Source organism: Haliotis rubra, unplaced genomic scaffold (assembly GCF_003918875.1).
Source record: "Haliotis rubra isolate DU_JTF1 unplaced genomic scaffold, ASM391887v1 Scf7, whole genome shotgun sequence".
Classification (NCBI taxonomy): Eukaryota; Metazoa; Mollusca; class Gastropoda; order Lepetellida; family Haliotidae; genus Haliotis; species Haliotis rubra.
This window is the reverse complement of record NW_025767412.1, coordinates 4,931,729-5,003,245: the sequence shown is the minus strand read 5'-3', so window position 1 is coordinate 5,003,245 and position 71,517 is coordinate 4,931,729. Positions and strand designations below refer to the sequence as shown.

The following is a 71,517-nucleotide window of genomic DNA, read 5'->3' as shown; positions in this document are numbered from 1 at the left end:
GTCATCGGTTCCCAATTGCGCAGATCAATGCTCATGCTGTTGATCACTGGATTGTCTGGTCCAGGCTCGATTATTTACAGCCCGCCGCCATATAGCTGGATTATTGCTGAGTGCGACGTAAAGATATACTCACTCACTCGTCGTGTACATGAAGCAAAGAATGGAGCCAAGCTGTTATGAGTGAGTTAAGATTTTAAGTCTAGGTCAAGTTATAAATATATTAACAATTTAAAGTAAATTATGAAATTCTGTCAACGAAGGACAGTGAAACAACTAGATTATCACAAATAAAAATTTAAAACTAGTAATTAAATCTAAAATATTTAACTATACATGACAATACAATATAAAAACAGGCTATAGATTGCCAACAACTGAAGGTAGATCACCATGCTAGGGACCATGGGGACTTACAGTACATTTGCTTCCTGCATGGACGCCAATCTGTTATGAGTTGACAGCTGTTAGGCTTACCTGTGGCACGAATAGCATTACGTTACCAAAGGTTTCGGGGTGGACCACGTATAACGTTACGTCAGTGCAATACGACCTTAAAACCCGCTTTCCACCTCTACTCAGATGACAGCCATCTCTGACACTACACTATGGAATACCATTCCCACCTGTATACGCACCAGACGTCAGAATACTGTTTGTCAAGTGAGTGAAAATGGTTTTACGCCGCTTTTAGCAATATTCCAGCAACATCAAGACGGGGGTCACCAGGGCTTCAATGAACTTCACACACAGTACCCATGTGAGGAATTGAACCCGGGTCTTCGGCGTGACGAGCAAACACATTAACCACCAGGCTACCCCACCGGCCCCTGTCCACACATATTACTTAAAGGAAATTAAGCGCCACTCAATTCCTTCTTATTACTACAGTTACCCTGGCATTTATTGATGAAATGTTTTGTTTTCTCTACTTGTGAAAATATCCGACGAGACTATGCATTTGAAGGTAGCATTCCAAGTTATAGCCAAATACAATTTTTATCTCAATTTGTGATTTGCCAAATTTTATATTTCGGTTTGGTGAATAACTTATCTAAATAACCAGTTAACAGTTTAATAAGATGATGGATTACAAGTTGAGATAAATATATGTTGCCATGGTTATTTAATTTCCTATTTGTATTTTTACATAATTGCTGTTCACAATGTATCTCACTTTAAGTCAACACCCTTTACGTACTTATTTTATAGACATAGAACTCATCATACTATTCTAACCCAGGGGAGTAGTTACCATTATAAAAAAAAGCCCGGGCTTACAAAATGATTGTTGCTAAAAAGGTTTGGCAAGCCCTCAATACTATCTGAATATAAAGCTTTCCAACCTATCGGGCTTACAAGAACAAATTGGTTTGCTACGCGCCTGTAACCTATCACAATCTTAGCAACACTAGCGCCAGCCTAATATCTTATTTGAATGCATTACAATTTACAACACGCTGCATCAAATAATATCTGAGACAAATTCTGATATATTTATGATTGCAAATATTCCCAAGATAACAATAACATAGAGAAAATGACAATTTCTTACATATACCCGATGTGGTCAAAGATTATTATCTTACCTCACACATAAATGTCGTTTTCTGATTGACTGAGCCAATCAATGTACCCCGCTTACAACATTTTCTATGTTACCCGCTGGAAATGCAGAACTGTGGGGATTCGTTTGATACTTCGTGTTAGTCGTCTTTGGGATGTTGCCTAACTCCGGTACTCCTTTTTTATGACCCAATACCCGTGCTTCAAACAGTTCAAAATTAACATTGATATGTTCGGTAAGATGAATACGTTGCTCACTGGTCCCACGGGGCCCATGGGTTGGTGTACCCTCTATGTTTGTTTATGTTTTCCTCGCCCTTCGGGCTCAGGGAACATAAACAAACATAGTGGGTACATCCGCCCATGCCCCTCTCGTGACCAGAGAACAACTTATAATGTTTTCTTCTTGTCAAAGACCCGGTTGACTTAAAGTACAACTCGCCGTAAATATTGAAGTTATTTAAACTCACAACCGCCTTCTGCACTGTGAGATACCAGGTAGTGTTGGAATGATTGGTAGTTTGGATGAATGGTCTGTAAGGGTGAATTATTTGTCATGCAAAATCAGTAAGACATTACGTCATGTCAGTGTTCAGCTACTTTTGCTCTGTGAGATACAAGGTAGCCATGAAAGAATTACAAAACAGAACGACCATAGTCTGGACATAGGTATTCGTTAAAGGTCTAGTTAACTAAAATGGGCATTATTCATATAACCAGTTGTGTGATTTGCTTGATTTCCTGACTGACTATATGTTCCTCTCATCAGGAGATGGAACGTTAACACTATGCAGGAGGTATTCCCACAAGTACTAAATGTGTCTCCTTCCAATCTGATCTATTTCTTTGGATACTTTAGTTCCATCAAAGAACAAAGAACAAAATGTCAGGTTTAACATAAGTTTATGATGAATATGACCTAAAAGACTTTATACACGTCATCCATCTAATACAGTAAGAGCGGCAATGCCTTTTTCACATCCAGAACGGATGCCAAAAAATGAGTTCATCGTACAATTTCGGCTATATTAGAAGCATGTGTTTATGAATGAAACAGTAATGCAACCAGATGTTCGTAAAACAAAGACAGAATCAGATGTTCGTAAAACTAAGAAGTCAAAACAGGGAATTGCAAAGGACATAATCCTTTTTCGCTGCATCAAATTTTGAACTTTCCTGTACATGTGACTAGCATGAATACTTTGAAAGCTGACTGACGCCTTGAATGTGTTGTCACCTTAATCACACATCTGAGCAATGTAGCAGTAAGATGCTCAAAAGGATGGAGCTATTGGAATGTTGCTCGACCTGAACATGCCTTAGTGATGCACCCTTAATGGAGTTTGTTTTGTTTTTTTGTTATTTTTACACTGAATCTTTATCCATTGATCTAAATGTGTCAAGATAGGGAGAGTCTCACCTATCCATTATATTTTATGTTCTGGTGGGTAAATGAGTGGGATGGTATTCGCTGTTAGGTTGTTAATGCTTGATAATACCTGAAGCTTAAATCAAACTTGTGTTGATTTTCGCAACATATCCAACATTTTGATCCACATGCATAAAAACATGTGCGTAAGGAGGGTAGCACAGTTGGTGCCCATGCAGGTGTCTGGTATTTACAGACGGCCGCCATATAGCTGGAATATTGCTGAGTGCGGCGTTAAACTAAACTCACTCACTCACTACTACATATGACAACGTAGATCATTGCCCATGATACCAGTCATTACAGAGTTTCCTTTTCATTTGCCACAAGCGGTGCTGTAAATTTGTAACTGTATTTTTAATGTTAATAAATACTTTGGTTTCTAGTTGATCCCCACGTTGAAACTTAAAAATTAACCGGGAATCAGTCCGTGAAAACAGCTAGGCGTGAAAACAACAAATAACAAAGAAATGTGATGAAATTAACAATTGTATTCTAAAATTTAAGTTCACAAATCAATGAAAAGGTGTCACTATAGCAGTGCAAATTGAGTAGTAATTTATAGAAGAGGAGTGATTGCAGCAAAAAAGAACAATGGTGGCAATAATCACCTCTCAGTAACAGTAATCCAACTTTCAACTAGGGCTGGCAGGGTATGATCATCACACAAAATTCTTGTCTTCTGGTAACACAGTTTCACCTAGTGATTGCTGAATTCACGGAAGCTGCTTTTCAAAGCATACAGAACAACATGAACATGAATTGTAGAGGTGTTATTTTCTTTTGTTCCCTAAGATTAGAACCCATTTTTTCTTAAGCTGAATTCGGTGGGTTCGCGAATTCATCTCATTCATTCACCACGCTTGAATATTCTCAAATTGAAAGAATAAGCATTCCAAAAAACAACTTTACTGTCAATTCAAAGCCGCTCGTGGATTTTCTTTGTAATAAAGAAATCATTTTCGGCAGTGTTTCGTTTCCCTTATACAATCATAAAATCACCGTGTAATTAAAAAAAAGATAAAATAAAGACCCATAAGCTTTGTCACTATGTCGCAGTGTCCAAAGAATGCAAGGGAAGCTGACCGTTTTAATAACTTCCATATTTTATATCGAGTTGTACTTAAAGTTAGCCGGGTCTTTGACAGGTAGAAAATATTGACCTTTGACCACTTGTAAATAGATGTAAGAAACGGGGGTAATCTATATGGCAATTGACTTGTTGAATTTTGTCTTTGTTATTGTTACTTCGTAAATATTTACAATCATACATAAATCAGCATTTGATGTGATGAAACGTGACGTAAATTGTTGTACATTTAAATAAGATATTAGTCTTGGGCTAGTGCTGCTGTGATTGATGACATTCAGATAGCATGATGAGTTCTGTGTCTACAAAGTTACTACGTATCTATAGTGTGATACATTGTGAACAATGTCCTAAAAATACAAAGATGAAATGAAATAACCATGACAACATATATTTGTCTCAACTTGTAATGAATCACCTTATCAACATGTTTACTGTTTTTCTTGGTGGGTCGTTCACCAAACCGCAATACCAAATTTGGCAAATCACAAATTGAGATGAACATTGTATTTGACCTAAACTGGAAATGGTACTTTGTTCCATTTCCTTGTATATACTCTTATAAAAAGAAACGTGACATGCCGTTTTGAAGTTTATTAACTGCGTGCATATAATTGATTTCAAACATGACACCATTTCTCAATTACAGTAAAATTATAACTTTACATGACTATTGAAGACCACAAACAAACAAACGCAAACCGATCACTGAAACTTCTAAAAATCATCATAGTGGCAGAACCACCAAAGGATCAGACAATCAGGTCCAACTCTGTAACAAGTTCGGATGCCTTGAGGACATGGATGTGTGCGAAGTGCCGGTCAGTGGAATTGTGGAGAGATTGAGATTCAGTTTAAATGATTGGCAGGAAATAGTTCAAGATTGTAAACCGTCAGCTCCAAGAACACTAACGAATCTATCGTCACAGATGGACCCAAGGATGCTGGCGCAGTTGCTAGTGCGACATTGATGGGGTCCATAACAATACCTTTTAGATTACCTTTGGCAGCTCAGTGTTCCCAGAAGAGGCTAATGCCTTTTTAACAGATCGGAAATGAACAGTGTAAATTTACACATGTCCTCATATTGTCAGATTCTCCCTCGTGTCTCCAGGTTATTGAACACATATGCATGTCTTCTAAACATCCACCTTTATTTAAAATAATTTGAATTATTTAATGTTCTTGATACTTGCCAATATCAGATCGTATTTTCATTGTTACCCCAGCCATCGTGTAATCACTGGTAAAACGATGGCTGATGCTGAGGCCAAAACAGCACTCACCAAATCCGTGACATCATTTCATATCCCATACAGTGATTATCTGTTTTTAGATGCTACGTCCGGGATCTAATGCAAACGAATTTGGACACCCAAGTAGGTATGAATAAGTTATATGAAATTTAAACAACTGTCGGTTATACCTACTTGTGTTTGTCAGATTTGAGAAGTGAGTGAGTTTAGTCTTACGCCGCACTCAGCAATATTGTTGCAGCTACATGCCGGCGGTCTGCAAATAATCGAGTCTGGGCCAGACAATCCAGTGGTCAACACTATGAGCATCGATCTACGCAATTGAGATACGATGACATGTGTCAACCGAGTCAGCGAGCCTGACCTTCTCATCCCGTAAGTCGCCTCTACGACAAGAGTGAGTTTCTGATCCAATCCGGATCTTCACGGGTTCAGATTTGAGGAGGTTATTATTCGAATTGACAACGTATTGTTGATACTCTATTCCCATATTGCTTTGCGCTGTGATCACATGATCCATAATCCCTTTCCATCATAGCAGGTACCTGAGTCACATCTAATTGCAGATTTAATCCTGGTTGATGGGAGACGTGCATGTGGACATTACAAGTACCCCGAGCCAAGCATGTGTCATTATCCCCCGAGAACACTTATCAGTCAAATTTGATTTGGAGTAATTAACTTAATATGATGACACTTTGTGAAACACCGGGTGTTCTGTAAACCTGCATTATGCTCAGGCTGTCCAAGGTTCCTAGCATGGTGATCTTCCTTCAGTTGCTATTGCTAGAAGCGACGTATAACCATACTTTTGTACTCACTCACTCACTCACTCCTTCAATTGCCGGTGATCATTAGCCTGTTTTTATTGTATTGTTCTCTATAGTGATATATAGTGATTTTTAATTACATGCTAGATTTACCTAACTATTTGTGATACTCTAGTAGTTTCACTGTCCTTCGACGACAGGTTTTAATCTTCAAAATGTATTCAACTTTAATTCCTAAATTGTTCTCGTCACGGTATGGCTGAAATATTGCCGTCGTGAGGCTAAATATTAACTCACTCACTCACTCACTGAATACACCTATCCGAATGGAGTTGAAATTCAGTTATACAGTGATGAGGTCGTGAGTGTATGTTAGCGTGACGCCATGCTAGACCGCACTTCTAACCGAAGGATAGAAATCAAACCACCAATCCGCCTTCCTAGCCAGTGTTCTATCCACTAGACCACCTAATGTATGAAACGTTGTACGTGTATTATGACTAGGGGTGGGTATTGCAGAGCATTTTCATATTGCGATATATTGCGATGCAAAAGCATATATTGCGATATGTATTGCAATATATTGCAAGGAGTGGTTTTAGAAAAAACACACAACTACTTATAGTCGACTTAATGCTTGATTTTTAAAGCAAAAACACAACAAAATCACTATATGCTTGATTAAGCTTTAATGAAAACTTTCAATCATGACAAAATAAAAATGGAAATAATGTTAGGCACAAATGAAACAAGGAAACCAACAATTTAATAAAAACGGAGATTTCCGAGTGTAACGAAGTTTTCCGACTGCATGTCAAAATACCGGTTTTCGATCAACGTATCGCAATACGTATCGTTTTCATATCTGAGCCGGTAAATACCGGTAAACTGGTTATATTGCGCAGCCCTAATTATGACGTAAAATATTATTTACACGTTTCACGAGGAACGATTAAAGGTGTCGTGTCTCAGGAAAAGACTGTACTGCTGACAAAGAAGTAGGTTAATGTATTATTTTTCGTTTGAAAGTAGTTTAATCACGCCACTCGATAGATACGCCCTAGCCTGTTAACTAGGTAATGTCACAGTTTGCCAAAACCACAAATAAAAAATTCTAGATTGAAATTCGTAATCTCAACCGAGGGGCATAGTGCAGATTTCATTTTGTCAGTGTACTCATACATAGGCGGATCCAGAGGGGGGGTGCAGGGGTGCGCACCCTCCCTTTTGTCCTGAAATTTTATTAAATGACCATTGAAACTCTCGTGAAAATGAAGTGTGCACCCCACCTTTCTCAATGGTGTGCACCCCTCCTTTCTCAAAAAGCTGTATCCGCCCCTGCTCATAGCTTTTTAGAAGGTGTGCAGTTCTAACGTTTGTGAGTCCTTATACCCAAAGTCCAAGTGAACATGAACTCGACTAAACATCATACACCTCATTGAGAAAGAAGGAGAATACATTACTAATGTATGTGCACGTTAGAGTATATTCTAATTGACGCTAACGATAGCCTTGGCAAAAAGAACAAATATTACGGTATTTTATGGAAAGAGAGATAGTTCAGGTTCAGTTAGGGGAATATCATTCACTGGACCATTTAACTAAGACTTATACGTGTAAGATTACCAAAGCTTGGAAAGTGCATAATTTCATGCATTGTTCCCACACGAGTACACATGTTTGTCCAAAAGTCAGAGCCGACAACAACACAAGCCCAACCCGTGCATAGTTTACAAAGTTGTTTGTTTAAACATTGTTTAATAATCATCGGTCTGAATTCGTTGTACATGGAAGCTGTAACCCGTTTAAGTGGTATACGAGTCTCAGGTCCATATATACTCATACCATTAAAGGTTGTCACCCCCTTCAATTTTTTTAACTGGCGAGGGGTGTGGGGTGGGGTGTGGGGGTTGGGGTGGGGATAGGTGTGAGAACCGTTATTGGCATGAGTATACTTGTAACAAAAAAAGATACCAGGTTTTGTACTGTCACCAATTTGTATTATTTTGTAAACATAGTGTATTTTAGAACACAATTGTTAATCATATCACACTACTTTGTTGAGTGTTGGTTCACACCAGGTTCTGTGTCGCTTCTATGTCTAAACTAAGCCATTCGACCAAGATGCACTAACTATCACGTGTGCTTCTACAAGGAACAAGAGGCAATTCCTCAACGGAAAATTAAAGCTCATATCATTTTCGAGTCTTTTGTTAAGTTCCTCACTCAGCTTGGTTTCGAGATTTCGAGGATATAAAAAATATAACATTTTCTAAAGTTCAAATATGCAAAGATAAACACATCTTGTTTTGGCTGTCAAATTAAGAATGCTATGTCTTCAGTAATAAAATTGTATCATCGTGTAGATCTTTCTTTAATCTATTCATTGATGTACAATATACTCATGGAAACGAATAAGGGAACACATGAAAGTACAAGTGTTCCTTTATTCTTTTTCCAGGTTTCTCACAAGGTATATCTTGCACTGTGAGTGAAATTCTGGAAATACATACAGGAACACTTGTACTTTCATGTGTTGCCTTAATCGTTTCTCATGAGTATACATCAGGTTAACACGGACAAATTTATGTGGTTTCTGGAAATACATACAGGAACACTTGTACTTTCATGTGTTCCCTTAGTCGTTTCTAATGATATACATCAGGTTAACACGGACAAATTTATGTGCTTTCCACCACTTTAGTAAACTTCCCTCAAGATCTCAGATTCAAAAAGGTTATTGAGATTTATTGTACATCGCGTTACGTTAACAGTTAACGTCACATCGGCGATATATCAGAAACAATTTACAACTTGAAAATGAATACACTAAGAACATAAAAAGCTGCCGTGAAGAGACAGTAAACCTTAACACTAGCATGTTATCATAAAGACTGCATCACCACAGAGAACAATACGACTTAAAAACCGACAGCAGATCACCATACTAAGGACCATTGGGACTTTTGCTACCTGCGTGGATCCTAACTGGATTTACATCATGCCTTCAGTTCTTGGCCATTTTTTCGCCAATTAGCCATACATTAAGAGAACACATAGTCTTCAATTTAAATAACGGAGAATGAAAAATACTATGCATGAAAAGAAACTTACGGACCTTCTCAAGGGGACAATTATGTTATGGAACTATATTTCCCTTTGAAGGTCCAAGCACAACCAGTATATTCAAATGTATACACTATTCAAAAAATGAAACGCATAAGCCATTTTAGATGAACTTATTGCGTTACTTTAAGAGCAATTATTTCATGTACTTTCAAAAAACTTGAAGATTCAACACAACAACAGCCTTTATAGTTCTGTTTCTGTTTACTTGAGTCTACAAGACGACCTTAAAGTTAATACTTTGTATGGTCACCATTGGCAGTAATTACTGCTCGGCCCCGTTTCGGCACAGACTGGATAAGTCGTCGGTCTTGCGGAATTCTTCCCCACTCTTCCTGCAATACGATGGCCAGTTGTTGAACTGTCTGAGGTGTGTTTTGACGTTGACGTACACATCGATCGAGTTCATCCCATGAGTGTTCTATCGGGTTTAGATCTGGATATTGGGAAGGCCATGGCAAGACAATGACGTTAGAATTGGGAAGGTAGGGGAGGAAGGCGTGCTGTATGTGAAGTAGTTTGTCATGCAGGAAAAACTCCCTCTGTCGTTCCATAATCAGAAGCATGTGACGTGTAAGGACTTCATTAATATACCGACTTGCTGTCAAACACCACTGAACCACCACTAAATCAGATCTTTGTGTGCTTGATATCCCACCCCACACCAGGACACTGTTTCCACCGAATCTGTCGACCTGTCACATGCAATTAGGGGCAAAACGTTCATTTCTCCAACGGTACACACACTGTCTTCCATCTCGCCGGTAAGGAAGAATTCGTGTTTCATCACTGAACCAAACTCGCGTCAAGTTTCTAAGGTTCCAGTTCCGGACTCTACGACACCACTGCAATCGATTGCGCCGATGGAAGTCTCTCAAAACAGGGGCGACAACTGGTCTTTTTGGTTGAATCCCCACTCCACGCAATCGATTCCTGACAGTTTTGTCGGAAATTCTTCTCAAACTAGGGATGCATTGTGCAGTCTCCACGGCTGTGGCAAGATGAGTACGCAAGTCAGCAACCCGGATGTTGCGGTCCTGGGCTTGGGTGGTAATTCTTAGGCGGCCGCTTCTCGTCAATCTTGGGCGGAATTGGTCTGCAGGAAACGATCCCAGAGGCGATATATGGTGCTCTGATGAACGATGAAATGTCGGGCAACTGCAGACTCCGACTCCCCAGCTTCCAGGCGGCCTTTGGCAATGTTTTGATCGGCGGCACTGAGTTATGGATTGATTATTTCGTCTTTTCCAGGCAAAAACAAATGACAACAGCGCTTGCCTTTTTAACGTGATTGATACCGCATTGTTTTTCACTTACTTGCACGTGCATTTTGCTTTGCATATTTTCTTGGTGACGTTTTGGGCGAATTTTTCTTCAAACGCTTTTAAAACAAGGGAAAAAGTTAAAATTGCCGCGTTTTGTCACTGTTTACAATCACACAAAGATGACGTCTTGGAAAAAAAATGATATATTTGTTTTGTTTTTGAAGCAGCTACATAAGTCCAATATTCTCAAAATCACATTTGCATTTCGTTTTGTAAAGAGTGTATATATTCATTAGTCTGACATTTACAATTGTATGGGGGCGGTGGGGTAGCCTCGTTATCGTTTGTAGATTGGTAGGTTAGTTTCAGACTTTTAAAACTTTTGTGAGATTCACCTATGGTCTCTCCAGTTGCCATTTGATGAGAGGAAAATCGGTGGAAAGGAGACATATTTTCGAGCTCAATGATAGCAGAAGAAATGAAACGTGTATTTCTTCTTCCAAGAGGCACAATAAGAGAAGATGTATTATTGTGCAGATCCACATGAAGAGGATTAAAAACACAATTGTATGTTGGGTTGGACTCATTAGAATACTTATACTGTTGTGATATATACTAAGAGAAACAAATAAAGGAACACAGGAAAATTCAAGTGTTCCTTTGATATTTTCCAGTTTTCACCACCAGCTTTGAATAGCGCTGTGTGTGTGTGTGTGTGTGTGTGTGTGTGTGGATCTTTAAACAAATAAAGGAACAATACCAGGAAGTGGTGTTCCCTTATTTGTTTCCCACGGTATATTTTAAGAACAGCTATACAAACCCAAAGACTAGGCCAAAGAATGTGCTTAGTTACGTCATTTATTCTCGGTGATAAAGTGGGTGTACATGTCGTAAATACGCTTGGAAACACTCAATATCAGAATCCTAGAGGTAAGTGCTGAGTAGTGCTAATAACTCAACTGTATAATTCCTGGTGGATTTACCTTCAGTTGTAACGAACGGATTACATGTATTAAAAGCTGTGAGCATTTTATATTTCCAATCTTCATGGAAAATATTTTTTTACATGATGTAATTTCTTTATCTTTTTTATACTTCATTACGTTCTGACAAGCATGTTCTGACATTTCTTTCATTTGTCCTTTCTTGACAGGTAGACGTCATCCTGCTGTTGACTGCCCGTTGCAATTTGTATGCGTGATAATTCAACTTTGTGTGTATGTTATATATCTGTTACCTCTAACTCTGTTTAACTCTGATATATGCATGTTTAGTGCCCAGTTGACACGCGAACAGTTCCTAATATTTTTACATAGTTCTAATTGTATGTCTAGACCACGATGTCGTGTAACATATTCTCGTTTTAAGGCTGCGCTTCACAATATTCAGTTACATCACGGCCTGTCAACGTGGGAGGGTAGCCCAAAGCGACGAATCCGTAGACGTTCAACACTTACATGGGTTTTTTAACAAGACTCAACCTGCAGTGAAATGAACGAAATACTTTCAAAGCGTTGATAAGCCACCTAACTCATCATATATAAGGATGTACGGCGATTAACACGCATAAGAGTGAATGCAAATCATGTATAACACGTCAGTTTCTGACAATGGGTTTGACAGAATTCAACATGTAGTTATCATAAATATATGCTTGGGATGAAAACAATATGAAATGAAAACGATTTTTAGATAACTATTTAATCTACCTCGCAAACAGTATCCCGTGGAATACTTTGATAGTATGTATCCATTCTGAAGAGGCGTCTTTTATCTAGAAACGATGACCTAAATACAAAGTGTGATGTTACCCCAAATCCATCCATCCGTAGAGCAGAAGAAACTCCTCTAAGTCAACAAGCATCCTCCTTTCATTAGCAAACAACCCATCAACTTTGCTCAAATTGAATCCATATGTTTGTTAAAAATGAGGATGTGAACACCTGGTGTTATCCATAGTTGTAAGAAACCATTCATTTTTATCCTGTTTTGCCCGTGTCGGGGGATGGTCAAAACGTTTCGTTTTCGTGAGTTTATGTTATATATTTACTTATATCGATGACCTCAGATGTTGTTACATCGCCACCTTGTTGGATCTTCCCTTTTTTGAACAGGTTGCGTTCTGCTACGGCGAATAGATAATTTCATTCTCCTGATTTACCATTTGAGACTAGAAATAAAAGACAGCAGTTAAACCGTCTCGTCCGTTTCACATTTACATGTAGAGCTATCCAGACAGATTGAAACGGACGAACTTTATCTACATGGATGTGTGGTGAGAAGGATGACTTTCAAGCAACCAGATTTCCTGACTGTCAATATTCCAGAGCCTCGAGCTCCGGACTTTAGGGTCCACGATTTCACAATTCCGAGCATGCTCCTTCTAGGAAGATTCCAAAGATCTGGTAACGTCAGTATATTTGCGTTATTGATAAACGCATGCTTCTGATATGGTCGGAATTGTACAATTAACACTGACTATTTACGAAGATAACGGAAATGTATTTTGACAATATTATGCGTCTGAACAAACTGATCTGTGGAACCTAATTTGATTGAACAACCGCCACTCTTCAAATATAAGACATGGGACATATGATTGTGATATTAGATAATAATGCTTGTATGCTTTCGCGGGAGTAAACGCCTGTTAACCGTACGGTCAAAGTAAGCTCGACCCATCGTAACCAGTCTATACGAAAAGAACATGCCTTCAGCGTTGGTATTTCTTCTAGCCTCTAAACTAATAATCTCATAAAGAATGTTGCACAGGGCACAGTCAAACTGTAATGTGTATTTTACTCGTAACTAACACGAGAACGATACCGTCTATATTGCTAAAACTATAACCATTGCCCACAGTTCTACGATCTTCCAAAGAACCGCCAAGTGCTTCATGTGTATAACATTGTTATTACACATGCTTGTGTGATCAGTACCTGATGAAATACACCTTTCTGTCCATAAAATACAGTAATATTAAAAACATAATGTTTCCATCGGAAACATACATTTCTGTAGATTAATTATTACAATACTGCTTTTTACTGTTAAAGTCAAAATTGATTCTGTGGAAGTAACTTTCTTACATCATGGAAAAAAAAGTTCTGCTCCAGCTTTTCCATTTTTCAGAATTTTTCAGGTTGGATCGATGTGTCTCTTTCAAGTGATAAAATACCTTTAGTAATTAAACCTTTATCAGTTCAAAGGGAAAAAAAGTCAGCTTTGGTGCCACCAGTGTTTACAAGCTTCGTCGTTCATGGGAAGTGATCGATCTCTCTACGTTACCAATTTACTCAGCTACAGAAGACGGCTGTGTGTGGATATCTGATAGACTCGGGATATCGAGAGGATTCTTTTGTTCTCTGTTTGCTATTTCTCTACAGTAATTAGTCATACAGCTTACCCATGTAGGCGTCTGTTATAGTAATACGAACAGCAAATGGTACTGTATTGAAAATTTAACGGTGATATATAGAGTCTTAAGCTGAAACAAAGCTCGATAAAACGTATGTGCAGTGACCCTCTCAGCAGGCGTAAACATTCGTGTTTTCGTAGTGACACAACGTGAGTGTTATTAACGATAAGTAGAAGCATCCGATTCATCAATGCCTGACCTGCCTCTCTGTTCAGATATACCATCTTGTTTGCATGTCATCTTGTCTTCGTTGAGCATTATCATTGGTGTATAATTGGTGAAGTTCATCATAGTAGGTTGGATTGGGGTGATAGCGACAGTAACGGGTTATTTCACCCCAAACACCTTCACCCCAGCAGTTTCACCCCAGGCTATTTCCCCCGGGTTGTTTAATCCCATACAGTTACACCCCGTTTAGAGGTTGTGTCAACCCAGCAAATAATAATTATTATTATAATCAACAATAAATTGCTTCAATATTTTATTCATCTATGTATAGTGTCGAAACAGCATATTCAGATTGTTTGAATAATTGTATCAGTTCATATTGGATGTACTAACATGGATGCAACATTCTTATCAAACAGTTGTGATAACTAAGTATTATCTGTACCACATATTCTGTGTTGATGGCGATGAGAAGTTTCACACTGCAGTCCATCTTGACGTGGTCCTACTCTCTACTTGCAGCTGAGGCAGATCCCCAAACATGGAGTCGCTAAGGCAGAATGCAAGTTTAGTGTCCATCTCAATTTTGACTTATTTAAATGTTCATGTTTTAAGCATGATGGGATGTGATTAGATGAGATATAAGCTTAAGTCCTGTGTGTAATCTCACCACAAACACAGTAGCATGATTGTTGTAAACATATTGCCTTATGAAGTTTAACAGATTTAAGCATTAGTACCATTCTCCATGTATACTCAATTAATTGGGTGAAACAACCCCTAATGTGGGATGAATTGACCTAGTTTGGAATTGGAATGAAACAACCTGGGTGAAACTACTTGGGGTGAAACGACCTGGGTGAAACTACTTAGGGTGAAACAACCTGGGTGAAACTACTTGGGGTGAAACGACCTGGGTGAAACTACTGGGGTGAAACGACCTGGGTGAAACTACTTGGGTCGAAACGACCTGGGTGAAGCTACTTGGGGTGAAACGACCTGGGTGAAACTACTTGGGTCGAAACGACCTGGGTGAAACTACTTGAGGTGAAACAACCTGGGTGAAACTACTGGGGTGAAACGACCTGGGTGAAACTACTTGGGCCGAAACGACCTGGGTGAAGCTACTTGGGGTGAAACGACCTGGATGAAACTACTTGGGTCGAAACGACCTCGGTGAAACTACTTTGGGTTAAACGACCTGGGTTAAACTACGTGGGGTGAAACGACCTGGGTGAAACTACTGGGGTGAAACGACCTGGGTGAACTACTTGAGGTGAAACGACCCGGAACCGATAGCGACGCACAGAAGTTAGCACTGCATGTCATGAAACAATCGTCAATATATGTTATGAGTACATCAAGTTAAATGTGGACAGACTATGCATGCCCATCGGTTGCGATTACGAATCTCATTCCAGAATTTGTTGTTAACGACTTAGGCAATAACTGAGACATTATCTACTAGTGGTCAAAGGGTTCGCTCGTCAAAGTGTGAAACAAAGTGTGAAACCCATTTCTGGTGTCCCGGGTTTTCCCCCGTCGTCATATTGCTGGAATATAGCTAAACTCATTAAATATCTACATAATACAGTTTTACTTTGAAAGACGAAATGCAACTTACTCTAAATGTCAGTGGCCTGTTTGATTGGCATTTTAGAAGTTGATGAGTAATAAGAAAGGTACGATACCTTATGGATGACAACATATTCATTATAATAATAATAATTATTATGATGCGACGTTTCGGTATAGTTTCTTATACCATTGTCAAGCAAGGGTGAAGTACTTCAGCACAGAACAGATTTATATACATCGCACAGGGATTAAGTAAGACAACATGAAGGTGTGCATCAGATGGATTAACTACAACAAAATGGATATTGGTAATTATCTAGTAACAATGTTCAAGAAGTGAAACGAAATATCCATATCTGATAGGATTAATTATACATATCTGATAGGATTAATTAGCCATGATGGCTTGACTATCTGCTCTGTTGTTCGTCAACATTGATAAGACTTTAAATTCGCGGTGAGCCAAGACCAATAATTTTTGTCGATAACCATCAATGTAACTGTCGCCATAAATGACGTACTATGTTTCATGATCATGTTTTCGTTCGCTCTGTGATCTAATAAATAGAACATCTACAATGGAAATATGATTGGTGCTTCCATTCTTGACACCTAGCGCAACCTAGCACAATCCAAAAACATGCACGTCCATGCTCATCACTATATAATTGCTTTTCACCTGAACTCTAAGGGTTACATCCCGAATAACCTGACCATAATGCAGGTTTACAGAACACCCGGTGTTTTCCAGTGTCATTTCAGGAAGTCAATTACTACAAATGGGAAATGACGGATATGTGTTCTCAGGGAATGACGTATATCTGAGTGACAAATGTTTGTCTCGGTGTGTTCAGGACGCCTACGTGCACGTCTCGCCGCAACCCTGATTGTAACAGCTATGACAGGTGACACCAGAAATGAACTTTGTCTCACATGGAGTTTCTCAAGTACTGGCTGTGACAGACTTTGTGTAAAATAGAAACTGACAATAGACATTGAAGACGCCCTGGGTATTGTTTTGATGAGCATCGGCTTAAAACAAATATAATGTAGCGAATCTTCTACAATTTTCGTATACACAGTGATATTGCTAACATCGGCTTCACGGGTTCCTGATCGTGTTCGTGAGCGCTTTTGGGGTGACTTACCAAGGGATTTCTTGAGGGACCTTTTTAGAAAATATTTGAGTGGCTTTCTGGAGCTCTTGAGGTAGTTCAGTTTTGAGTGAGTTCTGGAGTGGATCGGTGAGTGAGATCTCTGCTTAGAAATTATTGCCCTCATATCAGTGGTTGTGCACTTAATGGGGATACAAATGTCAGGCGTTGATAATTTTGGTAAATTATACAAAACCGAGTACTGCACTGACAATCTTAAGAGGTGGCTAACGGGATCGGGTGGTCAGGCTCCCTGACGTGGTTGACACATAACATCATATCTCGATTGCATAGATCGATACTCATGTAGTTGATCAATGGATCGTCTGAACCAAAATCGATTATTGACAACTGGACTATTGCTGACAAATAAACAAACGTTCTGATAGACCAGTACGATACTGAGACAAATCAGCGTAAATGTAGGAGTGTATTGTCTTTGACTGCTATGTGGAAATGGCCTTGGAATCCCATAATACCGGAGACCTCGCTAACATTAACCCTCATTAACCTGAAGAGCTTTGTGGGTAATCACTCAATCCTGCTGTTCTAGTGTGGCAGGTAAGAATTGAGCTGCCACTTTGTTTTCACCCTCCACCAAGCCGTACGACAGTTACCCGTGGAGATCCGGGTTAGAATTGTCTTCAGTAACCAATGCTTGTCGTAAGAGGCGACTAACGGGATCGGGTGGTCAAGCTCGCTGACTTGCTTAACTCATGTCATAGTATTCCAATTCCGTAGATCGATGCTCATACTGTTGGTAACTGAATTCTTTGGTCCAGACTCGATTAGTTACAGACAACCATCATATAGCTGGAATATTGCTGGATGCGACGAAAACCTAAACTCACTCACTCACCCTCCGACAGTTGGATAGTGTAGATCACTCGGGCGTACGCATGTGACTCAACCCGGTAAACAGAAGGGAACAGGACAGATGTTAAAAAATGAACAATCCCCATATATGCAATTAGTATAGATCTTTCGTCATTTCATAAATGTTCTAAATTTCAGTAAATGACCATTCTGCTCTCAGTTTCAAATAAAGGTGATCACCATCAAAATTCATATGTGCATAACGTGTGAAACCCATTTCTGGTGTCCCCCGCCGTTATATTATTAGAATAACAAAGAATATATTAGGATATAAATAAATTTATTTCAATTGCCTTTATTTCCTGGAAGCTCAATGTAAACGTAATGACGTATAATGAATGACTCACTTACCATACTTGTCAAGTGTACATATACATATTAAACAATGTTTACCAAACTGACATCTACACCTAACTTATGTAAGGTGTCAGACTTTGATGACACATTGCGTAGGATTACGGGAAGTGTTGCCTCACTTTTACCCGCTGAAGCAGTTATATATGAATGTTCTAAAGTTTTGGAAGATCTCACCTTTCGAGTTAAATACATGTATCTAAATATTTATGCGCTTTGATGAATATCAAATGTATCAAGAGACGTGTCAATCTGTTCCTGTCCTTCAACTGAACGCAACGTTTGATGCTTGACAAGTCATCGCGTCTATATTCACCAGCGAGACTTCATTACCAGCTCGTATGACATGTGTCGTCGCCTTCCTCTTCATGGTTTCTTCATTCGCTCAAAAATGGTGCGCGAACTCTGGCCTTTTCTCCACCAGTTTGCCGCGTCGTACATTTCGAAGCAATATTAATGCGATAAAGCCAAATCACAAGTGTCATAATCTAATATATCTTTATATGTATCTGCAAGATTTCTTTACGGAAGCCAAATCACTGTCTCATGTCTGCGGGCGAATAATAAAGCCGAATATAACTCGACATTTTTACGCAGCCTGATGATTATTTTATTGAATTGTTATATAGATGTGACATTTGAAGGCAACATGGATTTAATATATATTTTGTTAATGTAATTGCATGGGAATATGGACGTAGGTCAATCGGGCAAAGGTGGTGTTCATGGCGACACAATGCGTTGTGCAGAGTTGCGTTCCTTGGTGCGCTCAGTATCTCTCACACCCCTGAGGTTCCGGGTTAGAATTGATCTTCAGTAACCCGGGCCATGCTTGAGGATAGATAGATAGATCCGTTCGCTGCTGTACAAGTATTTCGACGCGTAATATTACCCTCTGCACTATATGGTTGTAATACCTGGGGTCAATTATCACCAAAAGAATATGAAATGCTGGAAATACCCCAAAGATATTTCAGCAAAAAAGTTCAAGGTCTACCCAAGCAAACCCAAAATGAAGTTGTGCTGGACAGCTTAAAGCTTATCAGTATACAATCCCATATTGACTCTCAATCTCTGCTTTTTATGGGTAAACTTTGTAGAGTAAGTTGCTGCTACTATTTTAAACATGTGTTTATTGGCAGACTCGCGCAATTCAAATGTGAGTCTACGAGCGCAAAAAGATGTTTTTATTCACCATGCTTTAATATGTTCAGACTGGTTGAAAAGTACAATCTTTTCAATGACTTTGCTGAATATGTTGTTAATGGCAATGTACTCAATAAATCCAAGTAGACTGGTACTGTGTTGGAGAAAGTGCACTGCATGGATATGTCCCTCCTTACCAGCCGTATGATGAGACGAATGGACCTATCAAGATATGTCTCTATCAGATCTGTTGAACATCATAAACTGTGGCTGTTATGTCAACTTTATCCATGTAAATTTAAACAACCGTCGCGTATTGTCTCACTTGCATCAAGAAGACTTCAATCAAAAGATCACTGGATTATTTACAGACCGCCTTCATATAGCTGGAATATTGTTGTGTGTGGCGTTTAACAACAAACCAACCAGGCAATCGGAAAAGAACCTGGTTGTGACCTCCCCTTTCCTCTACACGGTCCGTAGACAACAGACTTAACGAAATTTCAGGGCAATGGTCAGCTCCTACTACCCAAAATTTAAACTTGAAAGTTTGGCTAAGAACACTAAATTCACATTCAGGCATGTCCGTGATCTGATACCGCCACTTGCCACTGATCTACACATCTGAATCAACCTTAAACCGCCAGTTACAACCTTTCAGCGGGTTGCTCAGCTTCCCATATTATGTTCAAAACATTCCATTCTTCAGCCACATACAGTTATAGATAACTGATCATGTGGCCTTCAGACTCCCACTCTAGGGTCCAAATCAGGATAGCAATATGAAATCTTCTAAATACATACTATTTTTGTGGTACATAATGTCTTTTTGCGTTGGTGAGATCATATGCGATGAATTTCTTTAGGGAAAATAAACAGTTTTGGAATATATATACAAGCATTGAAATTCCTGACATCATGTTTCTGAATATAACAATAAAGTTTTCTTATCAGACAGGTGCTTGTGTTTTGCTTACACGAAGACAGTAATTGACCCCCACTTGAGCAAACCTTTGACCCCTACGGTGTCTCAAATTTGACAGGCCTTACGTTCCTCCCCAGTGTACGAAAAGGTGGATTAACCCCTGTCCAAACAGGAAACTGTTTGAGAAATCATTGACATCTTATTTCAAAGAATTCCCAGAGAAAGATTTTGTAAATACGTAAGCTGACAATGAAACACTTTAACCTTTTAATATACGTGACATTACTCAGATCACTGACTGCAATTTGCCAGATGTTTAAACATTTGCCAATGCTATGTCGTAACGTTGAGAAACGAATATACTGACAGTGTTATACAGTGTTGCCCATTTCCCGTAGCTGCATATATATCTAATTAACGATCCTGCCGTGTCAAAGTATGATGGTGAATCTCAACAGCCGCCACAGAAAATGTGACGATAGAACCGTAAGCGACATCCGGGAACCGCTGCTCGCATGTATTATTCATATCCAGTTCGCGGCTACTTACAAGATGCTTTTATTCAGCCTAAACGTGGAATAGTGCTACATTAAATGCAACGCCATAAACGAGCAAAAGCACATATACGCTAATGCCTTTCTCATTTAGCTATCGATGGACCAGTGTGAACACCAACATACGTTGCATGAAATGGTCGCTGATTACCCCTGAAGGACACGATGACATCAGCTGTTACAAATTTTATGTCGGGATTTTTTTGACAAATTCAAGAGAAAACTTCAAACATTTTTCTGTTGGACTTTTGTTTCAAAGGATGGTGACCATAGATGAAAATGCATATCTATCTTCAAATATCACCTGTTGTTTACTGGAAAATAATGAAATATAATAACTAGTTTTAACCAGAGAAAATTGTGTTTTTCGCGAGACAGTTACTATCCCCCGACACTAAGTGGGAGGGGATATAGGTTTGAGCTTCGTATTTCAACCATATCGTGACTGAAAGTGGTCGTACTTAAATAATATATAACGTTATAAAATTTGTCGCTAAAGGACAGTAAAACAACTAGAATGTTACAGTTAGAGATTAAAAGCTACAGTGTAACTTAAAATTATGTACTGTTTAGGACATTAAAACATATAAGTTTGGCTATGAATTACCAGCAACTGAAGGAATGGAATTTACTGTACTCTTGCTACCTTCATTGACCCTCGCTGGATTACAAAATCCCTTCAACTGCTGGCGATTGTCTCGAGTTCATCCGTCACTTAAAAGAACAAATATACTGCTGCTTGAGATCTCAACGCCACACGATCAGCTAAGAACTGAGGCTAAGTTTGTGTTCTTTACAAATAATTGTCATATCCTGACTATACAAAGTGTTTAGTTGTAAAAGATAACTAACGGGATCGGGTGGTCAGGCTCTCTGACTTGGTTGACACATGTCATCGTACCTAATTGTATAGATCGATGCTCATGATGTTGATCACTGGACTGTCTCGACCGTTTCGATAATTTAGTACCGCCAAATTGCTGGAACACTGCTGCGTGCTGTCTTAAACAACAAACAAACATAGGGTCTATAAAAATAGTCCATTTGGCTCAAAAGCGGACCGATGAATTGCAATCTAACTCGAAAACTAATAAACATAAAATACTCAATGAAACGCTGATCATAATCAAAACATCATACCCACTCTGTGAGGTTTTTGCAGAATTTTTGTCCTAAAAATAATAAAGTTGTTTAAAAAACTATAATTAAAATATTGACACAGTTCACTGTTTGTTACGAGGGAGGAGTGCAGAGAAAGGGACAGCCAGGTGTTCGAGAACGGATGGAGACGGCACAGCACAGGTTAATGAATAAATAACTTTGTCTGTGAACGTGCTTCTCGAACACCTGGCTGTCCCTTTCTCCTTTGTTCTGCAGGTTCGCCAGGAATCTCCTTTATTTTGAATTTTTCTCGTATGATTTTAGTATCATTGTCCAACCACTGTATGAGTATATCAGCATAATTGTTGTTCCTGAGGCCTTGCCAGAATAGTTTTCTTCTTTGCGTAAGTCGCCCATTCCATGCTTGTTGTATGGAATTCTTAATAGCTATTAGCGGTTCCTTGCACGATTGAGATGTACACGGAGTCTCTTTTTGCATCACAGATGTAACAGGTGAGGAATCGGTGATAACAATTGTCTCCAGTTTTCCGTTAATACTGGTTACTGTTTCACACAAAACATTTTTCAAGGTATCAAAGTTGCTATTAATGGTATTCAACAATTTACCTTCAGAGTGTTGTTTTTCAAGGAGAAGATCCGTAATTCCATCCAGTTTTTCTGATATGTGAGTTAATAGTCCACACATGCTATTGAACAAAGTCAAAGCTTGTTCTTCAAATAATTTGTCCCCTGAATGAACTTAGGACGTTTTTACTATTACGGGAATATCCAAAATCTCTTGTTGAAGACGGAATATATAAAGCTTTACAGCTTAATAGAGAAGATCTTTTGACAGGAACGATGAAACAAACCAATGAGGAAAAAGTAATTGCTTTTGTATCAAAACCCAAATGTGTTCCAGAACATAAAAACAAATATGTGCATCTTAGAACAAGATGAAAAACTGAAATCAATGCTGAAATCTAGAAAAATAATAAATAGCAAAAGACAAAATTAGAATCTTAAAAAGATACTAACAAAAGCCAAATTTATTTTCAAGAAACAGAATTTATCAAATCCTACTGTGTCTAGATGCAACAGAGGTAACTGTGGAACGTGTCGACATATTGTTGAAGGACACTCTGTAACTTTCAGGACACTCTGTAACTTTCACGAGACACGGAGAATTCTATGTAAAACAGAATTTTGACTGCTATTGCAAAAACATAATATATGTCATAACATGCACAGGCTGTAATTAACAATATATTGGTCAATCAGAAAATTTAAGAGCCCGGGTTCGTGTCCACAAACAACAAATAAAGTGTCCTGAAACCCGATGTATCCCACTGAGTGAACATCTAGATGTCTGTGCGAAAGGAAACGATGTTAAATTGACAATATTTCCTTTTATCAAGTTCAAAATTCGGACAAAGTAAAACGAATTTTAAAAGAACAATACTTCATAGTACAATCTCCCTGAAGAGTAAAGAACGAAACATGTTGGAGAAAAAGGCATTCTGTTTTTATTTATCTATGCAATATATATATATATATATACATATATATATACTGAACATCACTGAAAACGCACCACCTGTATTAGTTTGGATTTCCAAGAGCATAAATGAGCAATCGGTGTAAATTTTTCATACTTTTGTAGTCCAATGATTGGTAAAAAGAAGAAACAAGAACCAATCCAGCAAAACAGTGAAGTTTTAATTCAGCTGACCATGAAAGAGAGATGGAGTCAAAGTGGAAAGTCAGTAACGTGTATGACCACCGTAAGCAGCAACACAAGCTGTGCAACGTCTCCTCATTGAACTGATAAGTCTCTGAATAATGTTTTGAGGCCGTGCATTCCACTCTTGTTGCAAGACTTCTCAAGTTCCCCAAGGTTTTGATCTGTGGGCGACGTGAGAGGCGTTGGCCGATGTAATCCCACAAGTGTTCAATGGGAGACAAATCTGTTGACAATGCAGGCCATGGAAGTAGAGGAATGTTGTTGTTTGCCAGAAACTGTGTTGCAACATGTGTAGTGTGCGCTCGAGCATTGTCCTGCTGGAACGTGTGCAGATCTTGATGTTGGTTAAAGAAGGGAACGACGTTGTTCTGAAGAATTGTGTCACGGTAGTAAAGGGCCTTCACTCTGCCACGACAAATTACAGCGGTTTTGTGATGATAACGGATCCCTTCCCACACCATAATGCTGTCTCCACCCCACCGATATGTTTGCACAACACAGTCCTGATGGTAACGTTTTCCCCGTCGACGCCATACCCGTAGACGCCCGTCAGCATTTCGCAAGTGGAAACGTGACTCGTCGGAGAACACAACACCATGCCAACGTCGTAACAACCACAAACGATGCTGTTCAGCCCATCGTCGGCGTTCACGGCGATATCTATCAGTCAGGATGGGTCCAACATGAGGGCGTCGACACCGTAATCCTGCCGCAGGGAGACGTCGTCGGACGGTGGAAGCACTGATCAAACCACGTCGGCCTTGGACAGCGTTGGCGGTTCTGACAACCGGCAACGTACGATCCCGAATATGGCGGCGAACAATGTCTCGATCTTGGCTAGGGGTGGTAACACGTGCCTGGCCAGGACCTTGGCGGTCCCTGGTGGTTCCTGTTTGTTGGTACCTGTTGGCAAGTCTTATGATGGTGGAATGATGGCAATAATCCTGCTTGATGTGCCACCCTGCAACATGCCCAACGCCCGTTCTCGTTCCTCTGGTGACAATCTTGGCATTGCAAAAGAAACTTTACTTGCGGAGGTACAGCTAAAATGAGAAAGGTTTTTTGCCGACGGTCATTTATACCCCTAATCAGCATGTTTTACGCATGCATTTTGTGCTTTTCGTGTGTGTTGTGCATGAATTTTGTTGTTGTCATGTGATGTGTTGTTCCATGATTTGTTCGGGCAATCCGTTCTTTACTGTACAGCATTATTTATTGACTTTTGTGTTATTAACGTTATTTCCAACGTTCATTTTCTCTCTCAAAACAATCCTATTACCATATTTCAAAATTTACAGGTGGTGCGTTTTCAATTATGTTCAGTATATCTATAGCTGTCAACACGTCTTGGCTTTCAGCTTGCGTCGACAGATCACGTGACCGAAATGTGCACGTTATATACATGTATGGGAATTCTCCTTTCGAAACTAGGTCAAATGACATGCACAAGGGGAATACATTACTCGAGACGCTAATATCGTCTAACATATGCTATCTTTGGGAATACAGGTTCTTAGTAAAGTACAGATTCAAATACTTTTGTTGGGTTGCGTCCCATCCGGGATGTGGAAGTCGCAGTGGCTAAGCGGATTAGGCTGCTGACTTTGTGTGCTGGCGATTAGGTGCCTGACTCTGAGGGTGTGGGTTCGAATCCCGGAAGGGACGCAACCCAACAAAAGTACTAGAATCTGTACTTTACTAAGAAAGTGTAATCCCAAATATACTATCCCCAAAAAGAAACGCATAAGCCAGAAGTCTGTTGCGAAAATGTTGTATTTTCAAACATGTATAACTCATCCACATATAGACTTTAGTACATGAATGTTTACACCAGTTTAGAAGAAGGTAATGTATATACAACCAAGTGGATACATTTAGATTACGGAGACGTTGAGCGCGATGGTGACGACGTAGCATGGTCCCGACGTCGGGTCTCCTGGCTCTTAGACCAATATCTTTCAACCTGTTGCGTACAGTTTGACCGGATATCCTCCGAAGTTCAGGAACCGTGGCTGCTGTGCTCTCACCCGTGGCAGTACGCTCATGCAAATGTAGTACCCGGATGTACCGATCTTCGGCTGCAGTGGTGACTCGAGGTCTGCTTGTACGGGGACGGTCATTTGTTATACCTGTTTGGTTGTAACGAGCTGCAAGCCGTGATATCGTGCTCAGACTAACATTCAGACGCCTGGCAACAGAAGATTGGTCATCTCCAGCGTGCATTCTTTCAATGGCGATGTTCCGTGTCGCAGAGTCAAGACCTGACGTAGTGATTTGACCTTGAAACTCCTTGAAAACGAATACCAATTTCCGAAAGTAATCTGGATTTTTATTGCCAGACAGTGCATGCTCTTTGCTGCACAATTTCAACTGGAAGGTGATTTCTGTTGCGTTGTGGCGATGCCTTTTTGATCCTTGTAAGCAATCTCATCAAAATCAACATTTTCAGGTAAAGTCGATTTTTACTTGTACAATTGTGTAAAATCATGTTTATCAACACTGTTGGTACATATTTTGACGATTGTTGAACACAATAGTTAATTCATATATTTTTATAAATACAAATGCCTATGCGTTTCTTTTTTTGGATAGTATATATCGTATGATACATTTGACCACTTTATAAATTGCATCGTGTAATGATAATATAGTCTATTGCGGTCGATCCAATCGTACTATTGAACGTGAAATCGCCTTTTCCTACAGAGGTGCTGATTCGACCATTTAGTATATTCAAGTGCATTGTTGCACACACATCCAGTAAATGTCTTCCGTAGTGGTTAAGAGTTTTGTCACAAGAATATCTGGTGAAGTTACAGTTGTCTGATATACGCTCAAGAAGTTGATATCCAAACGTTCAGCGATATCATCATCCACATGATCCTCAGCTGTTCCTGTGCGTGCGTTGAAGTCTCCACCGGCGATGATATCAACATGTCCAACTTTTGGATTATGTCTAACACATCCCCCTAATAAATATCAATTCCACATTTGTTGAGGCTAGATTTGTACCAGGACGAGCTTTCTGGATTAATATAAACAGCACAGACAAGTATGTCTTTTTCGTGTAAAGCAATGTAAATACGGCATTGGTGCTGTTATACACAGATTTGATGTAGGGTTTCAAGGATCGCTTGATCAGAAGAGTTACATCTTCTGCTAGACGACCACATTGAGCTGTCCTAATTGCATCGATTTAGTAAGAAACATAATCAGCTAATGTATTGGAGAAGTCATGGTCATTTGTCCATGTCTCTGCTAATCCAATAAAGTCAAACCCCCTAATATATGAGAGAAAATTAAGATGATCTAGACTTGAGAACATTTATATTCCAAATTAGAAAGTTAAGTCCACTGATTCCATCTCACTGACTACTAGAACTGTCACAGGCCGGGCCATACCCTACCTCCGCTGGTCAGAGCGAGACTCGCCCGCCTCGAAGAGGAATCGTCGCGTCCGGTCGTGTGGTATGACTTCATCATTTGGACCTCCAGCGTCGTGGTCCCATGCAGAGTCATGCGTCGTCGTGTGTGTGTGGAGGGTGGGCGGGAGTTATTAGCTATTCCGATAGTGTGCTTTTTAGATTCCCTCTTTGTCTCAGTGCCCACACCTTGTCATCAATGAACATGAATTTAGCGATCATGGGTCGTGGGGAACGTATCTGGTATGACGAGACCTGCCCCAGTCTGTGAACGGTAATGATTCGGACTGCAGTGAGGGGTTTGTCTCCTGTCTCGCACCTGCTGTTGAGTGCCTCACAAACAGATCTTGAAAATATAGCCCCAACTCATCTTTTCTCTTCTCCACCATGACAGTTAATCAGATCAGAGGTTCACCTAACATAAACTAATTTGAAGAAATCTGAATTAAACCAACTTAGATGCCAACAGCGATATAATGGATGAAGAAATACGTATGAATTCTATGTTTACAGCTTTAACCTCTACAAAACATTACTCATCTATTCAGATTCAGTATCTTGCCTTCGGGCACTTTAAAGTGTCTCTTAGAGTCATCATATCATTCACGACATTTTAGTGAGGGGTGTGTCTCCCGTCTCGCACCTGCTGTTGAGCACCTCACTCGCACGCTCCTTATACTCGGCTGCAGTCTCAACACCTCTCTCCGATATCCCGTTTCGACATTCCAATTATATATTTTTTCTTAGATTTTATCTCTGATAAATGTTCTTTTTGAAAGTCAGAATTATCGGTCTTATCCTTTGGTCAGAGCGAGACTCGCCCGCCTGGAAGAGGAATCGTCGCGTCCGGTCGTGTGGTATGACTTCATCATTTGGACCTCCAGCGTCGTGGTCCCGTGCAGAGTCATGCGTCGTCGTGTGTGTGTGTGGAGGGTAGGCGGGAGTTATTAGCTATTCCGATAGTGTGCTTTTTTAGATTCCCTCTTTGTCTCAGTGCCCACACCTTGTCATCAATGAACATGAATTTAGCGATCATGGGTCGTGGGGAACGTATCTGGTATGACGAGACCTGCCCCAGTCTGTGAACGGTAATGATTCGGACTGCAGTGAGGGGTTTGTCTCCTGTCTCGCACCTGCTGTTGAGTGCCTCACAAACAGATCTTGAAAATATAGCCCCAACTCATCTTTTCTCTTCTCCACCATGACAGTTAATCAGATCAGAGGTTCACCTAACATAAACTAATTTGAAGAAATCTGAATTAAACCAACTTAGATGCCAACAGCAATATAATGGATGAAGAAATACGTATGAATTCTATGTTTACAGCTTTAACCTCTACAAAACATTACTCATCTATTCAGATTCAGTATCTTGCCTTCGGGCACTTTAAAGTGTCTCTTAGAGTCATCATATCATTCACGACATTTTAGTGAGGGGTGTGTCTCCCGTCTCGCACCTGCTGTTGAGCACCTCACTCGCACGCTCCTTATACTCGGCTGCAGTCTCAACACCTCTCTCGATATCCCGTTTCGACATTCCAATTATATATTTTTCTTAGATTTTATCTCTGATAAATGTTCTTTTTGAAAGTCAGAATTATCGGTCTTATCCTTTGGTCAGAGCGAGACTCGCCCGCCTGGAAGAGGAATCGTCGCGTCCGGTCGTGTGGTATGACTTCATCATTTGGACCTCCAGCGTCGTGGTCCCGTGCAGAGTCATGCGTCGTCGTGTGTGTGTGTGTGGAGGGTAGGCGGGAGTTATTAGCTATTCCGATAGTGTGCTTTTTTAGATTCCCTCTTTGTCTCAGTGCCCACACCTTGTCATCAATGAACATGAATTTAGCTATCATGGGTCGTGGGGAACGTATCTGGTATGACGAGACCTGCCCCAGTCTGTGAACGGTAATGATTCGGACTGCAGTGAGGGGTTTGTCTCCTGTCTCGCACCTGCTGTTGAGTGCCTCACAAACAGATCTTGAAAATATAGCCCCAACTCATCTTTTCTCTTCTCCACCATGACAGTTAATCAGATCAGAGGTTCACCTAACATAAACTAATTTGAAGAAATCTGAATTAAACCAACTTAGATGCCAACAGCGATATAATGGATGAAGATATCATTCTCGACATTTAGTGAGGGGTGTGTCTCCCGTCTCGCACCTGCTGTTGAGCACCTCACTCGCACGCTCCTTACACTCATCTGCAGTCTCAACACCTCTCTCCGATATCCCGTTTCGACATTCCAATTATATATTTTTTCTTAGATTTTATCTCTGATAAATGTTCTTTTTGAAAGTAAGAATTATCGGTCTTATCCTTTGGTTCTGGATTCAGTTCTGTGTCCCAACTGAGAGCAAGACAGATACTTCTTGCAAACTGCATTCTTATTGCCATCTGTCTATCCACCCGTACAATCTACCCTGTGTGCAACCGATCGAAGTTCCTGTTCTGGCTCGATAAAGGTCGATAATGGTCCCCATTCTTGTCAGAAGCATATGTGGAGGCTGATGAGCCGTCCCTAAAACTGCGCCTTATATTATCTTTCCAGTATATTGCTAAATTACCTTCTAGTAAGTACAATCCTGCTTTCGACTGTGTTTCGTATTCCTTTCCATAGACAACTCCACAATGAAATATCATCACTTCTTCCAACACTTGGAATAAGATAACAGTCCGATATTGCTGCAGCTGATAACATATCTTGAAAATATAGCCCCAACTCACATTTTCTCTTCTCCACCTTGGCAGTTAATAAGCCCGGAGGTTTAGCTAACATAAACTAATTTGAAGAAATCTGAAACAAGCCAACTTATATGCCAACAGCATTAGAATGGATGAAGAAATACTTATGAAACTTATCATCTATTCAGATTCAGTATCTTGCCTTTAGGTGTCTCTAGGAGTCATCATATCATCCTCGACATTTTAGAACTTTACAACGATCTTGACACTGTCCAATTTGATATCGTGTGTTGTTGGCAGTTAACACAAAATCCAATACTGAAGCTGAGTCGGCTCTATCGCCACTGCCTATCCCGTACAGACAACTATCAAAAGTTATACTCGGGATCTTATGCTAAAAAGTGGGACATCCAGCCCCAGGTAGGAATAAATAAACTTCGTATTTTCATGAATATTTGTAATATTCTATTCTCACCTTAAAGTAATCATGTATTCAGGAAATACCAACAGAATAGCGTGATGAGCGTGGGCGAGCTGTGGCGACATTTGAGGCTTTCCTGTTGGTTCTTTGAACACATTATTGATGCTCTTGTAGTTGACCGGGTGCAGTCTGAAGTTACTACAAAAACTCGTTTAAGTTGCATGTGTAAAGTTGTTAATATAATGGCTAAATCAGGAGCATGTATGAAACTGGCATAATAGCCTGTACCGAGTTTTAAAAAAAAAATTGTGTACCGATCATTTCACTAGGATAAACGAGGATGATATGACCTCAATATTAAAGCATAGCGCATTCAAATCACTAGTCGCTATACCACCATCTGCAACATTTACATCGGCTTGTTGTTTTTGTGTGATTTTTTAGTAGTATGCCATTAATTATATATGGACGTCCACAATATTTATCATCTGGAATAGGTTTCTCTGTACCACTGATATCACTGTAATTATAAAGGTAAAATATATTCACAACAACGTATGTTATAGATTTAAAACTTCTTTAATATTTACAACACGACGTTTCTGGGCTATTTCTTGCCCCTTCATCCAAATCCAGTCTAACATTATTGCATCTAAACCCACAAATATCGTGTTTGTTAATTATTGGCAGGTCAGACAATAGGTGCATTACAACATTAAGATTTGATCACATGACAGTTTTGAAAGATTTTTACATATATTCGGACCAAACGATACAACCCCAAATCCCACATTGAAACAAACAATTTCCAGTGGATGGAACCCAAGTTATCCAACACCACTGTGGCCTTTAGCATTAACCGCCGCCATGTAGCTGGAATATTGCTGAGTGCGGCGCTAAACAACAAACAAACCAACCAGCCTTAGCATTACACAACATTGATGTCGTAATGTGTCTGTATCCAAATGAATTGGTCCTCACCATCACGCGAAGCACGTCACCAAGAGCAATGGCGTTATTGTTAACTTGTGCAACTTCAAAAAGCTTTCACAGCAATGTATGTACATAGTATAAAAGTTATTTGACTTGACAATAGACAGGAGATAAACTTAACTGATGAACCGCAAGGACTCACAACATGGGAATATTCAAGGAGTAAACACATTTCCATCCAATATGTGGATTTATATCCTCAACCTTTTGCCCATCTCAAGACTCCTTTACGGCAAGAGTCCTTTACGAAATACTACTATTTTTTGTCGTACTCAGATTATATTCTCAATCCAGTACTTCCAGCCCTCAGGAACATAACTTTTTTCTCTGTAATTGTAATTTTACGCGCAGTGTAAAGCAATATAGATTCATTATCTGCAAATATAAGACCTGCAACAAAGTGGTTCCATATGCATTTTGAAAAATAATCTGTCAGTTTATCTTTCATGTTACACTTTATAGCTGCTGTAATCTATATATTTCATGTACAGAAACAAAATAAATAAAAATAATATTTTGAACTTCGTTTCGTCATAAACGTTAAATTTAAATTTAATTTGATCCAAATCGAGAATGTTTTAGGACAGTAACAAATAACACTTGGTGGAGTTGCATTAAGCTTTCTGAAAGTCGACGTGCAACAAATAGAAGCATTCAGGTTTATGAGCATTTTGGGAGATTTTGGTATCCAGGAATGTGAGCACTTGACCTCACGTATTTTGGGTCCATGCCTTTCCATGCAAGTGGAACTGACAATGCCATCTGTGCACCAGTCACTATGCGGCTTATGCGATCACAACTTAAGTCCAGGAACAGTTACTTCAAGATGACCTCCTAGTGGTAGTGGTACAATGCCATTACACTGTCTTAATATATACATGTACACATACAAACACTTCACTTGTAATATTTTCCACCTTTTTTCATACAATTGTCGATAACATCACATAGCTTTCATGTTTGTTGATTTCACACTAAGTTCTTTCACGCTCTGAAACATTAAATATGTCACAAAGTATTCACATGTGTATACAATGCAACTATTAAGCAACTAATTATGATACTTTTATGAAAACATTTTAAACATATTTTAACAGTTTAGAGTGTTGTTCATTGTAAAAAACTGTAACAGATGAGTTAAAAATAGTAAAACCTGTAGACATGTTGGCAGAAGGACAGACGTATTGTTTTCCAACAGAGAGAGCAGAATGACCCAAATTACTAATTATGAATATTTTTCAAGTGTTAGGTCAGTGTTGCATAATTGGTAATTGCAGTTTATTACTAAGTACCAATGTGCAAGGTATACTTTTGGAAGATGTACATATAAAATTCAACATTTGAATGATACAAATAAAGTAATGTGCTGATCAAAATGTTATATTTATAATAAGGATATTAACACAAAAATTACGACACTGAATCTCATACAAATACATGCAGTGGATCAGGAATCTCGATGTGTTGCACTAGTTGAAAAAATGAAGGTATGGGCCCATCGCACTTGTTGAAATAACGAATGTGAGTGAGTGAGTTAAAATTTTACATCGCATCGGCAATATTACAGCCATATAGCGAATGAAAACAAGGTAATCAATTTAAATAGCTGTCGACAAAGGACCAACTAGACCTTTTATAGTAATCAAATCTAAATTACTTTAGCTATAGAGGACGATACAATATAAAAACAGGCTGTTGATGGGGACTTACAGTGCCTTTGGTACCTACATGGACCTTAGTTGGATTTACATCATCCTTTCAGCCGCTGGCGATTGTAGGAAAAGTTTAGTCGAATTTTAAAGGAACAAATATACTACGTTTAAAAATCTAGTAAGCTTAAATTTAACTTTGAAAGTTTCGGGACTTACGTACCCTCTCAGGAGGACAATAATTGAAATAAGGAATGTGTAACCCAAACCAACTTGTTGAAATTATTAAGGTTTGAATGTGTAACCCCATCCCACTTGTTGAAATAATGAATGTGTGACCCCATCCCAATTGTTGAAATAATGAATGTGTGACCCATCGCACTTGGTGAAATAATAAGTGTGTGACCCCATCACACTTGTTGAAATAATGAATGTGTGACCCCATCCCAATTGTTAAAATAATCAATGAGGGAACCCAACACGCTTGCTGAAATCACAAATGTGAGCACCCAGCACACTTGCTGAAATAATGAATGGGTGACTCCATGGTTATGTTTTTACCAGAGAAAGCAGTAGTATTCGGCAGTGTGGTCCTGTTATGGAGACTTGTAACAGCTTCCTTCCCACATTTCGTCACTGTGATATGTACAAATACTAGACAGTGTCGTGAAGAGGCAGGGTGTTCCTGTTTATATTTATTGAAAGCCCACCTTGCCATTCCGATACCAAATTCAGTTAACCCCGGTCGCAGGGTACTCTTTTGTTGATTGAAATAACAGTTCTGTTTATCTGCTGAAGTAACACATTCTCGCTGAGTCCTCACTATTTCTGCGAAACGAATCCCAAACTCTAGGTCATACTCTAGGATAGTTAAGAGAGTGACATAAGGGATGTTGAATCAGTGACATTGATCGATATATTGAAACTTTGTGTTGTCTATATTGTGCAGAATATACCTTTGATAATGTCTTAAAGTGCTGTCGCAACGGATAGTGAGTAAAAGTTGCGTTAGGCGTATTAAAGCGCTGTTTCATCTATTTGAAGCTAGCAACGGATAGACAAATGAAGAAAATGTATGAACGCGCACATAGAAAGGGAAACCAGACCGTTAAACTGGGCCCATATCTACGATGACAGTTAAATATTGCCAACAAGTAAATCAGTATTGAAAATACTGGGGTTCTATTTAATCGTCCTCTGTCTACTTCTTTAATGGCTGACCTAACCTCCTTCCTTTGCAGTCCCTAATTATAGAGCTCTCTATCATCTGAGTTAAGAAAAACCAAATCCGAAGATGTTTTCAAGTCTCCCTTTAAAACTCATCTCTACCGCTCAGCATTATTAGGTGCTTAGGAAATCAAATATTATCATTGGTAGAGAGTAGTAATTATCAATACTGTCCGTAAGATATCCGTATAACAACAGAGACGAAGTAAATACAGAAGATGGAGAACAGCCTGACAAGATGCACCAGACGAATGCTGCTTTAGTTTTACGAAAATATATTTCACATGATGCTGTTCCATCAACGTCAGTGTTCTTGATGTTACCGAGAGTCTTTGTCTGCGGTCGTGTACTTCTTAACTATGGCCTTCAGATGCGTCACACACTGCGTTAAACGATCCACCGCGCTCAGGTAGTCGCTGTTAAACGTAAACACGTCTCCAGCGAATTGCGACACTAGGGTGTGGACGGATTATTCGATTACACTACGTTTAAACACGGCATCAGACACCCATCTCCATTTGGATGTAAACGACACCAGAAGACCGGAATCGACTGATCGCGAACGTGCTTTTCGTCAAAGAACCCACCCTCGCTTCGACACACGCTGAATAGGAAGATAGATCAACTTCAACCTTTGCAAGAAGACGACCGGACTAGGGTATTAGGCTGGTCATATTGTCAGCAAACTTCGAGCGAGTAAGAAGCATGTTTACTGTGATCGTTAAGGCTGACAAAAGAGAGCCATGGTTGACGATGAGAAATCAATCAGGACAATAGCAGCGGTCTTTTAGATAGGCCGTCAGTAGGGACTACAACGGTGGCGCTTGTTTGACGTTATGATTGGACACCTTAGCAATATGCCCACCACCTACTCAGGGACCAAGTGTTTTAAACCCAAGCATACTTTGTCGAGAAAGGTTGATATGGCCTGATGTTATTTCCTGAGGTTGGATCAGATGTGGTTATCCATGTCCAAAGCCATTATATGTCACTTTGTCGTGGTCCTTTCACGGTGACCAATATTTTCTGAGAAAGCATACAGTTTTCTCACTTTGTTGAGGAAATGAAAACAATTAATGATCGTTCCACCATGACTCCATCCGGCAATATAATCAATGCGATGGAGATATGTAGTAATTTGATAGCTTGGAAACTCGCAAAATTTATGTAAAATATTTACTTAGTATAGAGGTATTTGGCTCATGCTTCGTGTGACTACATGGCAAATATGTTTCGCAATGATTACCACAGCCCCGGGTAACGACTCACGCATTAATAGTTATTTGATTAAGGACGAACCATGGTATGAATCAGTTGCAGATTCTATGACAATGTAGCATGTTTTCACCATGTACAGCACTTTAAGTGTAAAATTGAGTACGAAGTCATCTGCAAAGGGAAACGCTTAAACCAATACTGTAGTTGTTAATGTATTGCTACCAGGCGAGAGTGGGTACGTGTTGTATTCTGTTATTTACTTGGATGATGTTATGTAATTGACTCGTGTTTTGGTTGTCGTAAATATAAATGTGTTACAAATACACAGATACTGCTATACATGCTCAAACGTATCCTAACACAACCTTCTGTTGGTTTCATTTGCAGAAGCACGGTCATAAGGACCAGGCTTTCTCTTGATAAATATGCGTAATGTAAGCAAATGAGGGTTGAAATGCTGCAGCTGTTGATAGAAATATAATGTCGTACTGGATGGATGTGAGGGCAATGTAAGACAATAAATGGAAAGGTTTGAGCTGTGCGGTAATGCAACAGCATAAATTGCATAATTGACATTGGAAGCCAGTGTTTAAATGAAACCTTTAATGGAAATACCATATGAATTTAGCTATGAATGGAAGAAGGGTATGTATGAATGTTCACGTAGTAGAATCTGTTCATGGACGTAAGCAGAGTGTAAATGTTACTGCTGAACACGAATCCAAGGGTGTAATTTTTGCCCTTGACGAAAGTAGGAAAGAATGATGCCAAGGACGGAATGAATATGAATAGAAGTACTGTGTGAACGTTTCCGTTGATGGGAAGAAATGAGGGAATGTTGCCGGGTATTGAAGTGTTGCCGGGGATAATGGCGGGAAGTTGCCTATGATGGAAGAAGTGAAGGAATGGTGCCTAGAATGAAAGGAGTGAAGGGATGTTGCATATGATGGAAGTAGAGAGAAGGAGTGTTGCCTTTGAATGTTTAAATGTTGTTATTGATTGAAGCAGTGTAGGAATGTTGCCTTTGAAGAGCAGTAGTGTACGTGTGAATGCTGCCGTTAATGAGAGTAGTGTAGGATTGTTGCAGTGGATGGAACTAGTGTATCAATGTTGGCTTAAATGGAATAAGTGTAGGATCGTTGCTGTGAATGGAAGTAGGGTGTAAATACTGCCTTTGAATACAAGTCATGAAAGATTGTTCTGCTGGCTGGAAGTAGTGTATGAATTTTGTCGTGAATGGATGTAGTGTAGGAATGTTGCCTTACATGAGCATTGTAGGAATGTCGCCTTTAAAGTGAGTTGTGTAGGAATGTTGCCGTGGAATTAAGTAGTGTCTGAAAGATGGCTTTAACTACAAGTAGTGTAGGTATGTTGCCATTGAATTAAGTAGTGTCTGAAAGTTAGCTTTAATTACAATTAGTGTAGGAATGTTGCCGTGGAATTAAGTAGTGTCTGAAAGTTGGCTTTAACTACAAGTAGTGTAGGTATGTTGCCGTTGAATTAAGTAGTGTCTGAAAGTTGGCTTTAACTACAAGTAGTGTAGGAATGTTGCCGTTGAATTAAGTAGTGTCTGAAATTTGGCTTTAACTACAAGTAGTGTAGGTATGTTGCTTTTGAATAAAAGTAGTGCAGAATTGTTGCTTTGAATACAAATAGTACAGGAATGTTCCCTTAGATGCAAGTAGTGTATGAATGTTGGCTTTGAATACAAGTTGTGCATAAGTGTTGCTTTGAATACAAAAAGTACAGGAATGTTCCCTTAGATGCAAGTAGTGTATGAATGTTGCTTTGAATACAAGTAGTGTAGGCTTATTTCATTGGATGGAAGTAAGGTATGAATGCTGCCGCGGATGGAAGTAGTTGAGTGCAGAAGGTTGATGTATATTACCGATGGTAGACATCGACATTTCCTATATTTGAAGATTCGGAGACTCAAACATATTTAGCACCTGTCGGTCATATGGAAACAGCATATATAAATGAGTTGTTACAGATTAATGTCGACAACTAAGCCATGTACGGTAACGGTGCTGCCCACGATGACATCGACAACTATGAAGCATGACAAAAGTAAAGACCTTCTAGGCCAAGAATTACATGTGAAATATTGGCCCTGATCTACAGCTTTACATGTTTTGATTGGTGAAACAAAGTCATATCTTATTAGTCCCGGAGCAGATCTGGGGATGCCACATTTAACCAAGACTGTGAACACTGGAGTTAAGGACAACGCTGTAATGTTAGACTGATTGCTACATGTGCTATGCTGCCGCTGGTTGTGTGTTTAGTTCTGCTGTGTGACTATAACTGGCCTATAGACGTTTGGATAACACACGCCAGCCAGCTGACATTCGGAAAAGAGGCCTGAGACCACGATGGGATTAACTATGACACATGCCGCATCCCGGAATTCAAACTGCATTGGGCAAATTTCTCCAGGCAATAAAAATGTAATATCCGATTATCTTTTTAAATATATGTTTTGAAATGCATGAATGTAAGTGTATCTATCTGCCTATTGTACTTAGCTAGAATGTAAGTGTATCTATCTGCCTATTTTACTTAGCTAGTGAAGATTGTCTGTGACGGAGACTTTTCTGTTATTTTTTGTATTCTTGAGGCGGATATGTATTTCCATCGACTCCAAACCATGACAACTACGTATTACCACCTGTTAGAATGTAAGTGTGGAATCACCTGTTTAGCTCATGTTTTTCACAACAAAAGCTCGGTTCTTTAACGGGCCGACTGTGTAACGAGCACGTGTTTATGACTGACGGGTGCCTCATATGGGGAATGACACATGTTACTTACGGGTAACAAATGTACATAATAAAGTCGGAATTGTACATTCGACTCTGCAGAAATTGTTGGTGGGTGTGGAAAAGGATTTGTCGTTTGTAGTATTATGACTTCCTGTCATATATGTATTAACTGAACGTTGAACACATCCTGTTCCACCGATGACACCCTGTTCACATTAACAGACCCCAAAAACTACGGGAACAAGTGCAACACGTTAAAATAAGGAATTACATCGAACATCGTTTTGGCCCCTGAAGCGTCAAGTTTGGTTCCATCATTTATCGCTTAAGCAGTACTTTTTGAAAGCTTTACTGTGGCATTGAATGTTTTATCCTGTTCAAGCAGCTTTTGAGCAATAGCCGTTGAGGTAGTTTCATAGTGTCGTAAAAGGGTATGGCAATTGTACATTAAAAGTTGTAAAATGTAGCCAATGAAAAGGTCGGTGTGGCTGGAATATTGATCGACATAAAGGGAAAGTTCACCATTGGAAATATGAAGCAATCCCTCTTGTCTTGATTTAGGGCGAATATTTTGTCATTCTGAGTCTTTATAACTTGAACTTAATAAGAAATAGATGAGGTCGCTTTATGGTTATTAAGTTCAGGCAGGTGGGTAATTTAGTAACAGGGATGAGCTTTTGAAATATACGAATATACCAATCATCTGTGGCCTCATATTAGTTAAACGTTTCGGCCAAATTCCACTGGAATACTAGCATTGCAATTACCGTTATTATACATTATTCCGTACACGTCTATCACGTTGGAGATGTTCTTGAAATTTGACCTTAATGCAAAAGATGGATCATTATATAAAGGCCTATTCTGCAAATACAAGAGGCCTAAGCACTTTACCAAAAGATTCGTCAGGCGTCTAATGCAGTATCAACTAACATACTGGTGACTTTCATTGTTTATTGATTCCATTGAGGGTCCGCATATTACTAACTACTGGTTTCAGTATGTAATCCTAACCACTTGGGCTGACAGTGTCTGTGTATCTTCTGGTGATCAGATCCACACTCCTTGTATCTTTTGGTCATCAGATCTACTCTCTTTGTATCTTCTGGTGAATAAATCCAGTGTCTTTGTATCTTCTGGTGATCAGATCCAGTGTCTTTGTATCTTCTAGTGATCAGATCCAGTGTCTTTGTATCTTCTGGTGATCAAATCCAGTGTCTTTGTATCTTTTGGTGATCAGATCCAGTGTCTTTGTATCTTCTGGTGATCAGATCCAGTGTCTTTGTATCTTCTGGTGATCAGATCCAGTGTCTTTGTATCTTCTGGTGATCAGATCCAGTGTCTGTGTATCTTCGGGTCAGATCCAGATCTTCTGGTGATGATCACAGTGTCTTTTGTATCTTCTGGTGATCAGATCCAGTGTCTTTGTATCTTCTGGTGATCAGATCCAGTGTCTTTGTATCTTCTGGTGATCAAATCCAGTGTCTTTGTATCTTCTGGTGATCAGATCCAGTGTCTTTGTATCTTCTAGTGATCAGATCCAGTGTCTTTGTATCTTCTGATGATCAGATCCAATTCCTTTGTATCTTCTGGTGAACAGATCCAGTGTCATTATATCTTCTGGTGATCAGTTCCAGTGTCTTTGTATCTTCTGGTCATCAGATCCTGTGTCTTTGTATCTTCTGGTGATCAGATCCAGTGTCTTTGTATCTTCTGGTGATCAGATCCAGTGTCTTTGTATCTTCTGGTGATCAGATCCAGTGCCTTTGTATCTACTGGTAGTCAGATCGAGTGTCTTTGTTTCTTCTGGTGATCAGGTCCAGTGTCTTTGATTCTTCTGGTGATCAGATCCAGTGTCTTTGTATCTTCTGGTCATCAGATCCAGTGCCTTTGTATCTTCTGGTGATCAGATCCAGTGTCTTTATATCTTCTGGTGATCAGATCCAGTGTCTTTGTATCTTCTGGTGATCAGATCCAGTGTATTTGTATCTTCTGGTGATAAAATCCAGTGTCTGCGTATCTTCTGGTGATCAAATCCAGTGTCTGCGTATCTTCTGGTGATCAGATCCTGTGTCTTTGTATCTTCTGGTCATCAGATCCAGTGTCTTTGTATCTTCTGGTGATCAGATCCAGTGTCTTTGTATCTTCTGGTCATCAGATCCAGTTCCTTTGTATGTTCAGGTGATCAGATCCAGTGTCTTTGTATCTTCTGGTGATCAGATCCAGATCCAGTCAGATCTTTTTGGTGGTCAGATATCTTCTGGTGATCAGATCCAGTGTCTTTGTATCTTCTGGTCATTAGATCCAGTGTATTTGTATCTTCTGGTGATCAAATCCTGTGTCTTTGTATCTTCTGGTGATCAGATCCAGTGCCTTTGTATCTACTGGTCGTCAGATCGAGTGTCTGTGTATCTTCTGGTGATCAGGTCCAGTGTCTTTGTATCTTCTGGTGATCAGATCAAGTGCCTTTGTATCTTCTGGTCATCAGATCCAGTGCCTTTGTATGTTCTGGTGATCAGATCCAGTGTCTTTATATCTTCTGGTGATCAGATCCAGTGTCTTTGTATCTTCTGGTGATCAGATCCAGTGTATTTGTATCTTCTGGTGATCAGATCCAGTGTCTTTGTATCTTCTGGTGATCAGGTCTAGTGTCTGTGTATCTTCTGGTCATCAGATCCAGTGTCTATGTATCTTCTGATGAGCAGATCCAGTGCCTTTGTATCTTCTGGTGATCAGGTCCAGTGTCTTTGTATCTTCTGGTCATCAGATCCAGTGTCTTTGTATCTTCTGGTGATCAGATCCAGTGTATCTTATAAAGATCACTGACATGTCAGTTTAACCCCTAGTCATGTGATGTTTGGTCCATGTATCCGTTAGTGGTGGTATCTGGTACCAAGTGGTGTGACAATATCCACTGTCTGTGTAACTCTGTGGTTCGACCAAGCATATTGAATGTGTATTCCTGTGCAATGAGGCTACTTTTCAATGATATCCGGTGGTGTGTGATCATTAGTATGTGTTTTCAAGTGGTGGTATCTAACAGTATGTGTTACATCTCTTCACGATATCTAATGCATCTGCAGCACCTTGTAGGTATGGGCTATAACAATCAATCTGTGAATCTTTCGAATAGTCTTTGATGGTCATGTGGAAGACATTCTACATTATTATTATAGGATATTTATATAGCGCACATATCCACGCAACTAGTACATGCTCAAGGCACTGGCATTTTCCCCCTCGATCACTGGAAGTCAATCTCAACGGCACATCGTATTATCAAGCTTAACTCCCTGGAGATCATATAACTCTTGCAGCCACTAGGCGCACCAAGTTATTGCGGCTTTCCCATCCTTACCAGGTACCCATTCAAAAATGGGTGGATTGGCACACATAGTCACAGTACTTAGTCCATGAAACATCAGTAAACAAAATTATGTCCGATGCGTTCCCTGCTTTGACTTGAACCATACGTCACCTTGTGTTTTCCTGTGAACAATGGACAAGCCTTTGCATTTGTGTATGACATGTCCCACCGATAGTGCAGGATACGCTAAGCATTTCGCGAACACCTGGTATACTCAATACGGGATAGTGATTCATAACGCATGCTCAAGATATGGTCAAAATTGTACAATCGATTTCCTATGGATGTGGATCCGTGAAGATCCGGGTTAGAATTGTTTTCAGCAGCCCATGATTTTTTATATAGGCAACTAAGGGGAAAGGGTTGTCAGGATGGCTGACTTGGTTGACACATGTCATCGTATCCCAGTTGCTTAGATTGATGCTCTTGCTGTTGATCACTGGATTGTGTGGTCCAGACTCGATTATTTACAGACCGCCGCTATATCGCTGGATTATTGCTGAGTGCGGCGTTAAACAACAAACAAACAATCTTATTGATGCAGAAAGAGTTTTTTCTCTTGCAGACACCTGGTGAAGAATCTCTCTCTGTCTGTATCAGGGGTGGTTGGGTAGCCTAGTGGTTAAATCGTTCGCTCGTCACGCTGAAGACCTGGCACGCTTGTTGAAATAATGATTGTGACCTCGTCACACTTGCTGAAATAATCAGTGGGTGAACCCAACACGCTTGTTGATATAATGAATGTGTGACCTCATCACGCTTGCTGAAATAATGAATGTGTGACCCCTACACGCTTACTGAAATAATGAATGTGTGACCCCATTGCACTTGCTGAAAAAATCAATTGCTGAACCCAACACGCTTCCTGAAATAACAAATGTGTGAACCCTACATGCTTAGTGAAATAATGAATGTGTGACCCCATCACACTTGCTGAAAAAATCAATTGCTGAACCCAACACGCTTGCTGAAATAACAAATGTGTAAACCCTACACGCTTGCTGAAATAATGGATATATGACCCCTACACACTTACTGAAATAATGAATGTGTGACCCCATCGCACTTGCTGAAAAAATCAATGGGTGAACCCAACATGCTTGCTGAAATAATGGATGTGTGAACCCAACACGCTTGCTGAAATAATGGATGTGTGACTCCATCGCACTTGCTGAAATAATCAATGGGTGAACCAAACACGCTTGCTGAAATAATGGATGTGCGAACCCAACACGCTTGCTGAAATAACAAATGTGTAAACCCTACACGCTTACTGAAATAATGGATGTGTGACTCCATCGCACTTGCTGAAATAATCAATGGGTGAACCAAACACGCTTGCTGAAATAATGAATGTGTGAACCCTACACGCTTACTGAAATAATGGATGTGTGACTCCATCGCACTTGCTGAAATAATCAATGGGTGAACCAAACACGCTTGCTGAAATAATGGATGTGCGAACCCAACACGCTTGCTGAAATAACAAATGTGTAAACCCTACACGATTACTGAAATAATGAATGTGTGACTCCATCGCACTTGCTGAAATAATGGATGTGTGACCCCTACACGCTTACTGAAATAATGGATGTGTGACCCCATCGCACTTGCTGAAAAAATCAATTGCTGATCCCAACACGCTTGCTGAAATAATGAATGTGTGAACCCTACACGATTAATGAAATAATGAATGTATGACCCCTACACGCTTACTGAAATAATGAATGTGTGACCCCATCGCACTTGCTGAAAAAATCAATAGCTGATCCCAACACGCTTGCTGAAATAACAAATGTGTGAACCCTACACGCTTACTGAAATAATGGATGTGTGACCCCATCGCACTTGCTGAAATAATCAATTGCTGAACCCAACACGCTTGCTGAAATAATGACTGTGTGAACCCTACACGCTTGCTGAAATAATGAATGGGTGAACCCAACATGCTTGCTGAAATAACAAATGTGTGAACCCTACACGCTTACTGAAATAATGGATGTGTGACCCCATCGCACTTGCTGAAATAATCAATGGGTGAACCCAACACGCTTGCTGAAATAATGAATGTGTGAACCCTACACACTTGCTGAAATAATCAATTGCTGATCCCAACACGCTTGCTGAAATAATGAATGTGTGAACCCTTCACGCTTGCTGAAATAATCAATGGGTGAACCCAACATGCTTGCTGAAATAATGGATGTGTGAACACTACACGCTTACTGAAATAATGGATGTGCGAACCCAATACACTTGCTGAAATAACAAATGTGTAAACCCTACACGATTACTGAAATAATGGATATATGACCCCTACACGCTTACTGAAATAATGAATGTGTGACCCCATCACACTTGCTGAAAAAATCAATTGCTGAACCCAACACACTTGCTGAAATAATGAATGTGTGAACCCTACACGCGTACTGAAATAATCAAAGGGTGAACCCAACACGCTTGCTGAAATAATGAATGTGTGAACCCTACACGCTTACTGAAATAATGGATGTGTGACTCCATCGCACTTGCTGAAATAATCAATGGGTGAACCAAACACGCTTGCTGAAATAATGGATGTGTGACCTCATCACACTTGCTGAAGTAATCAATGGGTGAACCGAACACGCTTGCTGTAATAATGAATGTGCGAACCCAACACACTTACTGAAATAATCAATGGGTGAACCCTACACCCTTGCTGAAATAACAAATGTTTGAACTCAACACACTTGCTGAAATAATGAATGTGTGACTCCATGGTTATGCTTTTACCAGAGGAAATAGTAGTCTTCGGCAGTGTGGTCCTGTTATGGAGACTTGTAACAGCTTCCTTCCCACATTTCGTCACTGTGATATGTACAAAATACTAGACAGTGTCGTAAAGAGTGTCATGAACTAGTAGGCAAGGTGTTCCTGTTTATTTTTATTGAAATCCTACATTGCCATTCTGATCCCAAATTCAGTTAACCCAGGTCAAACCTGCAGGGAACTCTTTCGTTAATTGAAATAACAGTTCTGTTTATCTGCTGAAGTAACGAATCCTCGCTGAGTGACACATCACTATTTCGGGGAAACTAATCCCAAACTCTAGGTCATACTCTAGGATAGTTGAGAGAGTGACATAAGGGATGTTGAATCAGTGACATTGATCGATATATTGAAACTTTGTGTTGTCTATATTGTGCAGAATATACCTTTGATAATGTCTTAAAGTGCTGTCGCAACGGATAGTGAGTTAAAGTTGCGTTAGGCGTATTAAAGCGCTGTTTCATCTATTTGAAGCTAGCAACGGATAGACAAATGAAGAAAATGTATGAACGCGCACATAGAAAGGGAAACCAGACCGTTAAACTGGGCCCATATCTACGATGACAGTTAAATATTGCCAACAAGTAAATCAGTATTGAAAATACTGGGGTTCTATTTAATCGTCCTCTGTCTACTTCTTTAATGGCTGACCTAACCTCCTTCCTTTGCAGTCCCTAATTATAGAACTCTCTATCATCTGAGTTAAGAAAAAACAAATCCGAAGATCTTTTCAAGTCTCCCTTTAAAATTCAACTCTACCGCTCAGCATTATTAGGTGCTTAGGAAATCAAATATTATTATTAGTAGTAGTAGTAATTATCAATACTGTCTGTAAGATATCCATATAACAACAGAGACGAAGTAAATACAGAAGATGGAGAATAGCCTGACAAAATTCACTAGACGAATGCTGCTTTAGTTTTACGAAAATATATTTCACATGATGCTGTTCCATCAACGTCAGTGTTCTTGATGTTACCGAGAGTCTTTGTCTGCGGTCGTGTACTTTTTAACTATGGCCTTCAGATGCGTCACACACTGCGTTAAACGATCCACCGCGCTCAGGTAGTCTCTGTTAAACGTAAACACGTCTCTAGCGAGTTGCGACACTAAGGTGTGGACGGATTATTCGATTACACTACGTTTAAACACGGCATCAGACACCCATCTCCATTTGGATGTAAACGACACCAGAAAACCGGAATCGACTGATCGCGAACGTGCTTTTCGTCAAAGCACCCACCCTCGCTTCGACACACGCTGAAAAGGAAGATAGATCAACTTCAACCTTTGCAAGAAGACGACCGGACTAGGGTATTAGGCTGGTCATATTGTCAGCAAACTTCGAGCGAGTAAGAAGCATGTTTACTGTGATCGTTAAGGCTGACAAAAGAGAGCCATGGTTGACGATGAGAAATCAATCAGGACAATAGCAGCGGTCTTTTAGCTAGGCCGTCAGTAGAGGCTACAATGGTGGCGCTTGTTTGGCGTTATGATTGGACACCTTATAGCAATATGCCCACCACCTACTCAGGGACCAAGTGTTTTAAACCCAAATGTACTTTGTCGAGAAAGGTTGATATGGCCTGATGTTATTTCCTGAGGTTGGATCAGATGTGGTTATCCATGTCCAAAGCCATTATATGTCACTTTGTCGTGGTCCTTTCACGGTGACCAATATTTTCTGAGAAAGCATACAGTTTTCTCACTTTGTTGAGGGAATGAAAACAATTAATGATCGTTCCACCATGACTCCATCCGGCAATATAATCAATGCGATGGAGATATGTCGCTATTTGATAGCTTGGAAACTCGCAAAATTAATGTAAAATATTTACTTAGTTGAGGTATTTGGCTCATGTTTCATGTGACTACATGGCAAAATATGTTTCGCAATGATTACCACAGCCCCGGGTAACGACTTACGCATTAATAGTTATTTGATTAAGGACGAACCATGGTATGAATCAGTTGCAGATTCTATGACAATGTAGCATGTTTTCACCATGTACAGCACTTTAAGTGTAAAATTGAGTACGAAGTCATCTGCAAAGGGAAACGCTTAAACCAATACTATAGTTGTTAATGTATTGCTACCAGGCGAGAGTGGGTCCGTTTTGTATCCTCTTATTTACTTGGATGATGTTATGTAATTGACTGATGTTTCCGTTGTCGTAAATATAAATGTGTTACAAATACACAGATACTGCTACACAAGCTCAAACGTATCCTAACACAACCTTCTGTTGGTTTCATTTGCAGAAGCACGGTCATAAAGACCATGCTTTCTCTTGATAAATATGCGTAATGTTAGCAAATGAGGGTTGAAATGCTGCAGCTGTTGCTAGAAATATAATGTCGTACTGGATGGATGTGAGGGCAATGTAAGACAATAAATAGAAAGGTTTGAGCTGTGCGGTAATGCAACAGCATAAATTGCATAATTGACATTGGAAGCCAGTGTTTAAATGAAACCTTTAATGGAAATACCATATGAATTTAGCTATGAATGGAAGAAGGGTATGTTTGAATGTTCACGTATTAGAATCTGTTCATGGAAGTAAGCAAATTGTAAATGTTACTGCTGAACACGAATCCAAGGGTGTGATTTTTGCCCTTGACGAAGGTAGGAAAGAATGATGCCAAGGACGGAATGTATATGAATAGAAGTACTGTGTGAACGTTTCCGTTGATGGGAAGAAATGTGGGAATGTTGCCGGGTATTGAAGTGTTGCCGGGGATAATGGAGGGAAGTTGCCTATGATGGAAGGAGTGAAGGAATGGTGCCTAGAATGAAAGGAGTGAAGGAATGTTGCATATGATGGAAGTAGAGAGAAGGAGTGTTGCCTTTGAATGTGTAAATGTTGTCATTGATGGAAGCAGTGTAGGAATGTTGCCTTTGAAGAGCAGTAGTGTACGTGTGAATGCTGCCGTTAATGAGAGTAGTGTAGGATTGTTGCAGTGGATGGAACTAGTGTATCAATGTTGGCTTAAATTGAATTAATGTCGGATCGTTGCTGTGAATGGAAGTAGGGTGTGAATGTTGCCTTTGAACACAAGTAGTGTGTAAATGAATACAAGTCATGAAAGATTGTTCTTCTGGCTGGAAGTAGTGTATGAATTTTGTCGTGAATGGACATAGTGTAGGAATGTTGCCTTACATGAGCATTGTAGGAATGTCGCCTTTAAAGTGAGTAGTGTAGGAATGTTGCCGTGGAATTAAGTAGTGTCTGAAAGTTGGCTTTAACTACAAGTAGTGTAGGTATGTTGCCGTTGAATTAAGTACTGTCTGAAAGTTGGCTTTAACTACAAGTAGTGTAGGAATGTTGCCGTGGAATTAAGTAGTGTCTGAAATTTGGCTTTAACTACAATTAGTGTAGGTATGTTGACGTTGAATTAAGTAGTGTCTGAAAGTTGGCTTTAACTACAAGTAGTGTTGGAATGTTGCCGTTGAATTAAGTAGTGTCTGAAAGTTGGCTTTAACTACAAGTAGTGTAAGTATGTTGCTTTTGAATAAAAGTAGTGCAGAAATGTTGCTTTAAATACACATAGTACAGGAATGTTCCCTTAGATGCAAGTAGTGTATGGATGTTGGCGTTGAATACATGTTGTGCATGAATGTTGCTTTGAATACAAAAAGTACAGGAATGTTCTCTTAGATGCAAGTAGTGCATGAATGTTGCCTTGAATACAAGTAGTGTAGGCTTATTTCATTGGATGGAAGTAAGGTATGAATGCTGAAGCGGATGGAAGTAGTGGAGTGCTGAAGGTTGATGTATATTACCGATGATAGACATCGACATTTCCTATATTTGAAGATTCGGAGACTCAAACATATTTAGCACCTGTCGGTCATATGGAAACAGCATATACAAATGAGTTGTTACAGAGTAATGTCGACAACTAAGCCATGTACGGTAACGGTGCTGCCCACGATGACATCGACAACTATGAAGCATGACAAAAGTAAAGACCTTCTAGGCCAAGAATTACATGTGAAATATTGGCCCTGATCTACAGCTTTACATGTTTTGATTGGTGAAACAAAGTCATATCTTATTAGTCCCGGAGCAGATCTGGGGATGCCACATTTAACCAAGACTGTGAACACTGGAGTTAAGGACAACGCTGTAATGTTAGACTGATTGCTACATGTGCTATGCTGCCGCTGGTTGTGTGTTTAGTTCTGCTGTGTGACTATAACTGGCCTATAAACGTTTGGATAACACACGCCAGCCAGCTGACATTCGGAAAAGAGGCCTGAGACCACGATGGGATTAACTATGACACATGCCGCATCCCGGAATTCAAACTGCATTGGGCAAATTTCTCCAGAGGCTTTATGCCTTGAAAGGCAATAAAAATGTAATATCCGATTATCTTTTTAAATATATGTTTTGAAATGCATGAATGTAAGTGTATCTATCTGCCTATTTTACTTAGCTAGTTAAGGTTGTCTGTGACGGAGACTTTTCTGGGTTTTTTTGTACTCATGAGGCGGATATGTATTTCCATCGACTCCAAACGATGACAACTGCATATTTCCACCTCTTAGAATGTAAGTGTAGAATCACCTGTTTAGCACCTGTTTTTCATAACAAAACGCTCGGTTCATTGAAGGGCCGATTGTGTTTGAGTTGTCCGACTATATAACGAGCACGTGTGTATATAGGGCATTACACGTGTTACTTACGGGTAACAAATGTACATAATAAAGTCGGAATTGTACATTCGACTCTGCAGTAATTTGTGGTTCGTGTGGAAAAGCATTTGTCGCTTGTAGTATTATGACTTACTGTCATATATGTATTAACTGAACGTTGAACACATCCTGTTCCACCGATGGCACCCTGTTCACATTAACATACAGAAAGTCTCCCGAAAAACTACGGGAACAAGTGCAACACGTCAAAATAAGGAATTATATCAAACATAGTTTTTGCCCCTAAAGCGTCAAGTTTGGTTCCATCATTTATCGTTTAAACATTACTTTTTGAAAGCTTTACTGCGGCCTTGAATGGTTTATCCTGTTCAAGCAGCTTTTGAGCAATAGCCGTTGAGGTAGTTTCATAGTGTCGTAAAAGGGTATGGCAACTGTACATTAAAAGTTGTAAAATGTAGCCAATGAAAAGGTCGGTGTGGCTGGAATATTGATCGACATAAAGGGAAAGTTCACCATTAGAAATATGAAGCAATCCCTCTTGCCTTGATTTAGGGCGAATATTTTGTCATTCTGAGTCTTCATAACTTGAACTTAATAAGAAATAGATGAGGTCGCTTTATGGTTATTAAGTTCAGGCAAGTGGGTAATTTAGTAACAGGGATGAGCTTTTGAAATATACGAATATACCAATCATCTGTGTCTTCTAAGTAGTTAAGTGATCTACCTTCAGATGCTGGCGATCTATAGCCTGTGTTTTATATTGTATTGTCTTCTTTAATTACACTGTGTTAGTTTTGCATGCTACTTTTATGTTCATATCTGTGATACTCTAGTATATTTACTGTCCATCGTCGACAGGTTTAACTCTTCATAATGTTATCACTTTTGTATTACATAAATTGTTTTCGTCACGATATGGCTGAGATATTGCCGATGTGACGTTAAATATTAACTCACTCACTCACTCTAATTAGTTAAACGTTTCGGCCAAATTCCACTAGAATACTAACATTGCAATTACCGTTATTATAAATTATTCCGCACACGTCTATCACGTTAGAGATGTTCTTTGAATTTGACCTTAATGCAAAAGATGTATCATCATATAAAGGCCTATTCTGCAAATACAAGAGTGGAAAGGCTACACACTGGAAAGGCTAAGGGCCTAAGCACTTTACCAAAGGATTCGTCAGGCGTCTAATGCAGTATCAACTAATCATACTGGTGACTTTCATTGTTTATTGATTCCATTGAGGGTCCGTATAGTACTAATTTCTGGTTTCAGTATGTAATCGTAACCACTTGGGCTGACAGTGTCTGTGTACCTTCTGGTGATCAGATCCACACTCCTTGTATCTTTTGGTGATCAGATCCAGTCCGTTTGTATCTTCTGGTGATCAGATCCAGTGTCTTTGTATCTTCTGGTGATCAGATCCAGTGTCTGCGTATCTTCTGGTGATCAGATCCAGTGTCTTTGTATCTTCTTGTCATCAGATCCAGTGTCTGTGTATCTTCTGGTGATCAGAGCCACTCTCTTTGTATCTTCTGGACATCAGAGCCACTCTCTTTGTATCTTCTGGTGATCAGATCCAGTGTCTTTGTATCTTCTGGCGAGCAGAACCACTCTCTTTGTATCTTCTGGTGATCAGATCCAGTGTCTTTGTATCTTCTGGTGACCAGATCCAGTGTCTGTGTATCTGCTGGTGATCAGATCCAGTGTCTGTGTATCTTCTGGTGATCAGATTCCGTGTGTTTGTATCTTCTGGTGATCAGATCCAGTGTCTTTGTATCTTCTGGTGATCAGATGCAGTGTATCTTATAGTGATCACTTACATGTCAGTGTCATGTCATGTGATGTTTGGTCCATGTATACCTTAGTGGTGGTATCTGGTACCTAGTGGTGTGACAAGATCCACTGTCTGTGTAACTCTGTGGTGTATCTTATAGTGATCACTTACATGTCAGTGTAACCCCTAGTCATGTGATGTTTGGTCCATGTATACCTTAGTGGTGGTATCTGGTACTCAGTGATGTGACAAGATCCACTGTCTGTGTAACTCTGTGGTGTATCTTATAGTGATCACTTATATGTTAGTGTAACCCCTAGTCAGGTGATGTTTGGTCCATGTATACCTTAGTGGTGGTATCTGGTACCAAGTGATGTGACAAGATCCACTGTCTGTGTAACTCTGTGGTGCGACCAAACTTACTGAATGTGTATTCCTTGGCAATGAGGCTACTTTTCAATGATATCCTATGGAGTGTGATAATTTGTATGTGTTTTCTAGTGGTGGTATCTAACAGTATGTGTTACATCTCTTCACGATACCTAATGCATCTGCAGCACCTTGTACGTCAGGGCTATAACAATCAATCTGTGAATCTTTCGAATAGTCTTTGATGGTCATGTGGAAGGCATTCCACATTATTATTATAGGATATTTATATAGCGCACATATCCACGCAACTAGTACATGCTCAAGGCACTGGCATTTTTTCCCTCGATCACTGGAAGTCAATCTCAACGGCACATCGAATTTTCAAGCTTAACTCCCTGGAGATCATATAACTCTTGCAGCCACTAGGCGCACCAAGTTATTGCGGCTTTCCCATCCTTACGAGGTACCCACTCACATAGTCACAGAACTTAGTCCATGAAACATCAGTGACCAAAGATATGTCCGATGCAGTTCCCTGTTTTGACTTGTACCATACGTCCCCTTGTGATTTAATGTGAACAATGGACAAGCCTTTGCATTTGTGTATGACATGTGCCACCGATATGGCAGGATATGCTTAGCTTTTCGCAAACACCTGGTATACTCAATACTGGATTGTGATTCATAACGCATGCTCAAGATGTTGTTGAAATTGTACAGTCGACTCTGCTTTTACGTGAGACCTTATAGGTGTGGACCCGTGAAGATCCGTGCTAGAATTGGTCTTCAGTTGCCAATGTTTTTTGCAAGATGCAACTAAGGGGATAGGGTGGTCAGATTGGCTTACTTGGTTGACACATGTCATCGTATCCCAGTTGCTTAGATCGATGCTCTTGCTGTTGATCACTGGATTGTGTGGTCCAGACTCGATTATTTACAGACCGCCGCCATATAGCTGGAATATTGCTGAGTGTGGCGTTAAACAAGAAGCAAACAATCGTATTGATCCAGAAAGAGTTTTTTCACTTGCAGTTGTAAATGTGAGACCTGGCGAAGAGTGTCTCTCTGTCTGTATCAGGAGTGGTTGGGTAGCCTAGTGATTAAATCGTTCGCTCGTCACGCTGAAGACCTGGCCCACATGTTGAAATAATGATTGTGACCTCGTCACTTTTGCTGAAATAATCTGTGGGTGAACCCAACACGCTTGCTGAAATAATGAATTTGTGACCCTATCCGCTTACTGAAATAATGAATGTGTGACCCCATACGTGTCATCGTATCCCTGTTGCTTCGATCGATGCTCATGCTGTTGATCACTGGATTGTGTTGTCCAGGCGTGAGTATTTACAGACTGCCGCCATTAAGCTGGAATATTGCTGAGTGCGGCGTTAAACAACAAACAAACAATCTTATTGATGCAGAAAGAGTTGGGGGTTTTCACTTGCAGTTGTAAATGTAACCTCTGGCGAAAAGAGTCACGCTGAAGACCTGACTTCGATTCCCCACATGGATATAATGTGTGAAGCCAACCTGGTGTCCCCCACCATGATATTGCTGACATATTACTAAAAGCGGCGTAAAATTAACCACACTCACTCACTCACTGCCTCTATCAATTAACGATAAAGCGACTTTTCAATGTAAATCTGTTGATGAGATCAACTGTCATTGTGTTTCCTTATGTTGAGATCTACTACTTGTGGGTCCCCTCATCACATGGCTGTGTATCTCAAACCGATGGCATTACTTGTCGATGTAATTTAGCCCTTGTGATGAGATCCTGTCTGTGTAATCCCGAGTGATGAGATCGTGTGTCTGAGTATCTCATAGCGGTGAGATTACTTGTCAACATAATATTCGAGATTCTGTGTCTTTCTTCTATAACTCATAGTAAAGCCTCTCTATCACAGAAAGACAAGGGTTCCTGCCAGTGAAACTCCAACTGATATGTGTAATCTGGTGATGAAATCCCGTGTATGTGTTTCCTCTAACGACGAAATCGTGTCTGTACAACCACTTGTGATGAAACCCTGTATCTACACCACTCCCAGTGGTGAGGCCACGATACTGTATAGCCGCTCGTGGTGAGATCTGTCCTCGTATTCCCTATTTGAGAGTTCATGTGAGATTCAGTATCCACGTAAACTATTGAATTAAAGTAAAATGATCCTGTAACACCTATTGTTAAGATTCAATCCCCAGAGATTAAAATCAATATCTATGTAACCACGAGACATTGTACCCAGCATTTCTTAACCGCCTAGAGAAGTGTTAAAGGGTCCCACATGCCCCTCTTTGACTGTGAAACCCAAATGATATGATCCATTATTCACATAGCTGTGGAATTGTCGGCGAAGACATTCAACGTCAGTGTGACATTTGTTGAACTCAGTATCCAGTGTATAGACTGATAGCATTTCGACCTATTGGTTTTAATCACTCAGACCAATACGTTCTAGTTTAAGCATTTCCTATTTAAACGTATTGCATGACACTTGATCTGATCCGTCTGATGGATTCACAGATATTTCCAATGTGAAATGGAGTCGATCGTCTACTTACCCGGACCAAGACTTTTAAAGCGTTCGTAAAATGCTTGTAGAGTAAGCAGTCCCAGAGTTACTCCCTTCAGTTCGTGGGTGTGGGTGTGGGAATCTCTGGATGCAGATCCAAATGAAAACACTGATGAACGCAAGACTCGTCGTTTAGTATAGCATGTACTAGTACTTTATATGTTAGTATCATAATTCTCACCTAACATATGTCGGAATTAGGAAGAGTTTCATGGATGTCAACTTCTTTATGCGGAACACGGCATTCCTCATAATAAGCCGCACGCGGAGGACTGGTCGGCTCGGAGTCAGTATAATGTGTCTGAGTGGGGTATCACGCTTAAATGTGTCGTGAAATCTCAGTGAGCTAGCTCTATAAAACCAGCTTAAGTCTGGGCTAGTACAAGTAGCCACACATACACATGCGTGGACGTCGTCATATGAGCAAAATATTCTTAGTGCGACGTTAAACCCCATTTCACCTCACCTCACCTCCTCATTATAAAGAAGCTGACAATCCATAAAACTCCCTTCCTTATGTGTGTTACTCCTAAATGCCATTCGAAGACCACATGTACATATTGGCTAATATACCCATACCGAATTCAGGGATACAATGTCCTTGGGTTTTTTGCCTGTCGGGAATTGGATGGCCACAATGGCAGCCATCATACCTTGAAGTCAACCACCGGGTCTCTGATGGCTGAATTTAAAGATAGTCGAGCGTCAAAGCTTTACATTGAAGACTCTTTGATGTCACATGGCTCAATTGAAAACTGTTTGATTCAAATGGCTTTTTTTGGTCAAATGACTGATCTTGAAGTCGAACTGGAATGAAATGGCTTATAATGAAGACTAACAGTTACTGGTTTCATGTTTACATTATCCTGAAGAAATCTCTGTGTACAATGTAATCTCTGTGTACAGTTTAGTGTTAAGTGTCTTATCTTAAAGAAAAACAAGTGTCTTGTGGCTCATCATGAAGACACCACGGTTCAAATGTCTTGTCGTGAAGACAGTTTGGTGTTACACCTTGCCCCATATGCTTCATTTTGAAGACAATATTGTTTCACAAGTCCAATCGTGAAGCCAATCTGATGTATGACAGATTTTGACAATGTCATTTTTGTGTTACAGTGGTGCTTTTGGACGACACTCTGGTGTCATTTATCTGATCTTCAAGACAACCTGGTGTCACATGCCTTATGTAACCCTGGTGTAATGTAAGCAGACGCTGTACGAATAACCTTGCAGACACTCTGATGCCATATGGCTTCCCTACACTTTCTTCGCTGGCAGCAATTATTGGATTTTACTCATGACATCACATTGTACATTTTGCAAACGTTCACACAGGAGATCCTTTCCGTCAAGGCTATTTACCTGCTGCTCCAGCGTCTGCACAACACATTTCAAAGTGGTGTCGACTTATGGAGATGGTATCATTTACTGACTACGGTTGACGTAGAAACTTCAAACTATATGAGAGTTTATAAGTACAATTATGTAACACCGAATCAGTAAGAATACGTATTATTGATGTCTTCACACACAAAACGGAATTCAGTACAAAAGAGCACACTCCCAGGCATAACTCATACACATGTTACGACGGCGGCGAGCATGCCATGTCGTGTACTGGTGCATATCGCTCACGCTGTGAGTTAAGGTTCTTTAGACTTAACCTAAGACCAGAATATCGTAAAGTCGTATGAATGATTCTGATTCTGTGAGTTGTATCGCAGTGATTACGGGTGTTGGACAGTGGGACAGCCTGAATTGATGCAGGTGGGAAAACTGCTTTCGGGAAAACTACGTTACTATGGTTACAGACAAATATGCAACCCTAAACTCTGTGCATGCCACTTATGGTTTAAGGTGCACTGTCAAAGGTTACCCCCGCTACATGGTAGTGACTAAAACATGAGACTGACCTCCAAAAGAGTGAGTGAGTGAGTGAGTTGTGTGAGTGAGTGAGTGACACTTACACAGTTAAAAGTACGAAAATGTCAGGAAGTGGTCTTTCAAAATGCAAAGGTTTTATGTTCAAAACGTGGGATACAAGCTCGTCTATATAATCAGGACCTTCAATTAGAATGATCTGGGACCTTTGATTCGATTTCCCAGATTACCTTGTTTCGCCACCATCATACCTAAGCTTTCTAACAGGTTTTTGACCCGTGAAGATCCGGGTTAGGATTGATCTTCAGTAACCCATGCTTGTCGTTAGAGGCGACTAACAGGATCGGGTGGTCAGACTAGCTGACTTGCTTGACACATCTCATTGTATCCCAATTGCATAGATCGATGCTCAAGATGTTGATCACTGGATTGTCTGGTCCAGACTCGATTATTTACAGACCGCCGCCATATAGCTGGAATATTGCTGAGTGCGGCGTAAAACTAAACACTCATTCGCTCATCATCATGCTCTCCTTGTGAGGTAAAGAATATAAACCTAACCACTTGGGGTCTTGTCTTCTGTAAGCGGAAACATTGAAAACTTATTGAAATATGTTCCTTGGTGGCGTGACACATACTCACTCATACACGTGACGGATGAGTGTGCGTTACCGACCAGACCTTTCCAAGGGGCACAACGGGCAATACGACCAGAATTCTGAAACTAATGATCTATGTCTGAGTCGTTATCTGCAGTCTATATCTATTGGCATACCTCTTGCCATTTTCTCAAGACTGATTCAAGACTAGTCAGTATAATTAGTCTCCTATTACCGGGACAAATATATTCAATTGTATTTGCATTGTTAATGAACTTACTACATCTTTAACGGAGACAATGAAGCGCCTAGACAGCAATGCTCGACTACTGGAAGATGGTCTTTAGCTTGACACGAACAAACCCCTGCGACTCATCACTGCTTAAAACCCTGTACACTTGAAGACGATTGAAGGTAATTGAGAGCCGAAACTAATCTCTTGCATGTACCGGTGTATGACAGAAGAAGCGTCATCGTCAGCAGTCACAGTCAATTGAGCATTGGAATAGGCACAAATTGTCCTTTGTATCTATTGAGAATGACAAACTGCATGGCTGAACTATCACTTGTGCAAAGAACACTGGAAATAGTTTTTTGAAATATTGATTTTCACTTAAACACATATTTGAAAAAGCGCTTGATACATTAAAAAATCCTGGAGCCAAACTTGAACCAATTAAAAATAACAAGAACCGACGAAAAACGTTACCCGACTAAAAGATCTAAATACAAATACACGTATGCTCTTCGGTTTAAGTTGTGTAATCGGTAGATTACTCCGAATCTTCCAAGGCTCGTTCGTAATATGTATACTAAAGTGTGTTTAACTTTCTTCAAATTGCTTTATACATTATTTCTCTTCATCCCTTGGAATCCGGCGGGGTCAAACTTTGTCACTGATTATTAGTCCTCTGTTATTGAATGATATTGTCGAGTATATGTTTTGTGCCCAGGAGGTAGGAGTTTCATTTCATATGCTTCTGTTGTAAAATCGGTGCTCACCCTCCTTATTAATATAGATTGATAAGGGTGGGTAACTATTGAGTAAAGGTATTGCACTGTAATGAGGGCCCTTGTATTACAGGTGATTATAAATGCTTTATTCGATTTGATAGTGACACTTGGTTTGTCTGTAGATGGTAACCATCTCCTGGACACCTTCCAGCACCCATCGCCTCTGGGTCAGCTCTGATCCTTGAATTATGCAGCATTATATCGTGACTTCACAAATTAGTAGGGCTGCACGGTATTACCGGTATACCGGTAAACCGCAATACCAAATTGTAACAATTATGTATCGCGATACGTTTATGACGTACCGGTATACCGCCAAAGGTTTATTTGTTCAATTTTAACCCATTCAACACCGCACATAAGACTTCCGCCCATATACCCCCTACATTTTATTGGTGAGGAAAAAGATATACATATATATTCAGGTAATATGGGTGGTGGTGGGTGGGGATTGGGCGGAAGTCTTTCCAAATGATTGGCAACGGGTCCACTTAAAAATTGTCAAAGAGCAAAGTATCGACGTTTCGAGGAAATCATTAAAATTAAATAAACTAATGAATAAAATCAACAGTTTTCATCAAAGTTGTCAAACGAACATCTAAGTTACATTTTCTATCTTTTCGTGCGATCATGTTATGTACGTCAAGAGACATCTCGGCTTTCGTCGCATCGATCTTCATGCTCGGACACGATGTTTAATGATAAAACATTTGCATAAAGAATATTTGTCACAGGTCGCCACCTAGCACGATACGTCCAATAAGTTCCATAATTTACGTATATATGGCGATTTGTTGCTTAACACGTTCAGAATAGCATTATTGTCCCCCAAACTAAAAGTTTTCGTTTATGAGGACGGTATCCATTGTTGTAATATGATTGGCTTATGAGCATGATTTTTACCAATCACGAACCTTATAGCAGACTGTGGCGAAAAAGCGTCATTAGAAACCAATCTTTATCCAATAAAATCGCTTCTTACAACTGCGAAAATACTCCTGGCAAGGTTACTGTGATATTATTGATGATTATAGCTTTGGAACAATAGGCGCCTTCAAATGAATCTTCTCGAGTGCTGTTCATACGGAGCTTCGAAAACGGAGGCATTTCCCAATGTTGTGTCATGTTACCGGGTGAAATGCCACGGTTATCGGGAAATACATATATACATCTTATTTAACTAATCTTTATATAATAATTTTCTGTTTACATAAAAAAGAAAATATAAAAGAAATAGCTAAGAGGATATGATGGCAAATGAATTAAAATAGCGGGACTTTACGTCTCCTTCGTGGTTTATGTGGACATTTTAAGTGTGTAAAATTGTAATTACTATTAGAAACAAATGTATTGAAGTTGTATTATTTGAATAATATGATAAACATACCTTTGGTATTTATCAACAGTTGGGTTAGACCTAAAAATTTCGAATGGTGTATGACATAGCAATAATGTTTCACGAGCTGACATTTTCCTTGATAAACGTAGGCTTCTATCTTATTATAAGGTTATATTTCTCATGTTTCATTTTTTTTTTCATTATTCTATTCAGTCTAAAGAAAGTGTACTGAACCTCATTCAGAGTGACGTTTGCCCATCGTGAGTGTTTTGTTAAATCATTTCTTTATGAGAAAGTGTACCAAACGCCATTCGTGAAATAAGAAATGTTAGTAATACTTTTACACAAAGACATGGGCGCATAAATCATTGTTTTGATTAGAATGTGCTCTTCAAGATTGTGACTTCAATTAAATATTTCTTGAGTAATACAGATGTGTACAGTAAATTCTTTAACTCTTTAAATTATTTGAAATTCAACATCCTTTGCTGTTTAAAGAAGTTAAAGTATATTAATAGGTGGGTGGGTCGATGGAGGACATGGTGTAAGCTAGTTCCAGTTGAATTTGTCATATGTATGAAATGAGAAATCATACATTTATCTGCGTTAACTTTCCTTTGGACAGCAGTTACCATTACAAGAAAGACTTGTTGAAAGTTTTTAATATAGTAAAGCGTAGGGCTAGCAATTTTTGGAAAGGACTAGTGACATACAAAATCCATTAGCTCGGAGGGTCAGTTAAATTTTTAGTGAGTGTCGATCCCTGCTGTTTTAAAATATAAATATAAACAGAAGAATGTTCTGGATTTTCCTTTTTTTCACTTTGACAGAAGCTATACAATGCACAGTGGTCACTCACATATACTGTGATTCAAATTGAAGGTAAAAGAATAACTGTTCTTTCACAATATATTGCAATACGTATCGCAATACAGAAGAGTGTATCGCAATATCTCGTAATACGAAATTTGGGGCAATACACAGCCCTACAAATTAGTGTGAAACGAAGTCAGAATATTGCATTGTCCGATTTGCTAAACAACCCCCTTCATTACATTCCCAGCAAAGTAAACAGGATACGAGGTTTCAGGCTTTGGTACTAAAACTATTCTGCTTGTGTATGCTGGCATTAGGCCTTTATATATCCTTCTCGTGGTTTTATGTTATAAAACAATGTTACATATCACATATCACATATCACATATCGCGCCTTAAGCTGTTTGTTAATGGTAACCACATTCTCTGGACCCTCTGTTGAAAGCAGAAGCAAAACTGACGAAAGAATAACCATGTATTGTTAACATATAAAAGAAATTCAATGTTTTCATTGAACTGCATATTTCTATCACATATGTGCACATTACTGGGTATGTTACAAAAAATGCTGAATGTGTATGACGTTATCCCCTGAAACAACGTTTACCATAATGAAACTGCGGAATGACAGAGGAAATACACTATCCCAAGTACATCTTTACGAAATAAAGGTAGGCTAACGCATCTACGTTGCAGCCCAATCTAACAGTATGAAGGAACCAATGTCATAAGAAATTCAGTAGGTGAAGACGTCCGTTCCCAGTTGGACGTTGTCTTACGTAGCTGTTACGGCCAATGTGACCCAGAGATAGCTCTGCTCCGTCTCAGCATGTACTGGATAAGCCTGTTCGTTCGACCTTGAGGATTTGTGCCCTTTTCAAGTTACAATGCGTGCAATACTTGAACAATGATTTGGGGCGCCGGTTGACGTATATGTACGCTTCGACCAAGGTCATCCCTCAAGTGCTGGATGGATGGTTGTCGGGCAATTTTGAAGGTCATGGAAGGACTGTCATGTAGTGTCAATAGTGGCATGTGCTGTTTGAGGTCAAGCTTCATTGTCTTTCTGAAACAAATTCTTCTGGCGCTCAATGATTGGAACCACATTTATCCTTAAGACTTTGTCTCTGTAATTAGTTACATTGCTCTGAGTGCCGCAACTTTCCCGTTTCAACACACTCACTCCACCGCACCTTGATAATCCCAATTCAGGTTAAAATAGGTATTTCAGGATCTAAGGTGTTTTGTACCGCGCCAGACGCGTGAAAATGATCGAGTCTGGCGCTAGTATGGTGTGAATGGTGAAGTGAAGCGTTATCTCTGTGTAGTTAGAATGATCATTAACTGCCAGACTGTATCTTACTCATAAAAGTAAGTTTTGAATGATTCGATTTGTCTGTGAGCACTGACAATTGGTCGGCGTCTGATCCCTCTAATACAGTCTCGACGCATTAGCATTTATATTAGTATGAAACCACCGCTCTATCTACCTAGTGTCAGGTTCAGTGGACTATCTATTTCATGCGCACACATGTTTTACTTCAGTGAAGCCATGATGTCCGATTTCCGTTCATGTTGAATAGAGTGAGTGAGTTGGCTTATTTCAGCTTTTTACAATATTCCAATTATTTCACGGCGTGTCAACTGAGGGTAAGTGAAATACCTGGAGTGAGGCAAGCAAACGTTTGACTAACGAGGACGAGTTTAGCGTTGATGAACCTGTGAACACTATGGGCGTGAACTTTGATTCAAACCCGCTTGAAATGCACGCCCTCTTTTTTTGAGGGTTCATGTGTAAATGTAATCAGCAGTGAACCAATCACTTGAAGAAGCAAATATTTATGAGCGCATGTGTGGCTATTAGCATGCCATTTTATATCGTTTTTTTATGGTAAACCGTGATGTACATATACAAATTAAGCATTAAAGCGGTGGGTAAATGTTGTCCCGAATTCTAGTAGACCTGGAAATGCTAGCTTCTTCATTGAATCAACAGTATTTTCCTGAACTGACTAGAACTAACTCGGCTCATTGAAGACGACACTAATCAAGATCAATGTCAATTTTGACTTTTGACTGGGGTATACATATTATTACAATTGTCACACGAATCTTTGGCAATATTCAGGACCAGACTGAAACTGTAATCTCGGGTCTTGCTGATGATACGCACACAAACTACAATATTCAATTATCAATAGGTAGTGGTGTTAATACAATAATGACAATAGTTTGGCGATGCCATACGTCACAAGTGCTGACCCTGACATTCACGATACTGTATTTATATTTATAATTACACCGTGGCCTTTGCTAAACTCTTCACGCACAGCTTTCTTCTGGGAGTGATGAAATCCGTATCGTGTCACTTACCCTCTCAAGCATCAGTAATAATGGTATGATGAGGTCCAAATGGGTTTTACATGGTCAAACAGAAACCGGACGAAATGTTATTGCTCTATTTTCTGACTTTTATTTAAGAGAAAAACAGGATGTACTTTATTGTTAAAGGGGTTCCGAATCGAACTGCCATTTGTAGCTGTACATGTGTTGCCAAGTAATACTCTTTCGCATGTCGTGTCAAATCACCACAGAAGTGGTACTATTCCATTGTATCTCAACGGTATGTTTAACAGACGGACAGACATATCGAGAAGCATGGAGTATGTTTATTCAGCATAATGTCAAAGGCACATATTACACAAATGACATGCTGTATTCAAACATTATCCATTTTCCTTATTGCCTCCGTTTTCAAATCAGTGCACCATATAAATGGATCATTTCGTATGCCACAATAACAACATTACGTTTTCCTTATCCATTCCACTTGTCAAATAACGGCAGCCAAGCACAAAACGTCTGATGTTATTTCTTATGAAATGTGTCAGACACGAGATGACATAGCGGGAAGGTGGACCAATATATGACAGGATCTTATCGCTCACCCAAAACACTGACATACTCTTACAGCTCTGAAACTATCCAGACTCAGATCGGGCTATGTTTTGTAAATTAAATGCTTTGTTGCAAACCAGGTTGCATTGTTCTTAGGTGTAGCAAGTTTATTATTTTAAAAAAACAAACCTCTTTTACTTCGCGTTTCACGTCACGCATTCTAGGCACTGGTCAACGGTCAGGTAGAACTGCCATCAGCAATCATTGTTCATCTTCTCATTCTTCACGTAGACATGGATATACCGCCTCCGTGGTACACAAGCGAAGTAAACCCGTCAAACAGGAGGTATATGGATGCCTCTTTCATCAATCATTGTTCATCTTCTCATACTTCACGTTCCATATACCGCCTTAATTTCATCATTAAAGACCAAAAAAAATCTGTTTTTTGTGTTGGTGCCAAAACCAGTCAAACAGGAGGTATATGGATGCCTCTTTTTCTGGTTCCCGTTAATGAGTTTGAAAATATGTGTGCAGTAAATATGTAATCCAGTGTTTCATAACTCCTGTCTTTTGTCACAAGATCTCAAACAGTAGATCAATAAGAATCGACTCTTACGACTAGCGTTGAGCGCTGGGGACCTGTTCTGCTCTGGTACATCACGTTCCTGTCGGTTCAGCCAATGCACACACCGACCAGTATAGTTGTACTATTGGTGATGATATGACAGGTGCGCGTTGCTGCTTGCACCGTAGAATACCAGTTTTAAGAGTGCTTGTCAACCAAGACACATCACAGTAGATTTCCAGTGACACTACTGTCATACACGCTCTCCTGACTACGGATGATATCTTGACATGAGATGATACAGTGGGAAGGTGGACCCATATATGGCAGGATCTTATCGTTCACCCAAAACACTGACATACTCTTACAACTCTGAAACTGTGCAGACTCAGATCGAGCTATGTTTTGTAAATTAATTGCTTTGTTACAAACCAAGTTTTATGTTCTTAAGTGTAACGCAGTTTATTTATTCTAAATTTCTTTTATTTCGTGTTTTACTCAAACATCACAGGCTGTAGTCAACGGTCAGGTAGAATTGCCTTCATTAATCATTGTTCATCTTCTGATGCTTATAATATACATTCATATACCGTCTCCGTGATATACAGGCGAAATGTTGAAAACATTATGTGACTACTTGCAGCAAGCCTTCATTCGAATACTGATTTTTGCGTTTGGAGAATCTGGTGTTGATATAATTTAGGACCCTATTTACAAACGATATATCAGTGACAATAAATAGTGGTAGAAACACCCATATAATCGGCCTGCGTTCGCCCAGTGATATTACCGTTAACATTCTTGATATGAGTGAGTGAGTTTAGTTTTACGCCACACTAAGCAATATTCCAGCTATATGGCGTCGGTCTGTAAATAATCGAGTCTGGACCAGACAATCCAGTGAACATCAGCATGAGTATTGATGTGCGCAATTGGGAACCGATGACATGTGTCAACCAAGTCAGCTAGCCTGACCACCCGATCCCGTTAGTCGCCTCTTACGACAAGCATGGGTTACTGAAGATCAATATTCTAACCTGGACGGACCTTCACGGGTTCCTGATATGAGAGTAACGAGAACCGGGAATCTGGTTCCCGTCCAAACTCAGTCCAGTCCGTTTAGGATGTATACTATCCCAAAAAAGAAACGCATAGACCAGAAATCTGTTGCAAAAATGTTGTATTTTCAAACATGTATAACTCATTCACAAATAGACTTTAGAGCATGAAGTTTTACATCAGTTTAGAAGACGGAAATGTCTATGCAACCAAGCGGATAATTTAAGACAACGGAGACGTTGAGCGCGATGCTGACCACATAGCATGGTCCCGACGTCGGCTTTCCTGGCTCCAGTCTCTCTCAACATGTTCCGTACAGTTTTACCGGATATCCTCCGATGTCCAGGCACCCTGGCTGCTGTGCTTTCACCCGTGGCAGTACGATCACGCAAATGTAGTACCCGGATGTGCCGATCTTGGGCTGCAGTGGTGACTTGTCTGTCCGTACGGGGACGGTCATTTGTTATACCTGTTTGGTTGTAACGAGCTGCAAGCCGTGATATCGTGCTCAGACTAACATTCAGACGCCTGGCAGCTGAGGATTGGTAATCTCCAGCGTAAATTCTTCAGTGGCGATGTTCTTTGTCGCAGCGTCAAGACGTGGCGTAGTGATTTGACTTTGAAACTCCTTGAAAACGAATGCCGATTTCTGAAAGTAATCTGGACTTTTATAACCAGACAGTGCATGCTCTTTTGCTGCGCAATTTCAACTGGAAGGTTTTTATTTCTTTTACGAATCAACATTTTCAGCTAAATTCGAGTTTTCACTTGTGCTATTGTGTAAAATCATGTTATCAACACTTTGGTTACATATGTTGAAGATTGTTTGAACACAATAGGCAATTCATAGATTTTAAAATATACAAAACGCCTATGCGTTTCTTTTTGTGGGATAATATATCGGGATCGGTACTGTTTACTGTAGCTAAGGCTACTATACCTAAGGAGTGGATTGTGCACTCACGTTGGCATGCATTGCCGACCCATTGTCAATAACATGTTTACTTCAGTTTTTGATACGTTGTTAGGCCACTCCTTTTGACAGTTGGGGTGGTTGCCGTTAGACTAGGAATATTTCAAGGTTATTATTTAAGTCTTTTGTTTTTCTGTTTGTCACTGAAGCTGTTTAAAAAGGGAAACGTATCTCTAACCCCAGGCGTAGATTCCAAAACCTCTCACCCCATTTACAATGTACATTGGTGAATTTGAAGTTTTTTCCTCAAGGGATATTCGGCACAGAAAATCAAATTCTCTTCATCGAGTCATTTTCCAATGATATTAGCATTTCGAGGAAAACAGCATTCTTAAAAGTGACAAGATATAAGTGTGTGGATTAATCTATCTCGTGGAAGGTATACGTACTTGTGGATGCAGGTACTACGTTCAGGTTTTCAGTGATGTCCACACCTATTTGGAAGATCTGGTTCTTTTCTTTGCCCTGCCTACTTACTTATAATTACTTAGACCATATACAGAATGTTTTGGAGGATGTAGTAACTTTTAGCAACGTTGAACAACTTCCACTGCCAAATATACGTGGTTGACCAACGTAAGCTATTTCAACAAGTCGGGACAAATTGGTTCCCAGTGAGGAGCAGGTTTCTTTGTGTGTTTGTTTGTTGTTTAACGCCACATTCAGCAATATTCCAGCTAAATAATATCCGGGTAAAATTGATTGAGCATGCCCATGATAGCCCATGCTTGTCGTAAGAGGCGACTATGTCCTCGTATCCCATTTACTTAGATCGATGCGCGTTATTTCAGTCACTGGATTGTTTGGTTAAGACACGATGACATTCAGACCGCATCCATATAACTGCAATATTGCCTAGTGCAACAAACAACAAACAAACAAAACAAATAGTACAGTAAAAACTAGAATACTTGGTAGTCTAAAATCATCAACGCTGTATATCTGTGGCAATTCATATATGCTTACATATCATGCTTTTTCGTTTCAGATTTTAATCAGTATTAATAAACTATATGTCTTGTCGAACTATTTTTAATGTCACATATCACGAATAATACCTTGTCATATACGTAACTGTCAGAAAAAGAAAATTAGATAACTTTCCTCAAAGACCAAAGCGTCAGTACTACAGGTAATACGATGACCACGTTACGCGAGACCAAGACGCCGTCGGCATTGACGTGAACCAGCAGACTCCCTATATTCAGGGAACCAGGTTGAATATCAAGCAATGCTACACCGTCCATTGCCGTCGGTATAGTTGGGAATTACGTTCACAGTTTGGCATTTCAGGTTTAATGAAATTGCCATCTTGAAACGAGTTTTGTATTAATTATGAATATGATATGCATTTGGATTTGTTTTGCGAACTCTGACACCTAAGGATATGTATCCAATCGCTATGGGTTATGTTCGTGTAGTGTGTGTATTTAATAGGATCAACATTCGATGCCATAGCATCGAGATTCGAACCTTGTTGTCGTGTATTTGTCTTGTATATTAATACGATAAGTAAAAGCCTCGGGTGATATTTTATAAAGATTATTAAATGTATCGATTGTATAGACTGACGTGCAAAAGGGACATTGCCAAGGAACATGTGTTTCTAAAATCAATAAAGGGACGATATCATGATGATACTTATATTGTCAAAAGATATGAATTGACAACATCACTACCATTTAAGGTATGAAAAGTTTGAATCTGACCTCGTGTGTAAACATGAATCAGGTGATGTGATCACAGTGTCGCCGTGTTCGAGCCCATGGGTGTGTTCGATGATGGTGTTAAGAGTCAATAGAGCATCTCGTAGTGATCTGTTACACCCATGAAGATCCTGGTTAGAATTGGTCTTCAGCAACACAGGTTTGTCGTAAAGGGCGACTAACGGGATCGAGTCGTCAGGCTCGCTGACTTGGTCGCCACATGTCATCGTGTCCCAGTTGCGTAGATCGATGGTCATGATGTTGATCACTGGATTGTGTGATCCAGACTCGATTATTTACAGACCACCGCCATGTAGCTGGAATATTGCTGAGTGGGGCGTAAAAGTAAACTCACTCACTTACACTCGTTTAGTCCATTCCATGCCTCTAAGTACTTAAAGAGTGCCTGAAACCTGCGACCGTGGGTTGAAATCTAGATTCGCCGCGGTTGGTAGGTTTTGCAGAACAATGCCTTTGCTTGTTTGTTACACCAAAACTATAAATAAAACGTCTTTCTTCGGACTTTCAACTCTTGCCAATCCTTCACATCAATCTGATATATATTACAGAGCTCCAGATAAGATTTAGCTCATGTGGGTACTGTACCCACTGTATTTTTTTGGAGTGGGTATTATGAATGTTGAGTGGGTATTTCATGTTCCGTTACCCACTGCTTTCAACTATGTACGTATTTCAGTCATTTTACTCACCTAAGTATTATGTCATTAAGTAAGTTTACTAAGCAGGTATGTTCTGCCTTATGTCATACCTAAGCAAAACCAACTTAAATATAATGGAAATGATTTCATAAAAAATCACTCATCCTAAACTGACAGTAAAACACTAGTCCTATACTAACAGTACAACTTGATAGCAATCGATGTCTTTTTCATTACGCAAGCGATTTTTATAAATATATTCCGTACGCATTTGTTTTAAACTTTTTGCGTATCTAACATTTTAAATGCGTAATTGGTACGCAACAATTATTTTTCAATGCGTAATTGGACATTTTCTATGCGTATTTTACCCGGATACGCAGCTTATCTTGGCTTCTGAAATATATGAAATAGTGTTAAAAACAACATTAAGCCAAACTCACCAACATCTCTGCATAACATGGAGTGTCAGGGAAAGCTATAAAACAACTGAGTGAAATTATACATTAGCATTGCTGACGACAAGAAATCGCCGTGTTAGCATATATGAAAGTCCCTGCTTAAGGACCCTAAACCACATATAGTTGTTAGAGAGTGACCATGACACTGTACGTAATCTTCACGCGATGAACGGTTGACTTGCCTTTGCATGTGTTTGTGCCTGTAAGGTAGGATACACACACTTCTCATATCATCTTTATTTGACACTGAATTATAAACTTATGTTCCTCACATAGTGGGAAGAGTTTTCTAAGACTATGGAAAGGGTTTTGTAGTATCTTTAAATAACATCAAATATTATTCGATAATAATACAAAGGTAGACCTGCTTGCAGAGATATGATTCTGAAAACATAGTCCAAGAAGTTTATATTTATGAATTATCAATAAGACTATAATAGACGCTAATATCACCAAAACGTTCGTGCAGCCATTTCGATTTTCTGGCAATAGTAATGAGGCAGAGGTTGGTGATAAGACAGAACCGATAACACTATCTGAATATTACGACGATATCCAAAGTTTACAAGAATGGATCTTGATCATGTTGACGGGTCCGAGACACTGTGTTCATTTGAACACTCCAATACAACTGAATGTCAAGAACTGTAGTATAGAGTTTGACTGATCACTGTCGAGTCATTAACAAAAACAGCGTAGGGGGCAATAAAAGGCGATATATATATATCATATTTGTTTCTGATTTTTTATGGAAGTGGTCATTACAAAAGTTTAAGCACTGGATGTAAAACTCGAAAACATGATTAGATACTCTTCGCAAAAAGGTAGTGGCAATCACAATTCATAATAATCGTTACATTGATATCTGTACATAGGTCATAGGTATACTTACAGAGGCACTGTTCTAATGGTAAAGAACATTGTACAAAATGTAGGTCTTTAGAGAGATTTAGTATTACATTGTTGTTGAAAAAGGATAATATATTTATGTTCAGATATATTCAGTTAATTCATCTTTCTTTGTTGCATAATGCAGCCCTCATCTCTGAGACGAATACGTCAAACAATCGAACCTAGACCTGACAATCCTGTTACTGAACTTATCAGCAGTGATCCGTGCCCTTGGTATAACATAACTCGCAATCAACTGTGTCAGCGAGTCAGATTTCGCGAGGCATTAAGTTGCGCCTTACAGCCAGGGTAGGTCCCAGGGGACCTGGAACCGAAAATGATATACATGACAAGACAAAACATTGTACAAAATATAAAAATAAATGAACAATTCAATCTAATGCATCTTAATATTTTTAAATTATGAATCGTCAATTGACATATTCGCCTTACAGTTCTGCTACTGTCTTTCAAGGTTATAGTTACCTCATTTGTTATTAAGGATTTGCAAATTTTATCCTGTTTTCAGACAAGTCCACTTCGAGATGTTCCGTTCCTGGGGAAACCTTTATAGCAATGAATACCTGTCTTTAACGGCATTCAAACGTGATACGCATACGGAGAGGAAAATAGATGGAAACTTCATATGGGTACGCAACGTTTCGAGGTGTACTTTGTCAATCATAGTGAGTAAATGAACGTAGTGTTTACGACGCTTTAAACTGTATTTCAATATATTTCATGAGGAAGCTGGGTGTGATACAGAAAGGATATATTCACTGAAAGGGGTTGCACTGGGACAAAGGTAATCGGCAATGCTAACCATAGAAACTGCCACTGGAAAATTTTATGACACCATATATACACAAAAAGGGTAACCCGTGGCGAAACGTAAAACTTTGAGCCGTTGAATCAAGCATTTTAACTCGCTTTACTACCTTTAACCCGCCCAGTGCATCACACGACTGGAACACACACACACACACACACACACACACACACACACACACACACACACACACACACACACACACACACACACACACACACACACACACACACACACACACACACACACACACACACACACACACACACACACACACACACACACACACCTCTTCGTATACGTCCCACGCCAATTCTCTCCGAGTGCATCTAACCTTTCAGTGGCTATTGGTACTTTTTTAGGTACAGGACAATAAATTGTAAAACATCGTTGCTTCTGTCAGAATACATCCTTTCTGCACATTATCTCACTGAAGCATCGGTTGAATATATAACGTTACTGCTTCCATCCCCAGGGCTCCGTTTTACATGACAACCATGGCGCTAAGACGATTGGAACGATCGTATTGTTATTACGATACGAGTACTTGGTGGAATGGGACGCCAGACCAACTTGCTAAGATCTGGAGTTAGTTGTTACAATCGATCCGTTACCTTTACAGTCTAAGTTTCATTCCGCTCGTACATCCTGATCTTTGAGCGACTGTAAGACGGATTTGGTTTTATACAAACCATTAGAGCTAAGATGGAAATCTTCAGGGACTGAGGAACGAATACCTTAAAACTAACTTCTGCCCACGGTTGTTTGTAAAACACAATGGCTGGAACCAGTAAACTGTCATTCAAGCCAAGTCGCTTGATATATCCAAAAGTTTAAAGAACAGTCCTGGTATGATATTTTTACTGTTGCAAAAACAACTGCTTCCCCGTTTAATGTACCGACATTATCACTCTGATGATTTAACAATTGTGAGCCCATTCAGCATGAGATTTAGCGACTTAAATGTGTATTTATAATATGTAGGAATAAATTGGGTTCACAAACCAATTTTATACGTCTATTCACAAAGTAAAACGGCTGTAATCAAGGGTTGCCATCAGGTTATTGTGGAACCAAAATCAGTTTGAATATTCTCTACGTCTTACATTGGACCTAAATACTATCTACACTTTGGTGATATAATTATTTTAAACTTTATATGTGTTACGGTTAACAATTTGCCGTGACAAAAGGTTTAAGAATCCCTTTGAACCAGCAAAAGAGAACACAGACAAGTCTAAAATATTCAATAATATATTGAACAAACAATGAACAAGTTACAATGAATGACAATGCAGATTTCTAGTACAATACAATTGAGTAACAAATCTAAAATATTAAGTCACAAATATAAAATATTAACTCTCCAGATTTTTGACATTTACAGTGAGAGCAGATATACTGAGTGAAGGTTGTTTACATTGGCAGTGACGAATAGGCAAGAACGATTGATCGAGACGATGTTGACGATGGCAGACAGCTGTACATAAATCCAGGCATATGAAATGTCCGTCACACAAGGCAACAACCAGCCTTTATATAGCTCTTACACAGTTCTCGAGCATTCCAGCAAAGCCAGGCAGCATCATTATCCACTCAGAACATTAGGCGATTTTCCCGAACATACGACCGGAAGTCAAAACAAAATAAAGCCAGCCAAGGGAGGCAAGTGCACTCTGAAGTGCTATCTCAAAAGGCGTACCGCTAAAAATGCCCCTGCCATTCAACATATATGATGCAAGATGTGACCGACAACCAACACTCAAAACGTTAAACATTGTGACCAATAATAACTATCACTTAATCAATGTGATATTACAAATTGCAAAAAACACACTCTCATAACAATATGGTAAACAAAAGCGTCGAAATCCTTCCATAATCATACGAAATCGCTGTCGAATGCAATAGATCAAACATGGATACGACCGATTACAGCTCACAATGTCTATGGTGTTTAAATGAATATTATAGCAAAAATGGATAGAATTATCATTAAAACGCCCGCATGGTATCAGAAATGAGCGGGACACTGTAACTTGACAATGCCCCCAAATTGCTTGACGACGGGCCATTATCATGCCCGTTGATAGGTGACGTCATAAGGAGCTCAGCTCTTTATGTTCAGTCACCTACGGCTCATTTGAACTTGGGTTCAGTATTGACGATATTTCTTACTCACATTCGTCACATGTACCTGTGCCATTCTGCACTTTCTTGCCGGTGACTACCTTAACAACTGTACCAAAAATTACAACGTGCAGCGATCAAAACACAGACTGGAACTCTAATGTTGTTGAGCATTGGAAAAAATGGCGGCTGGTAGTGTGAGCAAAGGTCTAGGTCGAATGTCGTCA

General features: G+C 39.6%; 1 long non-coding RNA gene across 1 annotated transcript; it reads left to right on the top strand.

Moving 5' to 3' along the window:
- The first annotated feature begins 14,851 nt into the window (after positions 1-14,851).
- LOC124258715 lies at positions 14,852-33,763 on the top strand. Its single transcript, XR_006893659.1, has 4 exons — positions 14,852-14,944; positions 20,601-20,604; positions 21,047-21,049; positions 33,753-33,763. It is a non-coding gene; the product is annotated as an uncharacterized LOC124258715 (long non-coding RNA).
- Positions 33,764-71,517: the final 37,754 nt, after the last annotated feature.